The sequence below is a fragment of the Nicotiana tabacum genome, chromosome 6 (genome assembly GCF_000715075.1).
Source record: "Nicotiana tabacum cultivar K326 chromosome 6, ASM71507v2, whole genome shotgun sequence".
Lineage (NCBI taxonomy): Eukaryota > Viridiplantae > Streptophyta > Magnoliopsida > Solanales > Solanaceae > Nicotiana > Nicotiana tabacum.
Genome location: NC_134085.1, coordinates 203,684,665 through 203,756,753, shown reverse-complemented (window position 1 = coordinate 203,756,753; position 72,089 = coordinate 203,684,665). Strand labels below are relative to the sequence as shown.

Sequence of the window (72,089 nt, the reverse complement as noted above, 5' to 3'; positions counted from 1 at the left end):
AAAATGCGACATATTTTTATATTTTTTTATTAATTTAACAAATAAGCAAGCACATACAAATACAAGTAATTATCCAAAAATATCACAAAAATACTCAAAATTGCACACCAAGGAAAATCATTTTATTTTGCATTTTTTGGGAGTATTTCTCATATAGGGCAAAAATCACGTGCTTACAAACGATGTCATGGGATGTGTTGGTACAATTGGTTTGAAGTTCCGGGTAGGTTCCGGGATGTTTTAGGTCGAAAATCATAGCTATAGCAGGTCCAGAAGCATCCACCAATTCCATACCCACCAACCACCACTTACCACACTCCCCAAAATACACCACCACTCATTCCAGATCCACAAAATTCACCAATGACTATCACTATACCCAAGTTCCTAGCACCCATCGGAGCAATCCCATCTACACCAGTCAAACCATCCCAAGCATCGGATAAAGAAGGAGGCTAGGAGGGGAAACTTATCATCATATTGAATGGGTCAATGCCATCGAGAAAGATAAGTGGTGGAGTAACAAAATAGAAAGCATACTAGCATGGTTCGGATATGAACCCGGCAAAAGGTTGGGAAAGAATATCCAGGGTATCACCAAGCCGATACGACTGAAAAATTATGGTACCACCTTTGGGCTCGGATACCAGTATACATGGCGGGAGTACAGGGAATGGTCGCCTCCATGGCGTGGACCATATTACCCTTTTGAACAACTGATACCCCATTTGGAACAGGCTTTCCATCAGGCAGACACAATATGGGGAACTACTTAAGAAGAAGCACTAGCTGGGCTGAAAGATCTGTTCTTGGAAGATGAGGATATGCACTGCAGTGCCATAATTGAGGAGGAGGGGGAGGAAGAAGGCCTCCTCATTCAGACCGTGGCAAAGGGACCTTATCTCAGAAACTGGACCGTCACACCATCCCGAGCCCGCCGAGTCCCTGGGTAGCTTGGCAGAATTTATAGTCGTTCTAGGTATTTTAATTTTTTAGCAATTTTATTTTAAGATTTCTTTGTGTTAAAATAAATGCTCGATCCACCGAGCCAAGCTTTGTTTAAACAATTTCCTCAGTTTTAATCAAATGCATTTATACTTTATCATTATTCATTACTATTTTTATATTTTTCCCTTTTATAGTGTTATTATTACTTTTCCTGATGAACCAATGACTGTGACATGTAATGAGGCAACGCAACATGAGAATAGTGATTCAGAGGAAGAAGATGATATACCCGAGGAAATTGTCAGGGAGGTTGAGAATTTTGAGAACAAGCCTAAATCCAACTTGGACGAAATAGAAGCAGTAAATTTGGGAGACGCCGAGACTGTCAAAGAGACCCGCATCAGCATTCATTTGTCACCAACAGAGAAGGAAGAGTACATCCATTTTCTAAAGTAATATGAGGATATCTTTGCATGGTCGTATGACGATATGACCACTTTGAGCACATCTATAGTAGCTCACAAGTTGCCTACCAATCCCATGTGCCTGCCAGTCAAGCAGAAACTCAAAAAAATTCAAACCAGACATGAGTTTGAAGATCAAGGAGGAGATTACCAAGCAGATCAAAGTCAAGGTTCTCAGGGTGGTTGAGTAGCCAACATGGTTAGCTAATATTGTGCTAGTTCTAAAGAAGGACGGGAAGGTCACGGTATGTGTCTATTATCGGGATTTAAACAGAGCAAGTCCCAAAGACGATTTCCCACTGCCAAATATACACATCCTGATCGATAACTGCGCCAAGCATGAACTCCAATTCTTTGTAGATTGCTTCGCAGGTTATCATCAGATCTTGATGGAAGAAGAAGATGCCGAGAAGACATCTTTTATTACGCCTTGGGGTGTATACTGTTACAAAGTGATGTCGTTCGGTATAAAGAATGCTGGGTCCACCTACATGAGGGCCATGACAACCATCTTCCATGATATGATACACAAAGAAATAGAGGTATATGTGGACGACGTCATCATCAAATCTAAGAGGGCTGCAGATCACATAACAAACCTGAGGAAATTCTTCGACAGGCTTAGGAGGTACAATTTGAAGTTCAACCCTGCAAAGTGTGCATTCGGGGTTCCTGCAGGAAAGTTATTGGGATTCATTGTCAGTCGCCGAGGGATCGAACAGGATTCGACTAAAGTCAAAGCTATTCAGGAGCTGCCACCACCCAAAAGCAAGAAGGACGTAATGAGCTTCCTAGGGCGGCTCAACTACATCAATCGATTCATAGCACAGTCTACAGTAATATGTGAACCCATCTTCAAGATGCTAAGGAAAGATTCCGAGACAATTTGGACTGAGTATTGTCAGAAAGCTTTTGACAAGATCAAGGAATACCTGTCTACACCGCCAGTTCTTGTCCCGCTAGAACCAGGACAACCTTTGCTACTTTATCTATCTATGTTAGATGGAGACTTCGGATGTGTTTTGGGACAACATGATGAGACAGGAAGAAAGGAGCAAGACATATATTACCTGAGTAAGAAATTCGCACCTTATGAAGCATGGTATTCTCTGCTTGAACGCACCTGTTGTGCTTTGACCTGGACAGTCCAGAAATTGAGGCATTATTTTTGTGCATACACTACATACCTCATATCCAGGATGGATCCTTTGAAGTACATATTTCAGAAGCCCATGCCTACGGGGAAGTTGGCTAAATGGAAGCTACTGCTGAGTGAGTTTGACATCGTCTACGTAACTCAAAAGGCGGTCAAGGGACAAGCATTGGCAGATCACCTCACCGAAAATCTGGTGGGAGGAGAATACGAACCCTTGAAAACGTATTTTCTTGATAAAGAAGTATCATTCATAGGAGAAGACATTACTGAAGTATATGACGTTGGATGATGTTCTTTGACGGAGCCGCAAATTTCAAAGGAGTGGGCATTGGAGCAGTTTTGGAGTCAAAAACGGGTCAGCATTATCCCGTATCTGCTAAACTCAGATTTCGCTGCACCAACAACATGGCAAAATATAAAGCCTGCATACTAGGGCTCAACATGGCAGTCGACACGAACATTCAGGAGTTGTTTGATTGGTGATTCGGATTTGCTTGTGCACCAGGTGCAAGGAGAATGGGCTACCAAGAATTCCAAGATATTGTTGTATCTGTACCATGTACAGGAATTAAAAAGGAGGTTACAAAGATAGAATTCCGACATGTGCCCAGAATTCAGAATGAGTTTGCCAACGCATTAGCCATTTTGTCGTCAATGATACAACATCCAGATAAGAACTATATTGATCCCATTCCGGTGAGGATCCATAATCAGATGGCATATTGTGCACATTTCGAGGAAGAAGCAGATGGGATTGGTTCCATGACATTAAGGAGTACCTATCAAAAGGAGAATATTTGGAGCACGCAAATCACATTCAGAAATGCACACTCCGGAGGTTGTCAAATCATTTCTTCCACAGCGGAGGGAACTTGTACAAAAGAACTCCGGATTTGGGTTTACTAAGGTGTGTTGAAGCAAAGGAAGCTTCTAAGCTACTTGAGGATGTGCATGCTGGGACATGTGGCCCGCACATGAATGGTTTCATTCTAGCCAAGAAGATACTCAGGGCAAGTTACTTTTGGATGACCATGGAGACGAATTGTATTCAGTATGTCCGCAAATGCTTTCAATGTCAAGTACATGCCGACATGATAAAAGTTCTACCAAACGAGCTCAATATAACAAGCTCACTTTGGCCATTCGCCGCCTGGGGAATGGATATTATTGGTCCAATCGAGCCTACGTCTTCAAACGGATACCGGTTTATTCTGGTAGCCATTGACTACTTCACAAAATGGGTAGAAGCTGCATCTTACAAAGCTGTAACCAAGAAGGTCGTCGCAGATTTTGTCAATGATAGTATTGATAATAGGTGAATTTAACTATATTCAGTCCCTAAATAACCGTCTTCTTGCATAGTTTTGATAATAAAAGTGATAACAAAATGCTCGCATTAGTGCTTTTCATGACTTGCAGGTTATATATGACTAAGGAAGGCTAGGGAGTACTTTTGGAGTCAAAAATTAAAGAAAGAGAGGCCATCCGTGAAATATCCCAAGTGAACCACACAAAAACAGGCTAAAGAATCAGAGAAATGATTCTGCCGCGGTTCTACCGCGACCGCAGCAGAATCGCGGTGAAGACCGCTCGCGGACAGAAGGAGATTGAGAGGAGCTGTTTAGCCGCGGTTCCACCGCGACCGCGGCAGAACCACGACAGGCGTGAGAAAGTTCAGGGATTAAAGTGCAAAACACGGGATTTTTAGCCGAAACCCCTATTTTAAACACTAGACTCCGCCCAAGAGAGGCATGTATTGTTTTGGAGAGTATTTTTGGAAGAAGGACAAGTGTGAGAGATCACCCAAAACATCTTGGTTTCTTCTTCTCTTTATTTTTCTTGCAAGCTTTATGATGAATATTGTTTTAGTTTATTTACCCATAGTTATGAGTAGCTAAATCTTTTGTCTAAGGTTTTGATGGAACCTATTTGGGGATGAACTTCTTGTTTATGTGAATACAAATTGCTAGTCTCAATCTTTATTTGTTCAACTTTGTGTATGTTGTAGTTAATTGACAGGATCCTCAATTAGCTGTGTCTATTTAGTGTGCATAACTCGGGAGAGAGTGCATATTTAGGTTATTGTTGAACAACACCACTCCCAAAGTATAAGAGGGATCTATAACTGCGGGTTTAAAGGCGAGATTAGGGATAACGAAGCCTTTAGTGCAATCTTAAGTGAAATGTGTTAATTAAAGCTAGCTAGTGTTTCTCGGGAGAGTGCAATAGTATATTACTGCGATTACTCGGGAGAGATTTACGGTAATAAAAGTGTTCATGATTGATAGAGGTGTGTTGGGAAATTTGTATGAAGCATAAACAGAAGGAATTCCATCAATAGGAGAAGTCATTACCTTAGCGTCTTCTCATTATTGTTTACAACCTTAGCATCCTTAGTTTACATCTGTTTATTTACGTGCAATTTTAGTTATTGAAGACACCATCAACTGTGATTCAAACGTTTGGGGAAATTGGTTCTCAAGAGTTTAGTAGTTCTAAAGATAGTGATTGATAGGTTAATTCTCTGTGGATTCGACTCTGGGCAGAATACTCAGGTTATATTTGCAACGTCCGCATTGTCCTTTTTATAAGGCATAGTTGGGCGTGATCAAATTTTGGCGCCGTTGCTAGGGAATTAACGGAATTATCAATTACCATTGATAGAAATACAAAAAAAATTCTTAGTATAGTCAGTCTTCTCTACACTAAGATTTGATTGAAAATTTTGACGGTTGTTGACGTGGTTGCACAGGTGTATGCCTAGAAACTCTACGGGGACTGGAGAAGTACTTGAAGGATTCTCAGACCCCGAGAAAACATTCCGAATATTGAATCGTGCCAACAAAAGACTTCAACAACCTCATCAAACACACAACCTCGAAATTGACATGGGTGACGTAGACAACGTCAATGGAAACATTAGAGATAGGGCACCTCCTGTGCCTGAGGCTGCACTATATGACTGGGCACAACCCACACCTGACAATCTGGCCACTCCCATTGTTTTGTCCGCGATACAAGCTGAATCATTCCAGATCACGAACAACATGATGCACTTGCTGCAAAACAAGGGATTATTTTCTAGGACACTAGCCGAAGATCCTCAGCAACACTTGAAGAACTTCCTGTTGATTTGCAAAACTCAAAGGCAACCCAACGTAACTCCGGAAGCAATCAGACTGTTATTATTTCCATTCTCGGTGACAGGAGCTGCTCAGGTCTGGTTAAACTCACTCCCCATAAACTCTATAGAAACTTGGGATGAGTTAGTCAAGCAATTTCACATCAAGTTCCACCCGCCCAACAAAACAGCTCAACAAATTGATGAGATCGTGAGCTTTAAACAGAAACCAATGGAGACACTACATGAGACATGGAGCCGGTTTAAAGGAATGTTGGTTATATGTCCACACCATGGTATTCCAGATCAGATGTTGGGACAACGGTTTTACATGGGACTGTCAGATAGCATGAAGAACATTGTAGATGCCTCAGATGGTGGGGCGTTTTTGAGCAAAACTTGGAGGGAAGGTCAGAGTCTGCTTGACAAAATGGCTCAAAATTTGGGGTGGACGACGAGGAATGCACCTGTCACTCCAGTGGTACACTCAGTGCCTTTTGACCCATCAAATTCCATGGCTGAAAATGTGGCGACCCTTTTGACACAGATGAGCATACTCATCAAAAAGGTGGAGGAATCGGGGCAGAAATAGCAAGTGCAAATTGTAGATACCACCAATGGGGGCTTGTGCACATCTTGCATTAGTCAGCCAATTGGTAATCCATGGAATGCTGAACATGATCATCATCAGCAGCACCCTGAGGACTTGAACTATGTGTCAAACTATGGAGGCCAGAGATAGGGCAATCAGAACTGGGGTCAGCAAACTCAGCAGCCATACAGACCACCTCAGCCACAGTACAACACTGGAAACATGGGAGGTATGAGACCCCCAACAATATGGCACCTTATCCAAGGTCACAAGGGTACAACAATCAACAGCAAGGGTATCTCCCACCTCAGCAACAACATGGTGGAAGGCAAGAAGATGGGTTCACAAGACTTGAAGCAATGATGCAGTAGGTGATTGGGTCCAATGCAAAAATAAATGAAAGAGTAGATGCACATGACACAGCAATCAAAAATATTGAAGTGCAATTGGGCCAAATTTCAATGTCCCTGAACAATCGTCCTTAGGGGACATTACGTGCAGATACCTAAATTAATCCTAAAGATCAAGGCCCGAAGCAGCTGATGGCGGTGAGTCTCCATAATGGCAGGGATCTTGATGTAGAGCAGGAGAGAGCTCGTGACAATATACAAGCTGAGACACTCATTCAGGTACCCATTGAGCTAGATGATTCCACAAGGCTGACAGATGTGACAATCCAGCCTGCTCAGGAAGAAAAGAATACTCAACAGGAGACCGAGAAAGTTGCTGAAGCAGTTGAAGAGCCGGTAGTAGATATAGTAGCTGAGAAAGAAAAGTCCCAAGAGATTGGGAAGAAAAGTCCTCCTGCTCCGTTTCCATAGAGGTTGGCCAAGCATCAAAAGGAGGAGCAGTACAAAAAGTTCTTTGAGATGCTCAAGCAAATTCAGGTTAATATTCCATTGATTGAAGCTTTAAAGGAGATGCCTGGATACGCAAAAATGATGAAAGATTTAATGTCCCAGAAATTTGACTTCCAAGACTTGGCCACGGTGACACTTACTCAGACGTGCAGTGCAGTGGTAACTAGACCTGTTGCTGAAAAGCTCTCTGATCTAGGGAGTTTTACTATTCCATGCACTATTGGAAACTTTGCTTTTGCGAAAGCACTCTGTGACTTAGGGGCCAGCATTAATCTTATGCCCCTGGTCATTTACAAAAGGTTGGGCATTGGTAGAGCTAGACCCACCTCTATGTTGTTGCAGCTGGCTGACAGGACTATGAAGCGTCCATTTGGGATCCTTGATGATGTACTTATTCAGGTGGGGAAATTCGTGTTCCATGCAGATTTTGTGATATTGGATTGCAAAGTGGATGAAGAAATTCCTATCATCTTAGGAAGACCATTCTTGGCCACAAGGAGAGCTCTTATTGATTGTGAGACCGGGGAACTTAAGATGAGGCTCAATGACGAAGAGATTATATTCAATGTACAGAAATCTATGAGGCGACCAAGTGAGTTCGCCAATTGCTCTCTTATTGATGCCGTGGATGTAATCGTACAGTCTGATGATGAAGTGTTGACGGTTGAGGATCCCTTCACTACATGTTTGACAAATTTGGAGGAAGTGAATGGTGAGGACTTGGCGGAATGGGTGTTGGCACTGGAAGGTAGAGGGTCTTGGGAAAGAAATCTAGAGTTTGAGCCCCTACACTTAGAAAAGAGGGAGACTCCTCTAGCTAAGCCATCCATTGAAGAACCACCGAAGCTGGAAATAAAGCCATTGCCAGCCCACCTCAGGTATGAATTTTTGGGACCTGACTCCACTCTACCTGTTATTATCTCATCTGGTTTGTTAGATGTGCAGGTCCAACAGCTTCTACAGGTATTGAAGGAGTGCAAAACTGCCATTGGGTGGACCATGGCACACATCAAAGGGATCAGCCCCGCTTACAGCATGCATAAGATTCTGCTGGAAGAGGGGCACAAACATTCCAGGGAACATCAGAGGAGGCTGAACCCAAATATGAAGGAAGTGGTGAAGAAGGAGGTGATAAAGTGGTTAGATGCGGGAATTATTTTCCCAATCTCTGATAGCAGCTGGGTTAGCCCAGTTCAATGTGTTCCTAAGAAAGGTGGCATGACGGTTGTGAAGAATGACAACAATGAACTAATCTCAACGAGAACCGTCACAGGCTGGAGAATTTGCATGGATTATCGAAAGTTGAATCTAGCCACCCGGAAAGACCACTTCCCATTTCCCTTCATCGATCAGATGCTGGATAGATTGGTATGGAGGTCACACTTTTGTTTTCTGGATGGGTACTCAGGGTACAATCAGATTTCCATTGCACCTGAGGACCGAGAGAAGACCTCCTTCACATGCCTTTATGGCATTTATGCCTTTAGGAGGATGCCCTTTGGCCTATGCAATACACCCGCCACATTCCAACGGTGCATAATGGCCATATTCACTGACATGGTTGAGGATATAATGGAGGTGTTCATGGATGACTTTTCAGTGGTGGGAAGTTCATTTGATGAGTGTCTGGTGAATCTGACGCGTGTGCTGAAACGGTGCATCGAGACTAATCTGGTGTTGAACTGGGAGAAGTGTCATTTCATGGTACAAGAAGGCATAGTCTTGGGGCACCGGGTGTCAAGCAAGGGAATAGAAGTAGATCGAGTAAAGGTTGATGTAATAGCAAAGCTGCCTCCACCAACTTCGGTCAAAGCAATCAGAAGTTTTCTTGGATATGTCGGTTTCTACCGGCGGTTCATAAAAGACTTCTCCAAAATCACCAAACCTCTCTGTAAGTTATTAGAGAAAGATCACCCGTTTGTATTTTTTGATGATTGCGGGGTAGCGTTTGAGGAGTTGAAGCAGAGGCTGGTCACAGCACCCATCATTGTTGCCCCCAACTGGGAGCAACCATTCGAACTAATGTGTGACGCTAGTGACTATGCAGTGGGGGCAGTGCTAGGCCAGCGGAAGGACAAATTGATGCACCCAATCTACTATGCCAGCAGAACGCTGAGTGGAGCCTAGCTGAACTATACGGTGACTGAAAAGGAGATGCTAGTTGTGGTGTTCGCATTCGACAAGTTCCGATCCTACCTGATAGGATCAAAGGTAATCGTCTACACTGATCATGCTGCCCTCAGGTATTTAATAGAAAAGAAAGACTCTAAGCCACGCCTGATTCGTTGGGTGTTGCTGCTGCAAGAGTTCGATCTTGAAATACGTGACCGCAAGGGCACTGAGAATCAAGTCGCTGATCATCTATCACGACTTGAGGGAGCTGAAAATGCAATTGAAGTTGAGGAAATTCTGGAAACTTTTCCGGACTAGCAACTGCTCGCCACCACTTATCAGGAAGCGCCATGGTATGCAACTTGGCCAATTACCTGGCCAGTGGTATAGTTCCTCACGACCTTTCATCCGTCCAGAGGAAACGATTTTTTCGTGAAAGTCGCTTGTACTATTGGGATGAGCCCTATCTCTTTCGAATATGCCTGGATAACATGATCTAGAGATGCGTCTCCGAGATAGAACAATCTTCTATTTTGCAGGCTTGTCATGCATCGACTTATGGTGGACACTTTGGAGGGATCAGGACAGCAGCAAAGGTGCTAGAAGCCGGATTTTTCTGGCCGAACTGTGCTTAAAGATGCTCACTCATGGGTGAAGGGTTGTAATGAATGTCAACGCACTGGGAACATTTCCCGGCACCACAAGATGCCCATGAACCCAATTCAGGAGATAGAAGTGTTCAACATCTGGGGGATTGATTTCATGGGTCCCTTCGTCAGCTCCTATGGCAATAAGTACATCCTTGTTGCTGTAGACTATGTGTCTAAGTGGTTGGAAGCTGTAGCATTGCCCACCAATGATGCGAAAGTGGTGGTGGGGTTTCTAAAGAAGAACATATTCACCCGCTTTGGGACACCACGTGCGATTATCAGCGACGGAGGCACTCACTTCTGCAATAGAGCCTTCGAGAAGTTGCTTATAAAATACGATGTGCGCCACAAGGTGGCTACTCCATACCACCCGCAGACTAGTGGACAGGTTGAGGTATCCAACAGGGAAATCAAGAGTGTGTTAACGAAAACTGTGAACGCCACAAGAACTGATTGGACAAGGAAGCTAGATGATGCACTTTGGGCCTACAGAACAACTTTCAAGACACCAATTGGTATGTCACCATACAAGTTAGTGTTTGGGAAGGCCTGTCACCTACCTGTAGAACTCGAGCATAAAGCATGGTGGGCACTGAAACAACTAAACTTAGACATGGAAGTTGCGGGCACGTCAAGAGTCACAGAATTGCATGAGCTCGAGAAGTTCAGGTATCTTGCTTTTGAGAGCACAAGGCTGTACAAAGAGAGAATGAAGCGGCTACACGATCAGAACATTGTTGAGCAAAATTTCAAACCTGGGGACATGGTATTGCTATACAACTCAAGACTGAGGTTGTTCCCGGGTAAGCTGAAGTCACGATGGTCTGGACCATTTCGAGTAGTTGAAGTTTTCCAATCAGAAGCGGTTGACGTTGCCACTGAGAATGACTCTCGTACATTTATAGTCAATGGTCAGAGATTGAAGTTGTATGTGGGTATGAGCGATCCCAAGGAAGGGTCTGACCTATAGTTGACTGAACCACGGAGGTCGAGCGAGCCTTAACTGCACTCATCTGGGTCGAGCCGCGACCTTAAATCAGGCGCTGCATGGCAGGCAACCCATGAAATTGTTGTAAGTGTAACTCTTCTTTAAAAAAAGCATCAGAATCAGAGATGGGCTCAGACCGCCGTTCCACCCGACCGCGGTCAAACCGCGGTCCTGACCCTTCTCTGAACTTGGCCTACCGCGGTCCTACCGCGACCGCGGCAGAACCGTGGCAGACGCAGACGAGGTCCAGGTAAGTTTGTTTTAATTTTTTTTTCTTTCTTTTTCTCTCTTTCTTTTCCCCTTTACCCAAAATACCCCCCACCTACCACTAAACCCTCCCCCACCCGCCTAAAACCACCAAAACCCCCCCACTCCTTTCTCTCTAATTTCTCTCTAACCTCTCTCTATCTTTTCTCTTCTCCTCTCATCTTCATAAAACTTCATTATCATCCCCCCCTCCTTTCCACCTTCACCACCCACTTTCCCTCAACCAAACAAGTAAGTTTCTCTTTCTCTCTCTCTCTCTATTTCATCTTCTAACTTAGTGTAAATTTGGTCTAAACTTATTTAGTTAAACCCTAGGTAGGAATAGTGTAGATTTCCTTTCAATTTTTGCTTTTTTTTTATTGTTGTATTTGCTTCTTGTGGATTTATTTGGTGCTAAAATGTTTGGGTCTTTCTTCTACTTCGATTGTGTGGGCTGTTTAGATGCTTTGGAGGCCTAGAAATAATTTTTGCGGTGTAACTTGGTGGTGGGACCTTTTTGGACAGAATTTGGGGCTTGTGGTGCTATTTTGAGGCATTTTGTGCCTACCCTAGGTTGTGGTGGTATTGTATTGGGTGAATGGTGGTGTTATTTTTAACGTGACTCACTTGAGAGAGTAAGTGTGGGGTGTTGTATGCTTGTGGGGCCATTGTGGATATTGTAGCTTTGAACACATCACGAGTTGAGGGTTTGGCATAGTGTCTAAATGGAATAAATGGGAGATATTATTTGGTGCCATCGGGTGGTGAAGTCTGAGTAACGATCCGGCGGGCACATGTAGGATATATTTGATGGTTCTTCTGTATTCTTTGCAGGTCATATGGCTCGTAAGAAGCAAAAGAGATCGGCAGGCACGTCCCAACAGCCTACTTATGATGCTTCTAGGTTCGAATCCGAAGTGGCAAAGGACGACTTTCATGCCAAGGCCTCAAAGAGCTTCATCCCTGAAATACCGATTGACAGAGCAGTGCTCCGTGCAGAAAAGGAGGAGATGTATGCAGAAATGCGGCGGAGGGAAATGGAGTTCTTATTTGATGAACCTGAAATGGTGAACATGATGTTTGTCCGGGAGTTCTACGCGAACTGCCCAGCTCATATGCTGCGGGAGGTGACTGTGCGAGGCATATGGGTAGATTCCTCAGTTGAAACTATTCGATAGGTATTGCGGCTGCCCCGGTTTACTGGTGACGTCGACTATTACCAGGACGCCCCAGGTGTCACTTGGGATACTATGACTGATGTACTCTGCGCAAGGGGGCAACCAATCTGGATACGTGACCACATCACCCTGAACTCCAATTCGTTCACCCATTTGGCTAAGTGTTGGCTCACTGTCATTTGCAGTCAGTTCTTCCCTCAAGCAACACAACTGATGTGAACTTCGAAAGAGCCCTTTTGACGTGGTGCTTTGTCACAAAGAAAGATTTTGATGCGGCAAGGCTTATTGGTGACGAAATGATCATACGGTCCCTGCTGAGGTCAAAAGGATTCTACTTTCCCTCCCTGGTGACTGCATTGTGCATGCGGAAGAATGTCCCCACAAATCCTGCTGATGGAGAGTTGCCCCCTAAAGCAGCCTTCAAAGCTTCGAGCATCAGAGTGGGCAGGGGTGCACGCACCACTATTGAGATCGATGATGAGGATCATGACCCGGTTCCTATGGCATCATCCAGGAGATCCTATGACAGTGCCGGACCCTCTCGGTGCCCACATGCTGGGGCTAGCTTATCCAGATCACAGTCCACCCATCCTATGTTGCGTTCTGATAATAGGCTAAATTGTTTAATATAACCTATGTTTTAGCTCAACTTAAGGATGGTTTACTATTTTAAATGTTCAAATAATGCAAAAATTGGCTCTAATCATGACTTTAATGTCTCACAGGAGTTCAATAAACAAATAAGGATTTATGATGGTAATCAAGTGAAAAATGGAGTCAAATGACGAAAAGTTGAGCAGCAACATCTTAACAAGAGAAAACCCCACTAGCGCGGGCCATGCGCTCCCGCGCTAGTTCAATTGTTTTGGACAGAAAGAAACCCCACTAGCGCGGGTCATGCGCTCCCGCGCTAGTCCAGTCCGGGAAATAAATTATTTGGGGGCAAAATAGGAAATTTGGGGGGATCCACTCAACTTACATAAAGTAAAGCTCCATTATTGAAAAGGAGATCAGATTTTGAGGGAGAAAAAGCCATAGAAGAAGGAGGAGCTCATCTTGGAGCTAAGAAAGGAGAAGAAGAACATCATGTTGGAGCAAGGATTCAAAGAGTTCTTCTAAACTTTTTTCTATTTGCTTGTTAATATTATGTTTAAAACTTTTATTGTTGATTTTTGTATGATTATGAGTAGCTAAAAACTCTAGTATTCTTGGGTCATGGATGTTAGATAATTATGTTATTTGAAGCTTAGATTGAAGATCTTGAATTTATTGTTATGGGTTGTTTATTTGATTCTGCTTCTAATTATTTTACTGCGTAGCTAACAGTGAAATATTATTTACGAATCTTGAATTAAACTTGACAAAGGAAATTCTTGGTTGCATATAGAATCAAATAGAACAAGTTTTGAATCTCGGGCATCGGGTGAAGAATTCGTAATTAAGATAGACATATACTTAATTGCCTTGTTTGGTTGAAAAATAGGAATTGTAAATGCATTCTTGCTAATATTAATACCATAGACATATAGGTATTAGTTTAACTTGAATAGATGCATAAGAACTCGAAAGATTCTTATGAATATTATTAACCCTATAATCAATAACCCGGATAATTCAATAAATCCATTTTAAGCTAAAATAGTAGCATAATTTCTAGCAAGTCCATGACCCGGGAATATATTTATCCAAATTGTTATAAACATATTGTGAAATTGGTGTAGTAATTTTGTGTTGAATTATTGTGCAATTATTAAGTAAGTTGTAAATTGGTTCTTTATATATTTTGTGATAATTTAGCTTGAATTGATAATTGTTTGAGTCTACGTCAGTCGATAAGTTGATCACAATTCCTCGTGGGAACGATACTTTACTTCCTACTATATTACTTGTTGATCGCATACACTTGCATGAGTGTTTTGGTCGCAACAAGTTTTTGGCGTCGTTGCCGGGGAATTAGACATTAACTATTCTTCTGGGTTAGACTTTTATTATTATCTTTACAAGTTTATTTTCTTTTCTTTTTGTAAATATGTTATTTTTATAACTATTTTTCTCTTAGTATGTTTCTAGTTCTCTCAGGATGACATCTGAGGATGAAATATACAGAGGTAAGGTTAATGATGAAGACGCTTGGTTAAGCAAAAATTTTTATGGCCCGTATTTTTGGGCTAGTCATGACCTCACCTCTTGGATATCTGAATTTGAATATGGGAGTAAGGGTTGGTATTGGGACGGATATTCTCGATTAGTGGATTCTGCGAAACGACGTTGTTTACTAACAACGGTGATGAATGATTGGTCTTAGGAAAGAGATGAACTTACACAAAAAAGTGATAATTTTGGCTTGGCTATGCATAACTTGGATTCAGATTTGAGTGCAAAGGTTGATACGTGTAACGCCCAACAATTTAATAATGAGTTATGTGAAGCTGAAAAAAATCTTCTAGACCAAATTGAGGAGCTAAAACGAGAATACCAATCACTAGACCCTCTTTTTCTTGAGGATGCCAATATTGAGAAGAGTGCTCTAGAGTCATGTGAAGGAGTAGATAACATTACTTTGGGAGAATTGAGTGTTTGTATAACTGGGGATGTAAATAGTAGTAAAATTCATGAGTTATGGCGCATTAGACCTCATTCCAATCATTTTTCCACGTTGTGCTTAGATAGTAAGATAGTAATTGAGCCATATGAGTATATGGGGGAGTCAAAGAGTGAGGATGAAAGTGCCTATATTCTTGAATTTGTTGTGTCAAAAAGCAAAAATTACATTCTCCATTTAAAGGCCAAGAAGTGCAGAATGAAAAAATTATTACTTGGCCTGGTTATCATTGTAGCCCCACCACTTGAGCATAGCAGCAGACTTGATGCCTTGTTAGGGGTACAATTCATAAGTTCAAGGTGGAAGCAAAAAGTGGTTCACGTCGTGCCGCGACGTTAAATTAGGCGCTTGTTGGGAGGCAACCCAGCTTTACTGCTTTCTTTTATTTTTGACTTTTTTTTTCTTATTGTAATATTCTTGCAGTGTTGTTTTATTTTGTAGGATTTTGAGCATATGGAGTCAAAGCCAATGGGCATGTGCAAAAGCGAGCAGGTGGTTGAAACTAAGTGTGAGGTACCCGCACAAGGGATCATACCTGGGAGAAGTCTGAGTATACCGTGAACTGCTAATTCTTCGGCCTTTGGCCTACTAGGGAGTCTCTTTTACCTTCTTGTTATTCTCAGTGTGCATTGAGGACATTGTACAATTTTAAGTGTGGGGTGAGGAGATTGTTTGGGTGCTTTTCTATGCTATCTTAGCTCAGTTGTAGTACTTAATTTTAGTGTAGTAGTTTTTGACACAAAGGGAAAATATGTAGACTCTTCCTGATGACGGATCCTTTAGACAAATTTCTTGAGGGAAGTTAGTCTAAGAAAATACCAAAAAAAATAATAAATAAATAAAAATAGCCTATTTGTGTCTTAGGAAGTGTAGCAATCCCCCCCTTGGTTTTTCTTTAAGCCGCGGTTCTTTTCCAAGGGTTTATCTTGAACTGGGCATATGTAGTTTTTAATTTCTGTTTTCATTTTATTTATTTGTATATTAAATAAAGGGATGCAAGCTATAGAAGAGAACTCATAGCGTTGACACACATGAACATAGTAGACCCTAGAGTGTAAAACGCTTAGTCTTAATTGTTGAATCTCATGGAAAGTGCCTTAAATTGTATGTTTGTTACTGAATTGACTGCTCGTAATGGAGTGTCTTGATGAGCTGATCTGGAATGAGTCATATGCCATGTGTGGTGAGTATTTGTGTAGTCCATGTATTGTACTTGTGTCTAGAACTTGCCCGGTATATGAGTCGAAGCGAAATTTGAGGTGATGCTCGGTTTGAAAAATGATGTTAGGCTTTCTTTGACCTTTTTGAGCTTAATTGCTTATTAAAAATAAAATTTGTCCCTAGTTAACCCTTTTGAGCCTTCAGACTTTTGTTTGGCACCCACATTACAAGCCTATACCCATTTGTTCTTAATTGACATTGTTTTGATCCTTTTACCTCTTAAAGCACTTTAATTGTGAGAAGAGCGCTAAAAGAAGTAAGAAGGAAGTGGCTTTTGAGTGGAACCAATAAAAGGATGAAAGGTGCACTTATGTTGTAAACGAATACACCACTAGCAGAAATTGAGTGACAAGAAAAAAAATTACATTGTGTTTTGCTCTAGCTAGTGGGAATGAATTAATAGAGTGCTTAAAGAAAAAGGGCGTATTTGTGGGATGATATTGTATATAAATGAGAAGTGGGTTGAAGAATTTATGCTGAAAATTGCTCATGTGATGTGTTAAAGTGCTTAGGGGTTGAGTCACTATTCCTAAATACATCCTACCCGTCCCTTAGCCCACATTACAACCATGAAAAAGTCCTAATTGATTTTGGATTGAGCTAGCCTACATTAGTAGAGATTTACATTATGGGCAAGCTTATGGTACCAATTGCATGCATGTGACCTCTTTTGTGAGAGTGAGTGATTTCCTTGATATATGTGAATATATGAATTGAATGTGGTGGATTGAACTCAGTTTTTGTTGATGTAATTGTGAGGGCATATGAATCGTGACGGAGAAGCAAGTCTTGATTTCTGTGTAGAGTACTTTGAGGAAGTGTAAATATTGCATGGCACTTGAGAGTTGACTTTGAGGCTAGGATTGTTCACTGCTAGGCGTAATATATGTACAATGTTCTAGGTGTAATGCGTGAGGGGAAATGGTTGAGTGAAGAATTCTCTAAAAAGAATATAGTGGATTGCTCGAGGACTAGCAATAAGCTAAGTGTGGGGTGTTGATAATAGGCTAAATTGTTTAATATAGCCTATGTTTTAGCTCAACTTAAGGATGGTTTACTATTGTAAATGTTCAAATAATGCAAAAATTGGCTCTAATCATGACTTTAATGTCTCACAGGAGTTCAATAAACAAATGAGGATTTATGATGGTAATCAAGTGAAAAATGGAGTCAAATGACGAAAAGTTGAGCAGCAACATCTTAACAAGAGAAAACCCCACTAGCGCGGGTCATGCGCTGGTCATGCGCTCCCGCGCTAGTTCAATTGTTTTGGACAGAAAGAAACCCCACTAGCACGGGTCATGCGCTCCCGCGCTAGTCCAGTCCGGGAAATCAATTATTTGGGGGCAAAATGGGAAATTTGGGGGGATCCACTCAACTTACATAAAGTGAAGCTCCATTATTGAGAAAGAAGATCAGATTTTGAGGGAGAAAAAGCCATAGAAGAAGGAGGAGCTTCATCTTGGAGCTAAGAAAGGAGAAGAAGAACATCATTTTGGAGCAAGGATTCAAAGAGTTCTTCTAAACTTTCTTCTATTTGCTTGTTAATATTATGTTTAAAACTTTTATTATTGATTTTTGTATGATTATGAGTAGCTAAAAACTCTAGTATTCTTGGGTCATGGATGTTAGATAATTATGTTATTTGAAGCTTAGATTGAAGATCTTGAATTTATTGTTATGGGTTGTTTATTTGATTCTGCTTCTAATTATTTTACTGCGTAGCTAACAGTGAAATATTATTTACGAATCTTGAATTAAACTTGACAAAGGAAATTCTTGGTTGCATATAGAATCAAATAGAACAAGTTTTGAATCTCGGGCATCGGGTGAAGAATTCGCAATTAAGATAGACATATACTTAATTGCCTTGTTTGGTTGAAAAATAGGAATTGTAAATGCATTCTTACTAATATTAATACCATAGACATATAGGTATTAATTTAACTTGAATAGATGCATAAGAACTCGAAAGATTCTTATGGATATTATTAACCCTATAATCAATAACCCGGATAATTCAATAAATCCATTTTAAGCTAAAATAGTAGCATAATTTCTAGCAAGTCCATGACCCGGGAATATATTTATCCAAATTGTTATAAACATATTGTGAAATTGGTGTAGTAATTTTGTGTTGAATTATTGTGCAATTATTAAGTAAGTTGTAAATTGGTTCTTTATATATTTTGTGATAATTTAGCTTGAATTGATAATTGTTTGAGTCTACATCAGTCGATAAGTTGATCACAATTCCTCGTGGGAACGATACTTTACTTACTACTATATTACTTGTCGATCGCGTACACTTGCGTGAGTGTTTTGGTCGCAACAAGTTTTTGGCGCCGTTGCCGGGGAATTAGACACCTCGGTGGAGGGCCTACACACGTGTATGGATACCATGTCTCAGCGGCAGGCTAGGTCTGAGAGCCGGTTCATGTCCTGGTTCCGTGCTTTAGGGAGAGCTTGCCATGTGGACCCCAGCACAGTCTCCGACTCTGATTGAGTCTCAGGGAAGTCTTCTTACCCTTCTTCTCTTTACCTTCTTGATATGACATGGGGACATGCCATGACTTTAAGTGTGGGGTGGGAGACTTGCTTTAGTGATATGTGTACTGTACATAGACATTGTGTGTGTTGTAGCATGAAATTGATGTTGTTATATACAATTTACTGTACTTATATGAGGAGTCTGACTTGTCCCAACGACGGACACTTGTTGACGGATCTCTTGAGGGTCCAAATTGGATATATAAAAATAAATAAAAAAGGGTAGAGGACTCTTCCTGAGGACGGACCACTTGGACAAGTACTCTTGAGGGAAGTAGTCCATGAAGATTTTTTTTCTTTTTATTTTTTATTTTTTTCCTTTTTAGGTAGTGTAGTAAGTCCCCCTTGGTTTTTCTTTTGGCCACGGTTCTTTTCCAAGGTTTTTTTTTTTCTTGAACTGGGTTAGGTAGATTTTCCTTTTGTAGTTAGTACTAAGATGGGTAAAGGCTAGAATGATACCCTGGATGTACACACCTGCAAACAACTAAAATGAACTTGAGAGTGTGACGTCTAGGCTCCGTTGTGGACTTGTAAATCTATGCCTTAATTTTGCACATCTTGCTTTGCTTGAACGCTCGTATGAGTGTGTTGATAAACTGATTCAGAACGAGTTACATGCTAAGTGTGTGTGAGATTTTACTTGCATTATGTGCTTGCATACGATACCTAGAACTTGCCCTGTGTGTTTGCAAAGCGAAATAGAAGTTGTTTGGTTTTAGAGATGATTGAGGCATTTCTTTGTGTAAGCCTATATATAATGGTGAATCCACCTGTCTATATTGCCATAGTTAACCCTTTTGAGCCTGAAGCCTATTCTTTGATAACCCTATAATGACCTATATCCCTATGTTTGAATAGTTGATTGTTTGAACCTATACCTCGAGAAGCACTTGAATCACTAAGGAACATACAAAAGTCAAAGTGTGGGGTGGGAGGGAGTTAGCGAAAAAAGGGGAATCGGGAATGAATCAATTGAATAGTGCACTGGAAAATAAAAACAAGAAGCCAGTTGCACCTTAAGAAAAGTAGGGTCACCTGTGAAACAAAAATGTGGAGGAATGATTAGGCTAAGCAGGGAAATTGAGATAAAAGGAAGTGTGCATTAAAAGTGCTTAAGGAGGTTAGTCACTACATCCAAATGTATCCTACCCGGCCCTTAGCCTACATTACAACCAAATAAAGACCTCTTGATCTTTGACTAAAACAGCTCGATTAGTAGAGTACTACACTATGGGCAAGCTTATGGTGTGTCTGTGTGGCATGTGAATGTTCTTTGCTGAGAGTGAGTGAATTCTTTCTATCTTCGATTCCTTGTGTTTGAATTTTATGCGTGTGGAATTTCTCTCAGACTTTTGATGTGAGGGAATGTGACTCGGGAAGGAAAAGTAAGTCTTCACCTCTGTTAGAGTAACTAGAGTGAGCGCAAGTGTGTCATGGCAGTAGAGTCTGCATCTGGGGTATGACCGACACATTGCTTAGGTTGTTCCGTCGAAATGGCGGGTGTGACATACTTGGGGTAATGCATCAAACGGTTAGGCTTAGAAGTGTGGTTTGGCTTGCTCGAGGACGAGCAAAGGTTTAAGTGTGGGGTGCTGATAATAGGTGAATTTAACTATATTCAGGCCCTAAATAACCGCCTTCTTGCATAGTTTTGATAATAAAAGTGATAACAAAATGCTCTCATTAGTGCTTTTCATGACTTGCAGGTTATATATGACTAAGGAAGGCTAGGGAGTACTTTTAGAGTAAAAAAGTGAAGAAAGAGAGGCCATCCATGAAATATCCCAAGTGAACCATGCAAAAACAGGCTGAAGAATCAGAGAAATGATTCTGTCGCGGTGGCAGAACCGCGGTGAAGACTGCTCACGGATAAAAGGAGATTCAGAGGAGCTGTTTGGCCGCGGTTCCACCGCGACCGCGGCAGAACCGCGGCAGGCGCGAGAAAGTTCAGGGACTAAAGTGCAAAACACGGGATTTTTAGCCCAAAACCCTATTTTAAACACTAGACTCTGCCCAAGAGAGGCATGTATTGTTTTGGAGAGTATTTTTGGAAGAAGGACAAGTGTGAGAGATCACCCAAAACATCTTGGTTTCTTCTTCTCTTTATTTTTCTTGCAAGTTTTATGATGAATATTGTTTTAGTTTATTTACCCATAGTTATGAGTAGCTAAATCTTTTGTCTAAGGTTTTGATGGAACCTATTTGGGGATGAACTTCTTGTTTATGTGAATACAAATTGCTAGTCTCAATCTTTATTTGTTCAACTTTGTGTATGTTGTAGTTAATTGACAGGATCCTCAATTAGCTGTGCCTATTTAGTGTGCATAACTCGGGAGAGAGTGCATATTTAGGTTATTGTTGAACAACACCACTCCCAAAGTATAAGAGGGATCTATAACTGCGGGTTTAAAGGCGGGATTAGGGATAACGAAGCCTTGGGTGCAATCTTAAGTGAACTGTGTTAATTAAAGCTAGCTAGTGTATCTCGGGAGAGTGCAATAGTATATTACTGTGATTACTCGGGAGAGATTTACGGTAAGAAAAGTGTTCATGATTGATAGAGGTGTGTTGGTAAATTTGTATGACGCATAAACAGAAGGGATTCCATCAATAGGGGAAGTCATTACCTTAGCGTCTTCTCATTATTGTTTACAACCTTAGCATCCTTAGTTTACAGCTGTTTATTTACGTGTAATTTTAGTTATTGAAGACACCATCAACTGTGATTCAAACATTTGGGAAAATTGGTTCTCAAGAGTTTAGTAGTTCTAAAGATAGTGATTGATAGGTTAATTCTCTGTGGATTTGACTCTGGGCAGAATACTCAGGTTATATTTGCAACGTCTGCATTGTCCTTTTTATAAGGCATAGTTGGGCGTGATCAAGTATCATCTGCCGATTCAGGGTTCCTGAGTCCATTATCACTGACACCGCCAACTTCAACAGTGATCTGATGAAAGCTATATGTGAAACCTTCAAAATCAAGCACAAGAATTCCACTACCTACAGACCTCAGATGAATGGAGCCGTAGAAGCCACCAACAAAAACATTAAGAAGATACTAAGGAAAATGGTAGAGAATCACAAGTAGTGGCATAAAAAGTTACCCTTTGCTCTGTTAGGGTACCGCACCATAGTTCGCACGTCAACCGAGGCAACCCCTACATGCTAGTTTATGGTACCGAGGCGATCATCCCAGTCGAGGTAGAGATTCCTTCTTTAAGAGTCATACAGGAAGCTGAACCCAACGATGCAGAATGGGTAAGAAGTCGCTAGGAACAATTGGCCATTATCAATGGAAAGAGGATGAACGCAGTATGTCACGACCAACTCTATCAGAACAAAATGTCCAGAGCTTTCAACAAAAGGGTCAAACCAAGGCAGTTCGCACCAGGACAGATGTATTGAAGAAGATTTTTCCATGCAAAGATGAAGCCGGAGGTAAATTCTCTCCCAACTGGCAAAGTCCATATATGGTTCACAAAGTACTAACAGGAGGAGCACTCATACTTGCAGAGATGGATGGAGAGATTTGGCCAAAACCAATCAATTCAGACGTAATCAAGAGATATTATGCTTAGATTATTTTCCTTTCTGATGTAATTAAACTACGCTTGACCTGATTCTCGTTTAAGAGGGGATACATAGGCAACCATATGGGTTCGGTCATATCATAATAAAATTTTCATTTTCCCCAAAATCAGAATTGGGGCAGAATTTTGAGGAGGGTCCTCAAAATTCCGGAGCAAGTCCACCCAGCGCCATCACATACTAGGAAGTCAGTCATCAATCAAGAACTGGGGCAGAATTTTGAGAAGGATTCTCAAAATTCCAAAGAAGATTCAGCAAGGTCCGCCATCCGCAAACAGTTAAAAATCATCTACCAAACTGGGGCAGTATTTTAAGGAGGACCCTCAAAATTCCAATATAAGAGAGCCGCAATGCATTTTAAATATGTCACAATCTCTAGTTCATCAAAAGTTACTTGATATATCAAAACGCTTCCAAAATAATTCCATTTTTTTCAATGAATGCATATTTTCGAAAATTCTATTTTTTCATAACGGTCAGGTGCTACCTAAGGGAACTCGAAGGGGGCTTCCAAAGCGGAGCAAAGCAAGGCCGGCAGACGAAGCAAGAACCAACCTCCCCTCATGAAACTTATGATTTTTCTTTAAACACTGGCACATTTGACAATAGCATTCGTACACAAAGCAAATTCACCATCCATCCGGCCGTTAGACGTTGAACCTATCCTAGCTAAGATATACTCTACCCTTATCTGCTATGTTCTCTTTGCATGATTCTAATCTCTGACTCCATATTTGCATGAGTCTAATCCTTGACTCCATATTTACATGAGTCTAAGCCCTGACTCTATATTTGCATGAGTCTAAGCCTTGACTCCACATTTGCATGAGTCTAATCCTTGACTCTATATTTGCATGAGTTTAAGCCCTGACTCCATATTTGCATGAGTCTAAGCCTTGACTCCACATTTGCATGAGTCTAATCCTTGACTCCATATTTGTATGAGTCTAAGCCCTGACTCCATATTTGCATGAGTCTAAGCCTTGACTCCACATTTGCATGAGTCTAATCCTTGACTCCATATTTGCATAGGACCAAGCCTTGTCCCGAATCTTGCATGAGGCTAAGCCCTGCCTCCATTTTGCATAAGGCTAAGCATTGCCTTCCATTTTGCATAGGACTAAGCCTTGTCCCGAATCTTGCATGAGGCTAAGCCCTGCCTCCATATCTGCATAAGGCTAAGCATTGCCTTCCATTTTGCATAGGACTAAGCCTTGTCCCGAATCTTGCATGAGGCTAAGCCCTGCCTCCATATCTGCATAAGGCTAAGCATTGCCTTCAATTTGCATGGGACTAAGCCTCGTCCCGAATCTTTCATGAGGTTAAGCTCTACCTCCATATTTGCATAAGGCTAAACGCTGCCATCTCTTTGCATGAGACTAAGATCTGCCTCCAATCTTGCATGATTCTAATCCCTGACTCCATATTTGCATGAGGTTGATCCTTGCCTCCATACCTGCATGAGTCTAAGCCCTGACTCCGTATTTGTATGAGGCTAATCCTTGCTAACCCGGGAGAAGGTGTTAGGCATTCCCGTATTCTGTGGTTCTAGCACGGTCGCTCAACTGTTATATTCAGCTTGATTATCTGATTTTATATAAATATGAACTTATGTACAAATTTTATCTTTTTACCGCTTTCATAATTATTATTATTATTATTTTTTACAAGGAATTGCAACGTTGTGAAAATGTATCTCGAACCGCGTTACAATCAATGTACCCGTGGTCGTCGACACACTTTGACTCCGTTGAGATTTGGATTTGGGTCACATCAATGTGCACCCGAGTTTAAGAAAATTAAATTATTAAAGGCGCGCCTAAAGCGACTAGCGTATCATCTACTTTGGGTAGGGCCGTGGAATTTAACTAAACGGTCCATCCCGAAGTCTAAGCAATTTTAAAACAAATATTTACTGAGGGCCCCGCAATTTTGTATTTTTATTTGGCGAGGCTCATCTCATTCTTATTTTTTAAGGATAAACCTACAGTGACTACATTTCTTCTATTAAGTTTGTCTCTAAAAATAAAAGAAAATTTCTCAATTAATTACATGCTGAAAAACATAACTTATTAGTTATTAGTTTACGGCTAATGTGAATGGAAAATTGCGATCGAGTTTGTACAAAGAAAAACTGCTTTCATTCTATATTCTATTATTCAATAATACTAAATCATGAGATTGACACACCATAATATCAAAACAAATTAACTAGTATTTGATTAATTTAAACTAACATTATTAGATGAAGAAGTTATACATATACAACTCCATTACTCATTAATTAATCGACTACATTTTTATACAAAGAAAGGAAAATTATATTCAAACACAAATCTAAACAGGAGGGATTCAACAGGAACAAAGCCTGATTAATATTTTATTTCGCTTCAAGCCGAGAGTTTACAAATGTGTACCTGGAATTCGAATTACAAATAGAGAAAAGTGGTCAGGAGCAACAATGTACAGCAGTAGCACAACAACAGAATCCCACAGCAAATAACAGCAATAAAAACCAACAATAACCAGTGTAACAATGGTCAGAACCAAACTGAAAAACCCCGGAAAGCCTGACTGAAAATTCAGTAGCACTAAACGCAATCCACAGAAGCAGTAACAAAGTTCTGATTTCAGTAGTAAAGAAAAGGACCTCACTTTCAATTTTTAGCTCTCAAAGACTGACTTTTAATTCTGAAAAAATTAGCCTATTTCTCACTTTGAAGTTCTGAAAAAAAATTCTTCTCTAAATTTTCCAGTCCCTTTCTCTATATCAACTCCTCCTATTTATAGGCTAGAACTAAACATTATTTATTCAAAGTTTTCACTTTCAGCCTGTATATTCTCTCTCATCTGCATCTATACACTTTTATCATTAATCTCATGCTTATTTTCTGATTTTCCAACCTTAAAGATACCAGACAGGGTGTATTCTGCACTACTAATTTCCTTTTCATTAAATAATTCATTAATTTAATTATACACTTGAATATTCAACTGGCAGACTACTAACACTAAACATTTTAAATCTTTTAACACCCAAAAATACCCCTGAAAGTCCCCTATTATTATTGTCTTGCCCTCACTCTTAGCAATCTGTATTTAAACCTCTCTGATTTACAACTACACCAAATCACTACACAGCTACAACCAATCCTTAAGTCAAATTCACACAAATGATTCAAGCATCAAAACAGACCAACGAAGTGATTCATGTTGTATTCGTCCAAACAAAGCAGTCATAAACTAACTATTCGACGAAGTTGTTTAAATCGAATGTAGCTTATAACGCACACTCAAACAAACAGAAGAAAAACCTTGACCAAATAAAAGGTCTTGAAGAAGAAGAAGAACTAATGAACAAAACAAGATTACGAACAACATTTAAAACCAAAGCCATAACAGAAAATAAATAAAATGAACCAAAACTTGAACGAACCCAAGTCGAGCACGGAGTTGAACTATTGGAGGTCGAATGGACTATTTTGCGGACGTTGAAAAAGGACGAAGCAGCAGCTGGACGTTTTGGACAAGCGACGCAAATGGAGGGACGAGGGTGGTGATCGTGAGGGGGACAGCAGCGGCAGCAGCTGGACTCGCTGCTGCCATGGTCGACGGGACAGCAGCAGCGACAGGTCGCGAGGAGCAGCAGCGACGACAGGTCATGAGGAGCAGCGGCAACGGCAGTGGTCGTGAGGAGCAGCAGCAGCAGCAGCACTGCTCGCTGCATGGTGGCGACACGACAGGGAACAGCAGGGTGGTGTCGAGGTCGACGGGGGCAGCGGGGTTTGGTCGAACAGCTGGAGGTAGGGTCGTTGGTTATGGAGATGGCGAACGACACAGCAGCAGTTGATGCTGCTCGACGGGGGGGTGAGCCTTTTTTGGTTTCGTTTCTTCTTCTTCAAAATGAAGAAGAAGATGAACAGTTGCAAAACTCCTTTTCTTTTCCTTTGGTCCGTGCATGTGCATCCCTCTTTTCCTTTTTTACAAACGTGTAAGTCCCTTTCCCTTTTCTTAAAAAATTGTTTGCTTTTAAAATTCTTTCAATCCTTTCTTTTCTCACGTTCTGTCCCCCCTTGTCAAAAAAATTCAGCCTTTTAAATTTCCCATCCCCCATGTGTTTTGTCTTTGTTCAAAGGACATGGACCCCACGTGTGTATGGGTCCAAGACATGTGTCCCCCATGCGCGGTGGGGTTCCCCGTGTATGGTGTTCCGTCCGTGTTCCCCACGCGTGTCCCCCGTGTGTGGTGGGCTCGGATTATTATAGGCTAAGTCCGAAAATTAGGCCTAAAAACGGGTAGTTTGAACCCAAATATTATTCTTTTGCCCGGACCCGAAAATAAAACACGATGTTATTCAATTAACCCTATGCAAGCAAAATAATTACAAAAATAAGACTAACTTTTAAAACAAAACTATTTCTTTCTTCTTTTTTTTTAGTATTTTTTCAAGATTAAAATAGCTACAAAGCATAAATAAAACTATTTTTGTCATTTTCGTTTTTATATAAAGATAAAATATAAAGTACTATTTTTTGTATTTTTCAAGATTGAAATGGCTACAAAACGTTAATAACTCTTCTTTTTTTTTTTGTAATTTTCGAAATCATACAACGATAAAAATATGAAGTACTATTTCTATATTTTTTAAGTTTAAAATGACTACAAAACATTAATAAAACTACATTTTTTATAATTTTTGAAATTATATAAAGTATAAAAATAAGGTACTTTTTTTTGTATTTTTTTTCATGTTTATGAGAAATACACAAGCTAAAATTTACATATATATTTTTTGTAATTTTTCTTTTGCGACGAATAAGGTAAAATAGTCAAAATAACTATATTAGACTCAATTCAAATATTAACGTTTTGTAGCCCTCTTTTTTTTTCTTTCTTTCTTTTTATTTTTGATAAAACTAAAATTCTAAATTGAGCTACAAACTAAATTAACTCAAAAAATACTAATTAAACTCCTAACAAAAATTATCATACACAATTAAACACCAGTTAAAACAAAATTGCATAATTTGACATTAAATGCTAACAATGCAAAATATTCCTATTTTTTTTACTTTCATTTTTTTTTTTTTTTGTAAAACAAACTTAATTAAATACTAAATGAAAATGTGATATATTTTATATTTTTATTAATTAAAACAAATAAGCATGCACTCATAAAAATACAAATAACTATACAAAAATACCACAAAAATAACAAAAATTGCACACAAAGAAAAATTATTTTATTTTGAATTTTTGGGAGTAATTCTTTCATAGGGCAAAAATCACGTGCTTACAGCTGCCCCTCTTTGCCCGAAGACACGAAGGGTTTTCGTGCAAAGATAAAGTGAGCGATTTTTGCACATCCGAGTATTCCGTGTGAAGCATTTTTTTTTTTTTTTGAAAAAGATTTAACCGAACCTTTGCTTCAAAGGTTTCCTACATATCCCTGGCTAAAGGGGAATCAGGTTAATGTAGTTTGGGAAGTTTTGGTAGCTGGGACTACCGTGGGACTGCAATGTTACTTGTTGTTGCATGCTATTACCACTGCTTACCGACCTCCTTGTTACATCGTGCTTAAAAGAAAACAAGAAACTAGGCTAGACTGCAATTTGTTCTTGTTGCCTTGCTTTCTTGTCGGCTTGTGTTTCCTCCGGTGCCTTTCTTCCGTGAATTTCTGGCCCTTTGCTTTTCTGAATACCAGTTTTCATCATTTTACTCGGTCCGCTGGGGATATGGCTTCCTTCATTAAGCTTTTCGGCGGTTTGGCTAGACTGCAATTTGTTCTTGTTGCCTTGCTTTCTTGTCGGCTTGTGTTTCCTCCGGTGCCTTTCTTCCGTGAATTTCTGGCCCTTTGCTTTTCTGAATACCAGTTTTCATCATTTTGCTCGGTCCGCTGGGGATATGGCTTCCTTCATTAAGCTTTTCGGCAGTTCCTCTGGGGATACGACTCTCTTCATCAGATCTGTTATGCTGGGTATAATTTAATGTTCGCAGGCCGCTTCTTTCAAGACGCGTCTTTTCTTCCTTTTGACTCATGCGCTTGAACTTGTGCTGGGACCTCTTGTTGCAACCTTCTGCTTTCCGGTGCTGGGGATTTTTATTGTTTCCTGCTGGGGATTCCTGTTGTAACCTTCTACCTTCTGGTGGGTTACTGATTTCAAGATCTGCAGTATAAGACTCAAAAGTATTCCTCTCGTTATACAGGTGGGTGCCTGAATGTAAAAATATGAAATGTATGCCCGCATTATACTGGTGGGCGACCTAGAACAGAAATGTAAAGACAGAAATGTATTCCTCTTATTATACTGGTGGGCGCCTATTTAAACTAAGACATAAAATATTCCTCTCGTTATACAGGTGGGCGCCTATTTAACTAAGACATAAAAATATTCCTCTTATTATACAGGTGGGCGCCTATTTAAACTAAGACATAAAAATATTCCTCTCGTTATACAGGTGGGCGCCTATTTAACTAAGACATAAAAATATTCCTCTTATTATACAGGTGGGCGCCTATTTAAACTAAGACATAAAAATATTCCTCTCGTTATACAGGTGGGCGCCTATTTAAACTAAGACATAAAAATATTCCTCTTATTATACAGGTGGGCGCCTATTTAAACTAAGACATAAAAATATTCCTCTTATTATACAGGTGGGCGCCTATTTAAACTAAGACATAAAAATATTCCTCTTATTATACAGGTGGGCGCCTATTTAAACTAAGACATAAAAATATTCCTCTTATTATACAGGTGGGCGCCTATTTAAACTAAGACATAAAAATATTCCTCTTATTATACAGGTGGGCGCCTATTTAAACTAAGACATAAAAATATTCCTCTTATTATACAGGTGGGCGCCTATTTAAACTAAGACATAAAAATATTCCTCTTATTATACAGGTGGGCGCCTATTTAAACTAAGACATAAAAATATTCCTCTTATTATACAGGTGGGCGCCTATTTAAACTAAGACATAAAAATATTCCTCTTATTATACAGGTGGGCGCCTATTTAAACTAAGACATAAAAATATTCCTCTTATTATACAGGTGGGCGCCTATTTAAGGGTAAAAACAAACTTAGGAAGTGCGTCTCCTAGGGGTAAAAACAAACTTAGGAGGAAATGCATCTCCTACGGGTAAAATAAACTTAGGAGGAAATGCATCTCCTATGGGTAAAAACAAACTTAGGAGGAAATGCATCTCCTATGGGTAAACAGCAAACTTAGGAAGTGCGTCTCCTATGCGTGAACCATTTCCTTGTTCCTGAATTATTTACTTACCTGTGTTGTCTTCCCTCGATTTTGCTGGGGATGAATTTTCCTTTTCTTCCTTACCCACTCTGGGTTGTACGACCCTCTTGAAACTTGGTCGAAACTCTGTCGAGGATGCATCTACATCTCGATAATCCGCTGGGGATAACACTGCTGAGGATAACTTTGCTGAGTAAATATGTTATCTTACTCCTTCCAAAATTAATTCCTTTTAGTAGGATGTTTCATTCCTCTGCAAACTACTTCCCCCTTTCTTTTTCTTTTCTTTTTTTTTTTTTAGCTTCTTCCTTCGAAGACTAACTCCCTTAAGACTCGTTTTGCCTTTCCCCGAAAGGAACTGCTGAGGACACCGATTTTCACCAAACTTGTGTTGGACTCCTCGAAACTGCTGGGGATAACACTGTTGGGGAATTATTTACTTACCTGTTGGGGGATAGAATGTTATCAGCGGGGGATAACGCTGTCGAGGATAACACTGCTGGGGAATTCTGATTCCTTCAGAACTAGTGCTTCACTCTTCATAAGGCTGTTGGGAATGATGTTGGCCTCTTGCTTTTTCTGAGCTCAAGTTTCATCCCTTTGCTGGGGAACAACTTCCTCCATTGAAACTTATTATGTTGGGGCAACACTGGTTCTAATACCACTTCCCTTGAGACTGGTGTTATCTTTATTCTTCCTCGAATGGGTACCTGACTTCCAGAAAATTTTCCAAATGAAAGGAAAGTTTTCTGCCCCAGTTTGACAGTCTCCCTTATGGCATGTATTTCTGTCGTCAATGTTATTTCCTTTACCTGTTTCAAATCAAACAAAATTTGTTAGTTTAAAACATGGTGGTTGGTTATGATACTCCTACTGGGATGGCTTTTCCCTTTCTCTTTCCTTGCTCTGCGTTCCACAACTTGTTGGGGATGATATTATTTGCTTGGGATAATCCCTTCCTGCTGGGGATATTCCTCTTCTTTTGTGGCATAGCTCGGAAACTGGCATTTCCCCGACCTTTTAGTCTAGTATGAATTTTCCAAATCATGCTCACTGATTTCCTTGCTTTGTTCACGGGCCTTGGCCTTGTGGTTTATAACCTTTGATTTCGGCAAGGGTATCCCTCTTGACAATCGTCAATCCTTTTGTCAATTCCCTTTTGCTGGGGATATCTTTCTTGATACTGGCCTCGTGCTTGTTCCTTGCTGACTATACCACTTGGATGTACTAGCCAGATCTCATCTTACATAATTGTAAAGCTGATGGCATATTTTGAAGTCAATTCTCACTTGTTCTGACCGAACAAACTCTACTGGGGTATTTTTCTATGAAAGGAAAAGATAAAAGGGAACAGAATAAAAAGACAAAGGAAAAAGATGACTCTTTAACAAAAGAAACTATAAATAAAAACCTATCAAACGCAGATACCGACTCTAATGGTCATGACATGCACCTGCGGCCTATCCTCCGCCGTCAATCGTCTTTCAAGGCCTTCAATTGGCGATTCCCCATCTGATTCTCAATCTTATTCGACTTGTAGTGCCCGAAGGGTTTTCACTATCAAGCCTCTCTCATTTTTTTTTCTCGGCTTTAATCGCCTTACGGTGTCCGTAAAGATTTTCACTGATAAGACTCTCCCATTTGTATCACTTTCCAGCTGGGGATTTGGAGTGTTGCCGGTATGACTCTCTTTGCTGGAGATTAGAGCCCTTTCTGCTGTGGAACAGAGTGTTATGTTCACCGATAAGACTCTCATTTGTCTGACTTGGCATCTTTTGAAGACTGATCAGAAGGTCTTTCTTTGGACCGTAATGTGGGTTTTGGATAGGGCTAGAAATAAAGGGTATTAAAGGCTCAAAAATACAAAATAAATTTGGGGTTCAAAATTACAACCTTCGGAATCATATTTGTTTACAACAAGCGCAACCCTTGCCCCAGTTTCTTGCTTGGGGATTATTTATTTATAATTAAATTTTTTTTTTTTAATTTTTATTACACCATGCACACTGTGACCATTGTGGCCATTATGCACCCTATGACCGAGCTGTGAAGCGCCTACGTATCCTTTTTGAGGAATCAGGTCAAACGTAGTTCCCAATTCCTCCGTTTTCTTCTGACTTTCTTTTGTTTTTTTTTGTTATCATTTTTCTCTTCTTTTCTCTTTTTCCCTCTTTTTTTTCTCTTTTTTTTTGGTTTTGTTGTTTTTTTTTCTTTTGTTTCCCTGCCATGCTTGCGTTTTCTAGTCGTTGCTACTGATTCCGAACGAGGGGTATGAAAGAAAATAAATAAGGCTCAAAAGGGGTAACGAAGGATAAAGTGTTTAGGTAGCAGAACAAAATGCCTTCGTCATTCCAGTCTTCAAAACATGCCAAGTGCAAACAACACAATTAAACAAAGCTTTGTAGCCTCTTCTGATGGTGCTGGACTTGACAATTATATTCAGACATTTGCTTTTTCATTTGTCATTTCTAAAGCACCATTGGGCGACATTCTCACTTCTCATTATCATGAAGACCCTTATGTCAATTTGGCGAATCTTGCTTTTAACGATTTTCTTTATGTTTTACTTGCCCCAGTTCCATATGACTCGAGCTCCGAATAATCTCAACTGTCCTTATTTCCTTTAAATGGTCAGCCCTTTCCGGAGTTTTATGATTATCCTTTAAGATTAGGCCCAAACTGTGTGCGTATGTCAATGTCACTCGAATCGGCGCTGAACAAAAATGATAAAAGGGCTAAACAAAAAGATGACTGGAAATAATAAAAGACCGGATTTTGCATTAGACTACCGGTGAAATGGTTTGAATAACAAAACAAAACAAACCAGAACAAAACCCAAAAAACAAACTGGACAAAACTTAAACAAACCGCTATGACAAATGGAAAGATGAGAAAGTTTGACACAACCCTAAGAATAATCCGGTCAACAGAAATGACAACAAAATAAACCATCAAAAACTTCTCTTTTGATAACCAAGGAACGAAACGCCCTCCCAATTATCAAACCTGGCATCTTAGCCATTGAGCTTTGCGTCAATACTGCCAAAACCATTACCAGCTTCAACATCATCAACCTTGGTCAGCGAGTTCTCAAGAGGATTCGCGTGCTTCATGTCACTGTCATTGATCACAATTTCCCCTCCCTGAATCATTCTTTCTATTTCCTTTCTCAAGGAATGACAGTCTTCAATGCTATGTCCTCTGACATTGGAGTGGTATGCGCATCGTGCTGCAGGATCAAAGTTCCTTGCACGTGGATTTGGAGTACATGCGGGGAGTGGCTCAATCAAGCCAGCATGCCTTAGCCTTTCAAACAGACTGGCATAAGATACTATGATAGGGGTGAGAGCCTTTCCTCGTTTCAGCAACCTCTCGTTCCTAAATGCTTGATTGGGTCGGAAACCTGATCCAGGGGGCTTCCGGTAGGCTTGTGAGGGTGGATAGGCCTTCTGTGGAGCTGGGTATTTGGACGGTGAAGTCCGTCCTTGGGAATCTCGTGGAGAATAGTAGCGTTGGGGAGGGGAGTAGTGTTGATGAGTGATGAAGCTACTCGGGTAGCTGGGAAAGCTGCCATAAGTGGGTTGGGATGGAGAGTATGGGGGATCTTCCGTTATGGTGTTGGGTGCTTGGGAAATGAGAGAGTTCAAGAGGCTTGGCGGTGGAGGGGGCGGTGTTTTCCCAGTTATCCATGCCTGATACATGTCTGCCACATGTTGTCTCAGCATTTTCACTTCTTCTACCAACCCGTTGTTCCGTTCGACCAATTATTGTCGGTCATCAGTACCGACCCACTCTGTTCTGAGGTTCTGGGTCATTTGCTTTGCAAGGGAGGAGTTATCACAACCAACCACTTTTCTATATATGAACACAGCAAAGGGAAGTCATCACGTTAGTGTTAGCGCATTTGATAGACAATCATATATCAGAGATGCATTGCACCTAAGCAGTTAAACCGTTCTATCAGAGATGCGATGCACTCGCGCTTTCCTTTATTTTTCTTTCTCTTTTTTTTTCTTTTTCAGGGGTGGTCGAATCTTATGGAGATTGCCTACGTATCATGACCCCGCATGAATCAGACCTTGCGTAGTTCGGACAAAATGAAAGGTAACAACAATGAGACATTTTTTCTTTATCAATTTTCATAATAAAACAAACTGGGTTTCAAAGGTTGAAAGATGACCAACAAACTCAAAAATCAAACAACTCACATATTTTAGTCAAAAGATGTATAACCTCAAAACAAAAAGGCCAGCTTCCTTTCCCCGTTTGACAAATACAACCAAACGGCTATTTTTGCAAATGTGGCCCCTTCCAAATCTCACATGAATTTTGAGGCCGGGGAGGATTATTTTATGACACTTTACAAACTTGTCCGTTCTTTCGAAAATAGACTTTCGACAACTGAAAGATACTCTAAGGCTATTTCGGCAAGAACGGCTTAAGACGCGGCCGAAGCTGGCTCGGCTTATTTTTGACTATAACCCAAACGGTATTCACCTGACCGCTGACTCTTTGTTTTTTTTCTTTTCAAATTACAAAAAAAAACCTGGTGTTGCAAACACGGCCCTTCAGCGCCTCGGGGACGAAGATTTTTAAGGCTGTGTGGGTCAACTGGACCAAAATCCTAAACATGACCCAAAAGGTGGCTGTTTATGCAAAGTCAGCCTTCCGGCATCCCTTTCGGGAACATTCGGCTATTTTTGACAAAAACAACATCACCCGACTTATTTATGACTCTTTTTATCGTTTTTTTTTTCAAAATAGAAAACTCAATATTGCAAACACGGCCTTTCAACGTCTCGGGGACGAAGATTTTTAAGGCTGTGTGGGTCAACTGGACCAAATCTTAAAAAAATGACCCAAATGTGGTTGTTTATGCAAAGTCATCCTTCCGGCGTCCCTTTCGGGAACATTCGGCTATTCTTGACAAAACAGCATCACCCGACTTATTTATGACAAAATTAAGATTTTGACATGTTTTTTTTTATTATTATTTATTTGTTTTTGGCTATTTTAGCAAAAGGTGGGGTTGAACCCGATGAGGGTTGCCTACGTATCTCACATCCGGTGAGAATTAAACCCGCGTAGTTCGGGCTATCATGAATAAAGTAAATAAACTAACCCTTTTATTTTTATTATTATTGCTGTTTTTATTTATTTTTGAAGGAAAGACATATAAAGAAGAGTTTTTTTTTTTTGAATTTTGAAAGAGAAACTTCTAAAGAAGAAAGAAAATATTTTTGGAATTTACTTTCAATGAAAGAAATGATTCTAAAAAATATTTTTGAATTTTGACTTTTCCTTTTCAATTTTGAAAGAAGAATGAAAATATTTTCGGATTTTTGGAAGAAATTTAAAGAAAATATATATATTTTTTTTATTCAAAACAATTAAAAAGACTTTCTAAAGACATCAATAATGGAAATATTTTTGGATTTTTTTTCTTGAAAATTGGGGGTCTAAAAAACTTTTTTAGAAGGGAAATAAAGAAAAATACTTTTTGGGTTTATATATATATTGCAACAAATAATAAAATCACGTTCAACGCAAGACTCTTTTTATTTTCATTTTTGGCGTTTTCATAAACAACTAAATAAATAAATAAATAAAACCATTTTAAAAACAAGACTCTTTTTTCATTTTCATTTTTCATGGCAAGACAAACTATTTTCTTTTTCTTCTTTTTCATTTTTTCATTTTGAAGACAAGACAAAGTGAAGATTTTTTAGTTTCAACAAAATGACCAACATATTCTTCAACCTAAAAATAAAGGACTTTTTCTGTTTTTTCTTTTTCTTTTTGAGCGAAACAAACTATATATAAAAAATATTTTTTTTTCTTTTCTTTTCATTTTTCCCAAAATTTCGGCAAAATTTCGCCAATATTTGGACATTGTTATTTTTTCAAAACAGAAGAATAACCCTATACGCTGCTATTTTCCTTTCTTTCTCTTTTTTTTTCCCTATAGTCAAAACCGGTCATCATGCAAGTTCAAAGCAAATAAATGCACAAGCAGTGAGTAGGATGCGTCAGGATGGTCTTTTCTGTTTCAGGTTGCTATTCCTAGACGGACCCAACCCCTGTGTTGAGTCCCCTAAGTCAAAAATGCACATGATGCAGATAAGCGTTCCTACTAGGGATCCGGCATGAAGTTGAGTTATTCTAGGTTCAGAACCTGGGTATTTGTTCTAGACCTGGCTTACCCGAGCGGACAGCTCAAGCCGGGGAGGAGGCGGCAGTCCGGGAATACAGAAGCTTCACCGGCTTTGCGACTTATCCAAACCTCGTTCTAAATTGGGACTTGACACTATACAGAAAAGAAGTCGTACGAAGTACACCCTTCTTCATGATTCAGAAGACTCAGAGAGAAGATGGGTTTCGGCACAGTTTATATACAGTTCACAAAATATCAAAGCGGTAAAAGCAATTAGTTAGCACATTAAGCACAGATCATGTAACGAAATCAGATAAAGCTGAACATAACAATTTATTCTAAGATAAATTTCTAACCTTGAACTAGTGGTTCTGGGTTGTGTCCCCAGCAGAGTCGCCAGAGCTGTCACACCTCCTTTTTCCGCCCCCGCGAGGGTACAAGGAGTTTTTTTCAATTAAAGGACAATCGAAACGGGATTTATTTATTTATTTCAGAGTCGCCACTTGGGAGATTTAGGGTGTCCCAAGTCACAAATTTTAATCCCGAATCAAGGAAAAGAATGACTCCATATTACAGTCTGCGTACCAGAAATCCGGATAAGGAATTCTGTTAACCCGGGAGAAGGTGTTAGGCATTCCCGAATTCCGTGGTTCTAGCACGGTTGCTCAACTGTTATATTCAGCTTGATTATCTGATTTTATACAAATATGAACTTATGTGCAAATTTTATCTTTTTACCGCTTTCATAATTATTATTATTATTTTTTACAAGGAATTGCAACGTTGTGAAAATGTATCTCGAACCGCGTTACAATCAATGTACCCGTGGTCGTCGACACACTTTGACTCCGTTGAGATTTGGATTTGGGTCACATCAATGTGCACCCGAGTTTAAGAAAATTAAATTATTAAAGGCGCGCCTAAAGCGACTAGCGTATCATCTACTTTGGGTAGGGCCGTGAAATTTTACTAAACGGTCCATCCCGAAGTCTAAGCAATTTTAAAGCAAATATTTACTGAGGGCCCCGCAATTTTGTATTTTTATTTGGCGAGGCTCATCTCATTCTTATTTTTTAAGGATAAACCTACAGTGACTACATTTCTTCTATTAAGTTTGTCTATAAAAATAAAAGAAAATTTCTCAATTAATTACATGCTGAAAAACATAACTTATTAGTTATTAGTTTACGGCTAATGTGAATGGAAAATTGCGATCGAGTTTGTACAAAGAAAAACTGCTTTTATTCTATATTCTATTATTCAATAATACTAAATCATGAGATTGACACACCATAATATCAAAACAAATTAACTAGTATTTGATTAATTTAAACTAACATTATTAGATGAAGAAGTTATACATATGCAACCCCATTACTCATTAATTAATCGACTACATTTTTATACAAAGAAAGGAAAATTATATTCAAACACAAATCTAAACAGGAGGGATTCAACAGGAACAAAGCCTGATTAATATTTCATTTCGCTTCAAACCGAGAGTGTACAAATGTGTACCTGGAATTCGAATTACAAATAGAGAAAAGAGGTCAGGAGCAACAATGTACAGCAGTAGCACAGCAACAGAATCCCACAGCAAATAACAGCAACAAAAACCAGCAATAACCAGTGTAACAATGGTCAGAACCAAACTGAAAAACCCCGGAAAGCCTGACTGAAAATTCAGTAGCACTAAACGCAATCCACAGAAGCAGTAACAAAGTTCTGATTTCAGTAGTAAAGAAAAGGACCTCACTTTCAATTTTTAGCTCTCAAAGACTGACTTTTAATTCTGAAAAAATTAGTCTATTTCTCACTTTGAAGTTCTAAAAAAAATTTCTTCTCTAAATTTTCCAATCCCTTTCTCTATATCAACTCCTCCTATTTATAGGCTAGAACTAAACATTATTTATTCAAAGTTTTCACTTTCAGCCTGTATATTCCCTCTCATCTGCATCTATACACTTTTATCATTAATCTCATGCTTATTTTCTGATTTTCCAACCTTAAAGGTACCAGACAGGGTGTATTCTGCACTACTAATTCCCTTTTCATTAAATAATTCATTAATTTAATTATACACTTGAATATTCAACTGGCAGACTACTAACACTAAACATTTTAAATCTTTTAATACCCAAAAATACCCCTGAAAATCCCCTATTATTATTGTCTTGCCCTCACTCTTAGCAATCTGTATTTAAACCTCTCTGATTTACAACTACACCAAATCACTACACAGCTACAACCAATCCTTAAGTCAAATTCACACAAATGATTCAAGCATCAAAACAGACCAACGAAGTGATTCATGTTGTATTCGTCCAAACAAAGTAGTCATAAACTAACTATTCGACGAAGTTGTTTAAATCGAATGTAGCTTATAACGCACACTCAAACAAACAGAAGAAAAACCTTGACCAAATAAAAGGTCTTGAAGAAGAAGGAGAACTAATGAACAAAACAAGATTACGAACAACATTTAAAACCAAATCCATAACAGAAAATAAATAAAATGAACTAAATAATCTTGAAAGAAAAACCCAAAACTTGAACGAACCCAAGTCGAGCTCGGAGTTGAACTATTGGAGGTCGAACGGACTATTTTGCGGACGTTGAAAAAGGACGAAGCAGCAGCTGGACGTTTTGGACTGGCGACGCAAATGGAGGGACGAGGGTGGTGATCGTGAGGGGGACAGCGGCGGCAGCAACTGGACTCGCTGCTGCCATGGTCGACGGGGCAGCAGCAGCGACAGGTCGCGAGGAGCAGCAGCGACGACAGGTCATGAGGAGCAGCGGCAACGGCAGTGGTCGTGAGGAGCAGCAGCAGCAGCACTGCTCGCTGCATGGTGGCGACGCGACGGGGAACAGCAGGGTGGTGTCGAGGTCGACGGGGGCAGCGGGGTTTGGTCGAACAGCTGGAGGTAGGGTCGTTGGTTATGGAGATGGCGAACGACGCAGCAGCAGTTGCTGCTACTCGACGGAGATGAACAGTTGCAAAACTCCTTTTCTTTTCCTTTGGTCCGTGCATGTGCATCCCTCTTTTCCTTTTTTACAAACGTGTAAGTCCCTTTCCCTTTTCTTAAAAAATTGTTTGCTTTTAAATTCTTTCAATCCTTTCTTTTCTCACGTTTTGTCCCCCCTTGTCAAAAAATTTCAGCCTTTTAAATTTCCCATCCCCCATGTGTTTTGTCTTTGTTCAAAGGACATGGACCCCACGTGTGTAGGGGTCCAAGACATATGTCCCCCATGCGCGGTGGGGTTCCCTGTGTATGGTGTTCCGTCCGTGTTCCCCACGCGTGTCCCCCGTGTGTGGTGGGCTCGGATTATTATAGGCTAAGTCCGAAAATTATGCCTAAAATGGGTAGTTTGAACCCAAATATTATTTTTTTGCCCGGACCCGAAAATAAAACACGATGTTATTCAATTAATCCTATGCAAGCAAAATAATTACAAAAATAAGACTAACTTTTAAAACAAAACTATTTCTTTCTTTTTTTTTAGTATTTTTTCAAGATTAAAATAGCTACAAAGCATAAATAAAACTATTTTTGTCATTTTCGTTTTTATATAAAGATAAAATATAAAGTACTATTTTTTGTATTTTTCAAGATTGAAATGGCTACAAAACGTTAATAACTCTTTTTTTTCTTTTCTTTTTTTTTGTAATTTTCGAAATTATACAACGATAAAAATATGAAGTACTATTTCTATATTTTTTAAGTTTAAAATGACTACAAAACATTAATAAAACTACATTTTTTATAATTTTCGAAATTATATAAAGTATAAAAATAAGGTACTTTTTTTTTGTATTTTTTTCAAGTTTATGAGAAATACATAAGCTAAAATTTACATATATATTTTTTGTAATTTTTCTTTTGCGACGAAATAAGGTAAAATAGTCAAAATAACTATATTAGACTCAATTCAAATATTAACGTTTTGTAGCCCTCTTTTTTTCTTTCTTTTTTTTATATTTTTGATAAAACTAAAATTCTAAATTGAGCTACAAACTAAATTAACTCCAAAAATACTATTTAAACTCCTAACAAAAATTATCATACACAATTAAACACCAATTAAAACAAAATTGCATAATTTGACATTAAATGCTAACAATGCAAAATATTCCTATTTTTGTGACTTTCATTTTTTTTTTTTTTGTAAAATAAACTTAATTAAATACTAAATGAAAATGTGATATATTTTATATTTTTATTAATTAAAACAAATAAACATGCACTCATAAAAATACAAATAACTATACAAAAATACCACAAAAATAACAAAAATTGCACACAAAGAAAAATTATTTTATTTTGAATTTTTGGGAGTAATTCTTTCATAAGGCAATTGGGAGATTGCCCACTTGGGAGATTTAGGGTGTCCCAAGTCACCAATTTTAATCCCGAATCGAGGAAAAGAATGACTCCATATTACAATGACCTTTTGGGTCATCACACAACGCGTATTAACTCCACCTGCTGAGAGAATCAATTCACATCTTTAAGCATTTGCATTCCAATCTTGTGCACCATCTTCAAAAGATCTTTGGTAGAGATTTGATAAAAAAAAATCAACCATTTTAACTTTGAACGAATTTGTTTTACCTTGAAATCATCATCCCTAATAGATGTATTGTCTTCATATGATCTTGTTGGAATCATCAGTTCAATATCTTCACATAGAGGTGAAAACTCTTGCTATCATATTATCATGTCTATAGTTATAGCAAGATACATTTGTGCACAAATTGTACTGAGGAAGTGGTACTTCAAGATCAAGAATTGTATATGCTTCAAGCAACTTAAATCTTTCATGGATTGTCATATAAGTGAAGTCATATAAGCCATATAATAGACTTTAGATGCATATCAAGTTTTCATGTCATGTTAGACATATAATATATCAAAAATTGATTGCACATACCACTGACCTTATACTTTCAAGTGTTTGAACTACATGTCTTTCATATGAAACCAATTTTAATTGTTTCTTCAGAGTTAAGATCCTCATATATATATTTAGCGGTATCATAGATGTCGTCGACGAACATTTTATATCGGCTTCAACATTTTTAATAAAGACATAACATAGAGATCTCTTCATTCATTTCAGGTACCTAAACCTCTCCTGAGATTTTATGAAGTATTATGTCATGTGATCTTCTAGATCACTTGCCTCCTTTATTATGATCATTTTGATCATTTGCTCATCTTCTTTAACAAGAAGGTTATTTGAAACTAATTTGTCTATATGCTTTAAGTGTACCATAGACTTTGTCCTTCTAGGACTTAATAGGAGCATTTGCGACGAGAATATAGTTACTTTCTTTGGTCAGCAAATGCGTCTAGCATGCTTTGCAATATATTGCAAATGAATTATCTTTTTTTATGAACCTCAAGTTCATATTATCTTATTCTAGGATCTAGATGTACAAATGATAATTCATTCCACGTAACTTTTTCTCAATTGTTTATCATATCTCCCGCTCATGTTAGAAAACTAACTTGTTTTCCTCAACTTTGAGAACCCATCTTTGTGCGTTATGGTATTAATCAAAATATACCTCGCACACCAATAATAATAAGATAAAATTATTTGGTTACTGACCCTGAACCACTTGTGAGGGGAGAAAATAATATACTTTGGTATATAACGTATATCAAATTGATATAGATAACTTTGTTCTCATAAGCAATTGTTTAGCTATTAAGTGGAGGCACTCAATAAATTATTTTGCTAAATCAATCATGATGTAAACTAACTTATCAAGATAAACTATCTTGAATAAAAAATCTAAAAATTATGCTCTAAATCAAACTATTGAGCAAGTTACATCGCAAACATCATGTTACGGATTAATAATAATCATACATATAATCATCTTATAGATGCATCTTATGTGGTATATATGGCAGGTGAATGGGCCAATATTCACCTTTGATATTTCCAGCATTCATGGGATTCAATCCCAATTTTAGTTGGTCAATTAATTAATGAGAACAAGCAATATAAGAGAATTCGTAAAGAACTTTCTAGTTCTTTAATATTTACCCATGTGAATTCTCTATTATTTTTGCAGATCATACTTAAATTGATATGGCTATACCAATTATGCCAACTGAATAAATTATCAATATTGATAAACTTCATGTTTACACCATGATTATGAATAAACTTCAAGTTTATTATGATATGGGTTTTTATATCAATAAACTTCGACTTTATTGTAGCATTCTTTTGTTTGTGTAGTACAAACTGGAGAATAAAGCGTGTAGCTTTTCACATACATATTATCCCGCTACAAGTTGCAGTAATAGAAGATATTAAATCTTTTCTTTATTTATAGTCTCAATATAATCAATCGCTTTCGTGTATACTTTGGAAACTGAATAAATTTCTTTGAGACTTACTACAACATAATAGCTTATTGGTAATCAATTGTGTTTCTCTAAAATGGTATAATTGGTTCTTGCGGAGTTCTCAATTAATTTTGTAGTACCACATATTCATCAACATCCATATGGAGAATATCTCTTTTAAAGAGAGAGTTATACCGCTATGGCCATGGTTAACATTATGCAAGATATGTTTCTTGCATTACTATTATCCTTTAATAATCACATTGCCGAAATATTTTGGCGTACAATAGGTACATGACCAATGACCATTCATGTCATAATAAAGATATTATTTTTTTATATCATCTCAAACCTCCTTCTAGAGGTGAGTGTGGTATATTCACTACCACTAGCACGTTCATACTCTTCCAAAAATGAATATATATATTAATAAATCACATGTTGTCATATTCACATCTTGAATGGACCATAATCATTTACATGTGCTTTACAAAATCTCATGTCAAATCGATAACAACATTACTTCCACAGAGCGAAGGATTATTTTGAGAATCTTTATTGTTCTCATTACCACAATGATGACGATTATAATTTTGTTTATTGTCACGTCCACATCCATTGATACATTCATAGTAATAATTTTGTCTTCTTTCAGACTTATCACATACTGCTATCACATTCTCTTTAGGGAATGAGAATGAAGCAAATTCAATGGAACGGGTTTCCACTTCTTTGCCCATCATACATGAATTTAATCATGGCAAGACATAGAAATTTTACCACTTTGGGTGGTTATAATTTCTTTCAAACTCTATTAGAATTACAATCAAAATTTATCGTCTTTGTTTGTATTTAAAATCAAATTATAGAATTTCAAGAATTTAAAAGAGAAAAATAAAGTAAAATACTTACCTTAAATCCATAATTTAATCATGAAGGAAGTTCATGGAACAATTGACAATCATTATGCTCAATCACAAAGCTTATACTCAATTGGTTAGAGTCTCGTGCTGATAACGTGTTATAAAACAATAAAAGAAGAAGACCAGTATTGCAAAGAAAAGTAGGTAGAGAGAATTCTTATTGATTTTGGGATGAATTACAATGAAATATGACCCCTTTATTTATAGGGAAAGAGTGACTTAGCCACCAAGTAAAAATCCATAAAATCTCTATAAAATATAGACATTCACCTTAAATAGAATTCTATTTATAACACTTATCATGTTATTTAGGTCACGGATCCATACTCGCTGTAGAAAGTAGGGATTTTTACATGGTAGGTTAAACCCATTTAAGATTATTTATATATTGACTCCTAAATGATCTGACAGTGTAATAGTAACAAAGAAATTCTTTACGCTATCAAATAAATAAATAAACTAACTCATTTCAGAATATCTTCAACTGGACACCTATAAGGAAATAATTAATTGAATGTTAAGTCTATTGCTGACTTGTGAAGAATCTGTTAAAGTCATTATGTAAGTTTCTTTCCACTTATGAAATTAAACTGGCGATTGTCAATTTGAATTTAAAATTTCAAGGGTATCTTACCAAGCGTCATGTAAATTCAATTTAACGTGAACGAACCAGGCCAGCTATGTTCTGGAATCTTCATTTGTAAATTTACCTTGTTTGTCATAAATTGTGGGTTAACGTTATGAGGCAATCCATTATAAACAATGGGTCCAAAAATAATTTTAAAAATAATATAGCATCACTATTTAGTTGGAAGGGAACAATGGCAATTATTTTGCTGCATACCAAAAGAAAAGTTGAAATACTTCCATTTGGTGACATAAACTCGTAATGATGTATGGTTAGCTTAATTAACAAAGTCGATGTGTTTAATAATACTATTTAATTGATACCAAAATTCATGGCCGTTTATTTCTCGATGCATCCACATAGCTCATACTTGGAGTGATCTTTCTCTTCCGAGAGACAACACGCTTGCTTCTATGTGACAAATAGTTCCTAGTATTCAAATATTTTTATTGCTCCATTTCCACTTTGAAGAGTTCGCTAATCCTTCCTCCTTCAATCTCAGGATTATCATGTTCCAACTTCTACCATTACTGTTCCTGGGTTTATCATCCTTCAATAAAAGGATTTGGGTCCGTTTACTACAGAATGGGGATCAAAGCAAGGTGATGCTTCATCCTTGATAGATAACCTTCCCTTAACACATATCTGGTCCGATAGTGAACTCACTTAGCTTTCAGCAATAGAACTCTCAAAGCATCTGATTTTGCAGTAATTGCGTACTTTGGATATATTGCAGGTACAAGTATTGGTAACCTTGCTGGAGATAGATGCTATATGACAGAGTAAACTGGTAAGTTATGCAGTAATTTGGAGATATTGAAGAGCCTGATAAGTTATGCAGTAATTTGGAGATATTGAAGAGCCTGATAAAATTTTGAAATTAGTGATCCCTGGTTATGCCACCTTTTTTCTTTCAAAAGAAAAAGCAAGTGTATCGAAAGACTTCTGTGTAAGTTTTTAAAGTTGTGTTCTATACCGCAGTTATGCACAAAGCCTTTATGGAGCTAACAAATGTTCAAGAAGTCACTGAACAGGTATACCGAGAACTGGGAGATACAGAGGCTGGTAGTGACCTTTTTCACATTGGAGACATTCCTCAGTAACATTAATAAGTAATGGCTAACAGGGAATATTGCAACTAAAAACATGGTCAAAGCTTGTCATACCGACCTAAAGCAAGGACTTTAAATCTTTGTCCAACTTCTCCATCTAAATCCAGTATACGCAAATCTTCATGATTGCTCGACCTACACCTGCATATTCCCTTAACAATATCAGTTCTGACGTTTCTCTCTCACCCCTTTGAAATCGACAAGAGAAAGCAGAAAAACAGTGCCTCCTGCCTTTATGATTCAACATAACAAACCCCAGCCAAACCCGATGTAATAAAATTGTCTTCCTCCACAAGGTTTTTATAAGGCCCAGTATGCAACCCGAATTTTGCCAAGGAAACATAATTCCACGAACTATGCTTTACATGTTCGGAAATGGAAGAAAAATGAAGGAAAAGAATGGAAAAATTAGTCATTTTTTGAGAAATTGTAGAAGGTCAGACAACTGCAGAAAATTGAAGTTCATACACTTTTTTTTTCACAAGTGAAAATTGGAGATCATAGTACACACTCTTCTCACCTTTTCATTCACTTCAGCCAACTAGTATTTTAAAGCTTAGGCCTTTCATCTCACACAGTTGGTTCTTAAAGCTTACAGAGCTGTACTTTTTATTTATATTCTGCACTGTTCCTGTATAGTCTTTTCCACTCATTTCAACCCTCTAATCCATTTTCCAATTCCTTCAACCTAGCTCACTCTTGTACCTCCCAAACTTTTGTCTTTTTATGTTGTTATCTCATTTTTCTCCTATACATGTTAATACCATTGACAACTAATGAACTAATCAAATCAATGGATAGAGAAAAAGGATACAACAACAATAAACCCAGTGTAATCCCACAAGTGGGATCTAGGGAGGGTAGTGCGTACGCAGACCTTATCCCTACCTTGTATAGATAGAGAGGAGAGGCTATTTCTGATAGATCCTCGGCTCAAGACAAGCATAATCACAGCAGTAATGAGGACAGAAACTAACCATAATAGTAACAATTCAATACCTCATCATTCTGCATACAGCATTTTGCTATTCTCAACATTAGCCTCCAAATTCCAGTCCCTGCCATAAAAGAGGTAAACATCTTATAAACTAGCATATCAAAACCAGAAAAGTCATAGAAGGTATGCAATACAAAACAGACCTCTCTTGAGCCTCCTTCTTCAGTTGTTCTATGTGGTCTTCCAGTTCCCCACAAGCAGATTGGATTTCCATATTTTTCAGACAGAGCTCTTTCCATTGCATGGACAACGCACTGAGCTCATATGCAGTAGTTTGCTGATATGCAGTGAAGAACAGATCAATTAGAACAATGCAAGACACTATAGAAATAGATCAGCAGTAACAGAAGATACTTATACCTGATGATATTTCCTTTCCCTGTTTACGGTTTCAATCATTTCATTCAGTTCAACAGCTTGTGATTGCATTCTGCAGCAAATTAGTTTGATATTCAGCCCCAGAAGGAATGCAGCAATACCAGAGAAAAAAAAAATGACGAGCTAGAATCATGCTCTTTTTACAATCGATATATTAATACTGTATAGAACTGGTTCAAGATGTGTAAATATAGTGATAAATACTCCTCCTGACTGATATAGAGTATTAAAAGTCACACAGCTTCTCCCTTTTCAGAGGGCGATTGAGACAAGATAATGCCTCTTTTTACTAATACAGTCCTGAGTTGGTATATAGAGTTAGAAGCCTTACAACTTCCATCATCGTCAAAAACTAAAATTGAACATATTAAACAAGTGCAGGGTATGCTAGGACCCACACCTCCAATCATAAGGTTGAGTTCGAATCACAATTGGACTAGAAATGGAGAAGGGCCATTCTTGGACCATATCACATCTTTTTATTAAAAAACGAACATGTTAGTGCTTATTACGATGCAAGACAATTTACTCTAGAAACCAAGTTCAAAATAGTTACTATAGTCGTCAAGTTTTGTCCAAAACCTGAAAGTTTCTTTTACGACGTTCAGTCTAATATCTATTACTCCTTTTGTTCCATTTTTATATAGCATTCTTTTCTTTTTAGTCTGTTCCAAAATGAATGACGTCTATTTATAGTTGAAAATTCTTTTAACTTTAAATTTCCCATCTTATCTTGAATGACATGTTCTTATAGCCATAGAATGTCATGACATGTTTAAGATAACAAGTTCTAAGGGCATTTTTAGTATGTGCCAAAAGTTCTCTTTCTTTCTTTAACCTCGTGTCCAATCAAACATCGCCAAGCAAAATGGAATAAAGGGACATGTAAAAATTCACCAAGACAGAAGTTGCAGCGAATCGTAAAGTAAGGACGAGATGGCAGAGAAGAACATAAAATTAGCAAAAGAAAAGGAACCTGGCTAAAAATGCTTCCAGTCGTTGATTGTGCAGCTTCCACACATCAGGACCATGCTTTGACATCAGGTCCAGATTTTCTAGCCTATAGAATACCAAGGTTAACTTTGGGTTGCACGAGAACAAGCATTATGTACACAAAAAAAGGGAAAAAATAGACCAAAATAAATGAAAGGTATGATTATTTCTATCAAAGTACTTGATGCCTAGGCTATACTGATGCAAAGGGAATTTTTCCTGATAAATAACAGCAGAAAAGATTAAAAATTTTGGTAATAAAGTGACACAAAAGTCATATTTCTTCTGTTAGGATATGACCGACTGACTCTGACTGTATACAAACTTTCCGGCATCTTAGTTTGTTGAAACTTGAAAGAGATACAAACACATTCCCTGACACCGGACAAATACAATGTTTCCACACAGTGCGCAGGCCATCAGAATTGATATAGAAGAAAAAACAAACAGAAATCATTTTATTCAGGAGTTAACTTGGAAAATGCACTATCACCACAGCATCTCAGCTATTCCTTCGGCAGAAGCACTTTTCTCATTCTTCACTGCAACATCTATTCTACTAAACTTTGTATCTTAAAGACTTTATTTCTTTCGATGTAAGGATAGATTGATGAAGTGGGGTGCTATAAGTGACAAAGAGCGCCTATTGTGTTTAACTCAGAATGAGAGCATAAATCAACAGCTCTTCCAATGTGATATGTCAACTCAAGTGTGGCGTAAACTACTACAATGGCAGGGGATTCACAGAGCAGCCATGCCTTGGTTAGAGGAGCTGAAATGGGCAGAAGACTATGCTAACTGCAGAAATTTATCGAATGACACTGGCAGCATGTGTGCGTCACTTGTGGATAGAGAGGAATCAAAGAGTATTTCACGCTAAGCAAACAGATCCGAAAACTATTGTCAGGAGGATTATTCAGGGGATTCTTTATAGAGGATCCACAAGGAGTAGACTAAAAGTAACACTTACAAAAGCTCAATTTTTATCCTGTTAGAAGGAGCTTGGTAGTTTCAGGTGGTTAGTAGTAGATGTCATAGTTGGTTAGTTGCTTTGCTGCGGTTTGGAGATGTCAAACTGCAGTAGTTTAGTTCTGCTTGTACAGATTGCAAATGGAAATAAAAAAAATTCTTTCACCCAAAAAAAAACGATTGAGGAACTGAAAGTCGCCCAAGTTCACCTAAACACCACCAGTTAGTTCTGCCTGTACAGATTGCAAATGGAAATAAAAAAAAATTCTTTTACCAAGAAAAAAAACGATTATTGAGGAACTGAAAGTCGCCCAAGTTCACCTAAACACCACGGTGACTAGATTTTGCAGGCATATAAGCTAATAATTGGCAAAACAATTTCTTTTTTAAATAATCCATACAATCACCGGTTACAAGTAGGTTACCTGATTACTTGATGCTGCAGTAAACGCTGAGCTTTTTGAAGCGCTTGTTTCCATGCAGTTTCATCATTGCGTTTGTTCAGTGGCGGCACTTCAAGTCCATATCGTGAAGTATCTATCTGTACCGGCGGCTTTCCAGCTCTCACCCTCTCATATTCCCTCGCAAGCATCGGGTGATTCTAAACACCAATTCATTCATTAGACAAGAAATAAAAACATAGGCTCAAAGGAATCATAACAATTAACAATCGTTTTAAATGGAACCCTAGAAATACGCATGAATAAGAGTTGAAGAGCAGAAGAAATGGGCAAAGTATAGAGTGAACCTCGAAGTTGAATTTAGGAAGAGGAGGGAGGTCCTTGAGGAAATCGGAAGGTTTTTTGGAGCTGCGGCGCATCTCCTCTTCGACCAAACGGTCCACCTCTTCTTTAACTTTGGGGTCACCGTAGTCGTCATCAATGTACGGCAAAGCATCGATCACTTCAGCACTACTACACACCGCCGGCCGGGACTCCGGCGGTGCCTCTAGCATTAAAACGTCACCATTTGTTGTCGCCATTGATTGCTCGGACCTCTAATCGAAGTGTAATAAACCAGTAATTACGAGCCCGACGGAGAACTGAGGTGATGTTCATTGTTTTTTCAGTTTAAAGGTCTTTTTTCTTTTCCCATTTTACCCTTGTAATATCCTCAATAAGTAGATGGACTGTATTATTTTCTGCAAATGATAATTTCTTTATACTCCAGTTTTCTACTACTAGTATAATTTGTTTGTAGTTTTGTAGCAATGTGAGAAATTAAAAATGTGTCGTCATCCTTAAAAAGTAAAATAAATCGTGTATTGACAATTTAGAGCCTGTTTGGCCAATCTGTCAAAATCTGCTTATTTTTAAAAAGGAATTTTTTCATTTCTATACACTATTTGAAACTTTATTACTCTTAATATTCATGTTTAGTTAATTACCCGGCATAAACAAGTTTTGTTTACAAAATATATACAATCCACCTTAAAAGGCTCTCAATCCATTATTTATCCTTCAATCAATGGTGTAAAAAATTGCAGTTCAACTTCTCAATACACAAGAATAGGTTTTTAGGAGTGAAGTAACAGAATACGAGCAATAGCATTTAAGTTAATCATCCACAAGTATAGACAAGAAAACAGTTATAGTTAAATCCAGAGCAAACCAAAACAATTAGTGATCAGATATTGGTACTTACAGTCAGAGAGTGACCAAGTCAGTTTCAAGTTTTCTCTGTCAACCACCATCCGATATCCCGTCATGAAGTTCTTTGTACAGGAAAATGAGTCATGTCCATTGTGTTGTATGATAGTAGTCCAGCATAGACGTGTTGAAGGATCATGTTTCTTAAACCACCCTTAAATTTGGCTCAGATTATTAATATTCTCCCCGAATTATGTCTGGTCTTAATTACCCCTCTCAACTTGGCCTTTTGAGGGTCATTACCCCCTAGACGCTGATGTGGCAAAAAGTGTGGGTGCACTCGCCTGCCACATGGACTTTTCTATCTATATGGCATTTTTTTGAAAAAATAAAATATTTATTTTACCTTTTTAAGAATATTACTTTTTAGATAAAAAAAATTCGAATAAAATTTATAATAAAACTTGGATACAATTGAAATAAATAATCAAGGCATTTATTTCAACTATGTATTTTTTATAATTTTTTAGATGTCTTGACTATTTATTTCAATTGTATAAATCTTTATTTTCAGGTCAAATTAAAAAAAATATATATTAACTAAAACTTCATTTTTATTCAAACTATGTATTTTTTATAACTTTTTAGATGCCTTGATTATTTATTAATTATACAAATCATTATTTGCAGGTCAATTTCAAAAAAAGATTAACTAATACTTTATTATTTTTTGCCAAATAAAAATATTTAGCCTAAATAATGTAGTTCTATCCAAGTTTTATTATAAATTGTATTCGAAAAAAAATTATCTAAAAAGTAATATTCTTAAAAAGGTAAAAAAAAATTATTTTTCAAAAAAATGCCACATAGACAGGAAAAATCCACGTGGCAGGCGAGTGTACTCACACTTTTGTCACATCAACGTCTAGGGGGGTAATGACCCTCAAAAGGCCAAGTTGAGGGGGGTAATTAAGATCGGGTATAGTTGAGGGATGATATTAATAATATGAGCCAAGTTTAGGGGTGATTTAAGGTATTTTGCCTACATAAAATTGACCACTAACCTAAATATCTCAACTTCTATGCAAATTACCTAACATATATAAACCATTTGACAATGTAATAATCATTAAAACATGGGGCATAAGTCTCATGAATCTTTAAATTTTACTAATTTCAATAATTTTTAAATAGTATAAAATAAAAAATAATTATAAAAGTTACATTAAAATAACAAAATTATAACAAATAATCTATTTAAAATTTTTATAAAGTATAATTCAACTATGAATAATACGAAAAGTATGACATATATCATAATATGCAAATTAGCTGCAATGTCATTACAACTCAAACATCAAAAGTAATGTATTTGATACGAAATCTTATATGTATCTCCTTAAGAAGTAATGGATCTTGAAATAATTTCGATATTATAATTTGATATTTTTCATAAAATACTCTTTTTATTTAATATGCTTTCTATTTGAAAGAGAATTTATATAAAAACATAATTCACAATTTCAATATGATTCTCTAGCATCATTTATTTTAAGTTTCAACAAGTTAATAAAGTGACATATAATACACCATACAATACCATGATAACTAATTATTTGTAAATATTTACTAGCTAATACCGAGCTCTTAAATTAATAAGTATTGTATCTCGTAAACGTGGGAAAAAATATTTAGAAAAATTTATAAAAAAATATGGATTATTATATAGTAAAGACATAACAAAAGTTAATAAATCAGTAAATATTTTTAAATGAAAAATTTATTTAAAATTAACTATCATAGCAGTCTTAGTGGATAATGTGCAATAATTTTTATTTTAATTATGACATAAAATACTCTCAACTTAATGATTTATGATTAAGAAAAAATAATTTTGAATAATAAACGATTTATTAAGAAAATTTGAGGATTTACAAGGTTAGTTATATACAATTGCATAAAGTTTTATTAGGCGAGCCCAATATACTGGGCGTTGGGCGTGTCCGGGGTGTAAGCCCCGATGGCCGAGGCGTAAGTCCCACGTAACTAAGCCCCACATAAGTCCAGGGGCATTTTACGAGTGCTCCGCTCCGGGGCGAGCCCCGGCGAATCTCAATTCTACATTTTAAAACATAGTTGTGCTCTACTAATGGTGTAAAAACTCCTTAGGGGCACGAAAAGAGTGAAAACCTCCGAAAATCTCAGTATAATTCTCGTAACGAGGAGCTAGTGTTGGTACCCTGAACTTCGGCGGGCCACCAAAAACGTCATCGTATAATGACTTGCTTGCCGTTGTAAAGAACCTGCTTCCATGGTGGTAACTCTTTTTAGAAAATGAATGTGAGAGATTTTCCATGAGAAATGTGGAGAGCTCTGAAGAGAAAATAGTACTTAGTTCAGTGTGAAGTCGAGAAAGAAGAATGAAGAAAAAAGAAGAAGCTGCTTCTTTTTTTTTTGAAACTTATGTTGAGGACATTTTAAGAATGATTTATATTAAGTAAAAAGAAAGTGCATCTCTCTTTCTCTTATATTCCATTACCTGGATTTGTAGCAATATTGCCAGGGATATCCTTCAATCCTGGCTTTTGTTGCATTCACTTCCCTATCAAATTGTAAGCGGAAAAGGACCGAAAAAGGATTTGTAAAAATATAGCACTTTAAAGTGCAATAAGCATCAAATAGTTGTAAGCCTACCTCTTTAACGACTCTATCGTAAATTTGATCCAGGAGAAATGTAAAGGATGTCCCACTATCCATAATGGCTTTGAAGTTTGTCTGCTCAATACAAATCATCTACAACTTATCTATAACTTTCACACATTATTTTTATCCAGTTAAATACAACTACAATAACAACAACGGCCCAGTATAATCCCACAAGTGGAGTCTGGCGAGAGTAATATGTACGCAGACCTTATCCCTACCTCGAGGGGCGGAGAGGTTGTTTCCAGGATACCCTCGGCTCAAGAAAGCAACAAGAGACGATATATTAGTACCATAAATAGACTCATAATAAAATAACAGCAATATAAGAGATACGAAATACGAAATAGATGGATGATATAGTAAAAACCAGCAGATAAAGCCCTGCATCAGTAGACGACCAGTAGCATTCTCAGACTAACTCCTAACTGGCTAGTCTCACTCTATTGTTCACAATTTTCCCCTAACCTACAACCTTAATGCTCGACCTCCACAATTCCCTGTCAAGGGCCATGTCCTCAGTAATCCTAAGTCGCGTCATGTCCTATCTGATCACCTCTCCCCAATACTTCTTAGGTCACCCTCTACCTCTTCTTGTGCCCACCACAGTCAGTCGCTCACACCTCCTCACCGATGCATTAGTGCTCCTTCTCTGAATGTGCCCGAACCATCTAAGTCTTGCTTCCCGCATTAACATACAACTTAAATACAAAATTTATACAAAATTTATACAATATGTCTTTTGTATATTTTGTATCTGATTTATACATAGTAAAAATAAATTTCATACAACTAATTATATATTATACAACTTATCTACAATTTTCATATATTATTTCTACTCAGTTATATACAACTACAATATCATACAACTTAAATATAATCTCAATATAATGTTGTTCAACTTTTATACAATAGTTAAATAAATAAAAGAAAAATATATAAACAACAGAATACAATTTTTCTACAATTTTACTACAATTTCGTAAATATAATGTATATCGTGTCTTCTTCTTCTTCTTCGAGTTTCAATCTGAAATTCAGCCAAAACCAAGTCTAATCTTCACCAAAACCCCTTAAAATTGAGATATAAACTCCAAACCATATTCTCAATTGTTTGCAACAACACCTAATCCAAACAAATAATGATTTTTGAAAACTCAAATTCGAATTCAAAGCTTCAAAGTTTTTTAATGGCTGTCAAGGGTGGACTTGATGCTCTCTTTTCCTTTGCTTTACATTACTAAAATTAGGGATTGAGAGATAGAGAGAAACGTAGAGAGAATTCACAATTCTTTGCAACAACATCAAATTCAAACAAGTAATATTTTTTGAAAACCCAAATTCGAATTCAAAGTTTTTTAATGGTTGTCAATGATGTAATTGTGGGTGGGTGCAAGATACGTGGGGGAGGGGAATGGGATGTGGAGAGAGAAACGTGGGCGATTGGAAGATATGTTAGAGTAATTTTAGGACACTAATTATTATCATTAATTCCCTTAAAATGTACATAAATGGTAATTGAGTATATAAAATGTAATTATAGTAAAATTTGAACAGAGAGGGTAATATAGTTTCATATAGTGTATAAGAATGTAAAAATCTCTTTAAGGAATACTTTTTTCGGAAGTACTTTTAAAAAAACAATTTGTGTTTGGCCAATTCATTTAAGAAGTAATTTTTGCAATATTTAATAAATAAATTATGTTTGGCTAATCTTTCTAAAAAGTGCTTTTGAATGTCAAATTACAAAAAAGGACAGTACCAAGGTCTTATAATAATTTTAAAGAGAAAAATAAACTTAAGTATTTATCGTAAGAAACTTTTATTATTTTTATTTTATTTAATTAAAATATGAAACATAAAGTAAACATACATACTAAAGATTTAAATCAATTTTACATATATAGTTATACCAAAACATATAATATTATCTACTGTAATTACTTATTGTTATACAATAATTTGAATAATCAAAATACTTCATTTAGTATGAATTAGAAGTTTATTCCACAAATTACTATATACTGATAATCCACCATAAAATAATAAGTAAAGTCACTCACACATGATAATAATTTTCAATAATTCATCTCTGTTTCTACCACACAACGCCTCCATATTAGTAGAACACTTGCATTGCATTTGTAAAGCAATATCAGAAGACACATCTCCTTCCTCAATCTTTGTAGTAATGTCTTCATTAGCATAATAGTTGAATTCTTTATGGGTAGAAGAATATTGTCGGATGAAATTATGTATAGCCATGGTAGTTGTAACTAGATGATTCTGAGTGTCACTCTTGAAATACGGCATTGGGCGTGAAATAAAAATAAATTTAAAGAGTAATGTAACTAATTATTAACAACACATAATGTATAATTTAATTTTTTAAAATTTAAATTAAAAAAGAAACTAATTATTATCTAACCTAACCAACTTTGTCGTAAATTGCCAAGCAACCTATTGTGAGACTGTCACTTGGTTTAATGTGTGTTTTTTCTTCATCTTTTAATAATATATAGATAGATTATGCTATGAAATTATAAATTTATTACCTATTTGTAGGCAATTTTCACAAATTAGATTTGATAACTGTTTTAAAGATTCAAGAACTAATAGCCTATAACAGAAAAAATTATAAATAATTATTTGCAGGAAGAGAACTGATAATCCAAAGAAGGATGTCGATAATTTGCTTTAGTGTGAAAAAAGAAGAAGATAATTTGAAAAGTTACAAGATATTACACCCAAAAAAAATCAAAAATAAGAAAAGTCAATAAAAATTTTGGAAAGTTACAATATGATTCATGTATATGATATCTTTAAATTTAAGAGAATGATAAAACCATAAACAAATATGAAAAAAAAATAACTTAAATTAGTGAGGGATGATTTGAAAAGTATAAATTTTAAGGTGAGGATAGTTTTGTCTTGAATAAATTAATTATATGGTTCTGCTTCTGCTTCTTGGAAGAAGTTAGAATTTTCCGCTTCTTCCCAAAAGCAGAAAAACTGCTTCTGTTGCTGGCTAAAAGCACTTCTTTATCTTGGCCAAACAACTTAAATTTTAAAAAAAGTACTTTTGGGGGGTGGGGGGGGAAGTACTTTTGGCCTCCCAAAAGCATGGCCAAACATGCTCTTAATATCATAAATTTTGGTGATGAAAAAACTACTTATAAAGAAAATTAACGGTGTATAACTAAGTTGTGAAGATACCTATTCTAGAGATATTAGGTGAAAAATATTACTTTATTACACCTCTTATGGTCTTTTTAGTTATATCTATGAGATTCCTCTTCACTCCCTTCAATTAAAAGGTACTTATATTCTTAAGAAGTACTAAGAGTAGTTATACATAGCTTGTTTAATTAATTAGATTTGTTCTTTAGTATGTCCTTCTGTGTACCTTTCTCAAAAATATCTGGCCATCAGTTTGTCCAAGGGATAGTTTGGTAGGGTGTATAAGAAAATTGCTGAATAAGGTATATTAGTAGTGGAGGGATTAGTAATACATGAATTAGTAACACAAGCATTTTTTGATACATGCAACAAGGCCAGTGGATGGATTGTCCACAAGGGAAACGTGGTGAGCTTCATCAATGATGCTTGGATCCCAAACCAACCAGCAATTAGGGACATGATTGAGGGTCCATTAACCCCAAATGACATGACTACCAAAGTTGACACCATCTACAATTCAGGGAACTGGGATACCTCATCCATCTTCATAGACATCCCTGTGAACATTACTAACTTGATCAAATCAACCTTTATCCCTACTAACTCTGCCAAGAAAGATAGGCTAATATGGGGGCTGACTCCAAACGGGTCTTTCACCACCAAATAAGCCTATACCTTCCTTAGCAACAATAATGAGAATATGTTGAAAGAGGGGGAAGGTAACTTCAATTGGATTTGGAAGTTAAAAGTTCCTAACAAAATAAAAACTTCTTCTGGTTGCTTTCTCAAGACAGGCTACCCACTGGAGCTTTCCTGCACAAAATTGGGGTTAATTGCAACCCACAATGTTGTATTTGTTCAACAATGCTTGAAACTAGTGACCACATCTTTTTTGAATGCCTCAATGCAACCTTATTCTGGCATGAAATACTAACCAAGGAAACTACTAAAAGCCAGCAATTGAATCCTATCTTCTCAGCACAACTTTGGCCAATAACCTAGAAAAACCTAAAGAAGCTATCCTTTAACAATATTATCCCTTGGGAAAACATCCTTTCCTTTTGGTTCTAGTACACCTGGCTAGCAAGAAACCATAACCTTTTTAATAATAAGAAAGATAACATCGCGACAAAAAAACACCATCTTCAAATCAACAGAGTATTATATGTTGGCACAAAAAGGTGTTATCAGGAAGCTATTCCATAGCAGAGTTAAATGGGAGCCCCCATGAGGAGCTACTATAAACTTAACACGGATGGGGCTGCCAAGGGCAATCCAGGCATTAGGGGAATTGGTAGGGTGTCACACCTCCTTTTTGCGCCCCCGCGAGGGGCGTAGGAGTTTTTTCTAGTTAAAGGACAATCGAAACGAGATTTGTTTGTTTATTTCAGAGTCACCACTTGGGAGATTTTAGGGTGTCCCAAGTCACCAATTTAATCCCGAATCGAGGAAAAGAATGACTCCATATTACAGTCTGCGTACCAGAAATCCGGATAAGGAATTCTGTTAACCCGGGAGAAGGTGTTAGGCATTCCCGAGTTCCGTGGTTCTAGCACGGTCGCTCAACTGTCATATTCGGCTTGATTATCTGATTTTATACAAATATGAACTTATGTGCAAATTTTAACTTTTTACCGCTTTCATAATTATTATTATTATTATTATCAAGAATTGCAACATCGTGGAAACACATCTCGAACCACGTCACAATCAATGTACCCGTGGTTAGAGCTACATTTCAACTCTGTTGAGATTGGGATTTGGGTCACATAAATGTGCACCCGAATTTAGGAAGATAACATTATTAAATACGCGCCTAAAGTGACTAGCGTATCATTTACTTTGGGTAGGGCCGTGGAATTTTACTAAATGGTCCATCCCGAAGTCTAAGCAATTTTAAAGCAAATATTTACTGAGGGCCCCACAACTTTGTATTTTTATTCGGCGAGGCTCATCTCATTCTTATTTTTTAAAAGGAATTTGCAACGTCATGGACACGCATCTCGAACCACGTCACAATCAATGTACCCGTGATTAGAGACACATTTCGACTCCGTTGAGATTTGGATTTGGGTCACATAAATGCACACCCGTATTTAAGAAGGTACGATTAATTAAGACGCGTCCTAAAGAAACTGCGTATTGTTGTTTTTAGAAAAAGGCCGTGAAAAATTCACTAAACGGCCAAATCCAAAGTCTAGTAATGGTTATGTATTTATTGAGGGCCCCAGCGATGTGCGATTTATTTGGCGAGGCTCGTCTCATTTTTATTTTAAAGGATGAACCTATAGTGACTACATTTGTTCTATTAAGTTTGTCTCTAAAATAAAAGAAAATCCTTCAATTAATTACATGTTGAAAAGACGTAACTTATTAGTTATTAGTTTACGGCTAATGCAAATGGAAAATTGCAATAGAGTTTGTACAAAGAGAGATTGCTTATGTTCTATATTCTATTATTTAATAACACTGGAACATGAGATTGACGCATAATAATATCAAAACAGATTAACTATTCTTCGATTAATTTAAACTAACATTATTAAATGAAGAAGTTATACATATGCAACCTCATTACTCATTAATCAATCAACTACATTTTTATACAAAGATAGGAAAATTATATTCAAACACAAATCTAAACAGGAGGAATTCAACAGGAACAAAGCCTGATTAATATTTCATTTCGCTTCAATCCGAGAGTGTACAAATGTGTACCTGGAAATGGCAGTACAAGAACAAAAGAAGGAGAAGTCAGCAGCAATAATAACACAGCAACAGCAGGTTCAGCAACACAGCAAAACCAGTAGCGACCAGTAGAATAACCCAGTAACAGATTGAAAAATCAGCAATACCAAAATGCAATCGCAGTCAAAGCAGAAGAGAGACGGATACAAGATGCAGTAGTTTACTGATTTTCAGAATGTATTACTCTCAAAAATATTCTCCCCAAAAATCTCTCTAGAAAATAATCCTCCTAATAATAATCTTCTGCAATTAAGTTTTAGTCTAAAACTCTCTTTCTTTTTAAACTGCCCTTTTTTTTCATTTCAGCCCTCAAGTGTCAAAATCTCTCAGCTCTCAAGTGTAAAAGTCTCTCTCAAAGCCTCCTCTAAAATGTGTCAAATGACTCTATATATAACAAGACTCTTGTCTTGAATCCCCAACCCGAAATATTCCCCTCAAAGCATGCTTTGTTTCCCACTTTCTTAAACAAATGAATTATTCCTCACTATTTTGTATCTTGTCCCCCATTATATTAAATAATTGTATCAACCCCACCCCATTATATCTTGTCCTTCATGCCTAACAAAAATAATTACAATATTCCCCTCCACTACATTATGTCTTGTCCCCTATTATATTAAACAATTATATCACCCACACCCCATTACATTTTGTCCCTCATGCTTAACATAAAGAATTATTCAAAATGTTCAATTACCAAACTACCCCTCCGACCATATTGCAATTACCATTTTACCCATGAACGTACTGCAATTTACCAAACTACCCCATCAGCTATAACCAATTCAACTAATCGATCTTAACCAAAATATAGCCAATATGACCAATTTCTTAAACAAACTCAACAACAAACCATATGAACATAGATGAATCATTCAACTTCAAATTAATGGAAATAAGTTAACCAGGTGGTTAACTTAGACCAAAAATGAATGAGCAAAGAGACAACAACACAAACAACAAAATACATGATTCAAATTAAATCAACAAATCAAAAACCACAACAAACTCAAATTAAATTACTGGATGAACTTCAAACAAAGAATAAACATGCATTAAAATCTATTTTAAACAACAAAACATGACGGATTCAAACGATTTAACCAACGTTAACAATTTCTGAAAAAATACATAACAACACATGAAACAAACTGAAGAAATAATTAGTTAAACTTCAATTTGAATCTAACAACATTAAACTAACAATTTCACATGAACAAACTGAAAAATTAACAAAACAATGAACATGAACAAAACAAAAATCAAACATTTATCGATTTTAGATTTGAGAATATCAAAACGAAATACGGACAAAATGAAACTCAAAATCTACTAACCGGATCGAAACGACGAACAACAACTGACCAACGACGAACTCGAACTATAACAAATCTGCTCGGAAACAAATATCGCACCAAAACCATTTGACGCAGAAGACGATCACGAACGGACAAACGAAGAACTTGAAGAAAGAAGTAGCGGACAACAGCAACAATGGAGGAAAAGAAGCAGCAGCAGCACGAAGAGAAAAGGACGCAACAGCAGTATGGACTGAAGAAGACGCAACAGCGGCGGCGAGAAGGCGGTGAAGCAGTAGCAACAGTGGAAGCGATGCTGGACGGGGCAACAACAGCGTAGTTGTCCATGGCGACGTCAAACATGGAGCTCGACGAAGAAGGCAGCCATGGGAGCTCGAGCTCGACGACGAGTTCGAATGTACAGCAACCTCGGGCAGTAACTCGAATCGGCTTAGTCGAACTCTATTTGTTATTCCATTTCTTTTCCGATTTCTGACCAAAGACCTCTCCAGATCTTCGTTCTCCTCCCCACCGTTTCTGTCCGTGTGTGCGTATGGGTGTTATTGGTGGTTGAATTTCGAGCAGCTAGGTTGGAATCTGGCGGCAGATTTCTGGTGTTAGGGAGATGGTGTCCGGCGACCTGCGGCTTGAGGTCGTTTGTGGGGTGCTGTTGCCACTGGTTTTCTAGGGGTAGGGTTCTTTTGTTTTTTTTTTTATTTTGTGAAGATGGATAAGAAAGGTTAGGGGCGTGGATGGGTTTTTGGTTTTAATGGCGGACGGGGGGGTCGACTTGGGTGTGAAGGAGAAGACGATGGAGGCTCGGGCAGCCATTGGAGGGGGCTTGGGGAAGCTTGAAGGTGGTGAAGGAGAAGAGAGAAAAGGAAGGGGGGGAGGGCGGATGGATTAGGTTTTTAGGGTTTTGTTTTTTTTTTGTTTGTTTTTGTTTTGTTTTGGGAAAAATGAAAAATGAAGAGGGGTTGGGTATTGGGGTTATGGGGCGGACCGGGTCGACCCGTGTGGAGATGGACCGGGTCATGGGGAAGGTTGGGCAATTATTTGGGCTTGTGGTTTGAAATTGAAGAAGAGGCCCAATTCCGATTTTCTTTATACTTTTGCTCTCTTTTCTTCTTTTATTTTTCTAAAACTAAATTCTAAAAATACTTAAATTATTATTAAGAACTAAATTAAGTTATAAAAACGCAAATTAACTTCCAATAACAATTAACGCACAATTAAGTACTAATTAAGCATAAAATTGTACAATTGGACATTAAATGCTAAAAATGCAAAAGATGCCTATTTTTGTAATTTTCAATTTTTGTAAAACAAACTTAATCACTAACAATTGTAGAATTAAATCCTACATGCAAAATGCGACATATTTTTTGTATTTTTTATTAATTTAACAAATAAACATGCACAGACAAATACAAATAATTATCCAAAAATGTCACAAAAATTCTCAAAATTGCACACCAAGGAAAATCATTTTATTTTGAATTTTTTGGGAGTAATTCTCATATAGGGCAAAAATCACGTGCTTACAAAGGGTATTACGGAATCATATTGAATTATGGGGTATATAGAAAATATACCACACACCACTAACACCATGGCAGATCTAAAATCACTGCTAAAGGAACTCCAAATAGTAGAACAAAATGGATGGGTTCCTCTGTACATAGCTACAAATTCGGCTAAAGTAATAAAAATGCCACTCACATGCAATATAACTTATGATCCTATGATTTGTGAATGCATGTTATTGACGCAAAGGATGAACAAGGTGGTAGTGAGACACAATTACAGGGAGCAGAATAGAGTGCCTGACACACTGGCGAAGGAGGCAGCAAATTCAAATTTTTGAGTAGAACTACCATGCTAGCAGTTCCTCCGATGTTTACAAATGATGTATTTTGGGCAGATATCCTAGGAATTGAAGTAGTTAGGAATTTTGGCATGTAATATTGATACAATTGAACAAAACATAGTTGTTTTAGGGGAACTGCAGTAATCTGCACTGTAGTTTCTAGTTTATATATATATAAACTGAAGAAGAGGTCCAATTTCGATTTTCTTTATACTTTTGCTCTCTTTTCTTCTTTTATTTTTCTAAAACTAAATTCTAAAAATACTTAAATTATTATTAAGAACTAAATTAAGTTATAAAAACGCAAATTATTTGAAATTGAAGAAGAGGTCCAATTCCGATTTTCTTTATACTTTTGCTCTCTTTTCTTCTTTTATTTTTCTAAAACTAAATTCTAAAAATACTTAAATTATTATTAAGAACTAAATTAAGTTATAAAAACGCAAATTAACTTCCAATAACAATTAACGCACAATTAAGTACTAATTAAGCATAAAATTGTACAATTGGACATTAAATGCTAAAAATGCAAAAGATGCCTATTTTTGTAATTTTCAATTTTTGTAAAACAAACTTAATCACTAACAATTGTAGAATTAAATCCTACATGCAAAATGCGACATATTTTTTGTATTTTTTATTAATTTAACAAATAAACATGCACAGACAAATACAAATAATTATCCAAAAATGTCACAAAAATTCTCAAAATTGCACACCAAGGAAAATCATTTTATTTTGAATTTTTTGGGAGTAATTCTCATATAGGGCAAAAATCACGTGCTTACATAGGGTATTACGGAATCATATTGAATTATGGGGTATATAGAAAATATACCACACACCACTAACACCATGGCAGATCTAAAATCACTGCTAAAGGAACTCCAAATAGTAGAACAAAATGGATGGGTTCCTCTGTACATAGCTACAAATTCGGCTAAAGTAATAAAAATGTCACTCACATGCAATATAACTTATGATCCTATGATTTGTGAATGCATGTTATTGACGCAAAGGATGAACAAGGTGGCGGTGAGACACAATTACAGGGAGCAGAATAGAGTGCCTGACACACTGGCGAAGGAGGCAGCAAATTCAAATTTTTGAGTAGAACTACCATGCTAGCAGTTCCTCCGATGTTTACAAATGATGTATTTTGGGCAGATATCCTAGGAATTGAAGTAGTTAGGAATTTTGGCATGTAATATTGATACAATTGAACAAAACATAGTTGTTTTAGGGGAACTGCAGTAATATGCACTGTAGTTTCTAGTTTATATATATATAAAATTTCCCGTTGACCAAAAAAAAAAAGGTAATGCAAGCATTAGTTATGCAGAAATTGTTTCTTATACACTGTTTGGTGTGGTGTATTAAAAATTAAAATGCGTTGCATAATTTTTAAGAAAATTAGTTGTTGACAAAAATACCGTCCATAATTTTTAGCTTTAAGAGACTTTGAGAACAATTTTGTCTTAACCATGCTAATGCATGCATTAATAGCTTTGGTATTCCTAATACCACGGTTTGATATGTATTAGTTATACATAGGATAATACCAAATATGTTGTATAACTAATACTTGTACGTAGGTTGAAAAAGTGTACCAAACAAGAAATTAGTAATACCAAAAGCTAATACATGTATTATTTTCTCTAATACATCCTACCAAACGACCCCAAACAATTTTCAATTTAAGAATTAAACTAAACTTATTTTTTCCCAGTACGATAAATGCAAAAAAGAGAATCAATTGGGGTTTCCTATCAATCATTAAAGGGTCGCTTTGAAATAAGGCAGCTAGGTGTCTATGTTGTAGGCAAAGCATAAAGATGCGAGATATCATTAATTTCGCCGTCATTGGTCTTGAAAAGATAAGGTGACGTAATTTCGCCGTAAGTAGAGACTTTATGAAGTGAAGGTTTTCCTCAAAATCATGCAAGATTTATGAAACAAGTGAAAGCATTGCTTTGTTGGTCTTCTTTTAGTATAATATAAGGCTCCTCTTCCTACTTCACAATGTGTAGAGCGCCAAACAGAGGACAGAAGGAAACTGTTCTTTCCAACACAAGGTGGTTTTTGGGACTGATCTTTGCTGCTGAATCATTGTTGCATGAGCATGTCAAAGCAGATGGATAAGATCATCGGACATGTTCTTGCTCCAATGATGCAGGAGCTGAGCTCGGTTTTCGCCTCCTTTTCTTGGACTGAAGGGTTTCCTTATTATTCCTCTGCCACCCTTTAAACTATCACTATCAATCTATATTGCTCGGACTCCAAAGAATAGCGTCTTATTTGTTTTAGGATCCTCCAAAATGTGATGCTTTTGGAGGATCCGACACGTACGAATTGATGGTCATGCAATATGTAAACATGTTCAATCAGTCATCCGATGAATGGTTGATCAAATCCCAAAGGGCTTCTACGATGCAGCAAACAATGTTAATTAATATTCGAAATTCAAAAGGTGGTATTTTCACTTGCAAATTTTGTTCCAATGAACCTGTGACTGTGCTACGCTTTTTATACTTTTCTTCTGTATTATTACTAAGGTATTTTTCACAGAATATGTTACCGGTATACAAACCATCCAGCATTCAAGCTGGGTCCGAGAAAGGACTTCACTCCCAGCCTATCCTAATGTTTTACTAAAATCCCACAATGTTTTTCTTTTCAAGTTTGTAGAGACCGATCTCTATTAACATCACAGTAGCGGGGTTCTTTTTAGTTTGTTGGCGGATTTTTCCTTGGACAAAAGTCAAGTAAAAAATATTTAAGACGTATCAGATTACCAGTACATAAATATACAAGTAAATGATATTAAAACTTTCAGCTAATCATTAAATAACCCTTTAATGGCACATAAGCATGATAAGAAAAGCTCAAGTCTATACATACATGAGAAAAGGGGACAACTAAGCTAGAGGGGGAAGCTGGTCTAAACCATTAATTCACCTGATGTAATAATCAGGTTGCATAAGAAATTACATACTAAGCAGTAAGCAGCATACCATAGGTACTTGGAAAGAGTGAAATTTCACTAGAAAATCTTCAGCTTCCTTATTTTTTCTTTTCAGATTTTAACCCTTACAGAAACTAACAAAGAGCTAATGCAATCTATTACAACCATGCCTCAGGCTGAAGCTAAAATAAAAGTACAACAATGCTCCTACACTATGAAGTTGGTGTGCTTGCATATAACAAGGTGAAGAACATTTCTACTACTGGCATGTCTTGGACAACTTGGATATACCTGTTCCGATTGGATTCTTCAAGCAGGATACGACTCATATGAGCGAGTCGTGGTAGAAGTTTAGCTAATGGAATGCCTAATTTTAAATTGGTTTCCCCGCACAGGACAGTCACGTCTTCCATCATCACATCCACTGCCGTTTTAAGTGACAAATCCAGAATATTCTCAAATTCAGAGCTGCCCAACAAAAGGACAAGTAATCAACTAACAAATTTGCCAAAGTGAATTAATATGAGAAACAAATACTTGAATTTGTCAATATTTTAAACTGGCAGGCATCAGTTAAGAGCTAAGGAATGAAGACATTTTGCTTGATCAGATGCATTAAATTCTAAACTTATCCTTAGAAGGAACACAGCAGACAGCTCCATTTTTCCTATTTATTTTTTTCTTTTTGGGTTGTGGGTGGGGAATTCAGTACCTTTCCTTGTGCTCAAAGCAGCATAAAAAGGTGCAAATGTTACAAGCAGACCTATCCATTTGTGTGACATTGCCCAAATTTTGACTAATGTGGAAGTATTTCCGCTATGTGCTCAACAAAAGATGTCAAAAATTTGCTTTTCCGCATAATATCGAGAAAATCTCAATGTTCATATGATTGTTTTCTTCACATTCTGGATAAATATTCCTCTAGTGCCTTAACCATTCTAAGATCTTGTATAACAATTCAGTGATGAACTTGGTATACCAAGCTGAATCTTGTCTTGCAACACAATGGGAAAAATAAACAAAAGTACCTTGACAAAACGGTCCGTGCCTCCAGCATAAGTTGTTCGAATTTGGATGAAGGAGAAGGTTCTGTATTACCACTACTAAAGGTTGCTGCAGAGTTATATAGTTTAAAGTGCTCTGGCATCAAAAAGCCCAGCCAGTGATGAGGGCTTCCCAAGCTCATGAAGGTGTCCAATATCCGCAGAACAGTATCATGCAGTAAAGTTGTGTTGAAGAAATCCTTCAACTGTTTTCTGCAAACCAGAAGTTCAGAAATTTTAAAAGACCAATTTTGGCAAGGCATAGCTATTTCAAATACAAAGTAAGTATATTACACACAACTACACAATCCCATTGTTTGTGAAGGGTCATCGTCTACCTTTCATCCACCAAAATGTTTAACTCCAGGAGGACAATGTTCCAACACATCATGCCTTCTAAATAGCATGTATGTTTGTACCACGAGCATCGAGAAACATTTTCTTAGTGAACCCCCATTGGTCCTATATTATCCTTCATTATATCCATTCTATCACCTACAATCGCATGGGTACGGCTTCTTTATCCCTGGGTCTTTATATACATGATAAAGGTTTGTTTAACCCCGTCGACCGACAGGATGATGTGGCCCTCTTCGTTGGCCACTGGATGAGGAGGTCGGAAGAGGATAATCACAATTTGATAACTCAAATGACTCCAATACTCAATGGCTAGTGCTCTTATATTTATTGGCTTCCAACTAAACATCCTTTATGGGCAACTACTTTAAAAAGAAAAATAAGTGGGGCATCTAACTTCTAAAAGAATATGGTAAAAAATCAAATAACAAACATAAAACAGAAGAATAACACACAAGTAATCTCATCTACTGCTTGCACATAGATATACAGGAGAGAGTGAAACGTGGCACTTATCAGATGCTGACTGTTGATATTTTATTCAGTATGTGGTTCCCACATCATAAACTCTCTCTCTCTCTCTCTGTGTGTGTGTGAGAGAGAGAGAGAGGGAGAGGGAGAGAGCGTGTGTGTATGTCTCTGCACGTTCATTTAAATTCCAAAAGAACTGGGTTGTGGCTTGTTGGAAAGTCTATGCATTTAAACACATGGGTTTGATTCTTCAAGCTTCTCATATGCCTTGTTCTGGAGTTGAACTTTTTCATTCCCACTCTTTCGCTTCCCTTTTTTCCACAAGCCCCAATACCATTCCTCTCTCCCTTGCCATGTCTGTTTTTCATTTTCTCCCTTATCTTATCATCATTGTCAGACTACAATAGTTACATCTTACATGTGCTGCAGAAGTCCAATCTATATCTCCACCTTGATGCCCTCCATGTTATCTCCCTCCAGGAGCTATTCACAGATGTGTATCACTGCAAAATATTGAGCTTCTATTTTTTCCAACCTCTTGCATCATGCCCATCTTGATTTATTCTCATTAGAAACCAATTATCATAATAATATCTAGTGTCAAGTGAATTATCCGCAACAGATGAACCTTAAAGTATGGTTACACAGTGACGGGAAAAGAAAAAAAGGTAAGCTTGAAATACAAGGACAGTGGCGTAGGCCTTTAACACCTTGAAACTTTGCGTAAACTTCATAATATAGGTTAACACTGATTGCAACTGAAGACAGAAAATTCTGTCTTTTGACATAAGAGGGAAAAACAGAAAAAAAGAATTATGGAATCTAACCATCAATTCATAAGTCCATCAGTCAGTTCGAAGGACCGAATGCCAAAAGTTAGTTAGTTACTAACTGAAAATAAAATGGAAGAACTGAGCAACCCGCTAACTCTAGATGCATAATTGAACTTCCAAGTGGTGAAGAACAAAGTAAGGAGCCTACCCTTTTAGAACTTCAGATGCTGCAGTTTCAAAACTTGAAATCAAGGCAGGAAGGCCAACATTAGTAAGATAGTCTGCACTGGCAAGAAACTGCTGCTCGTCATCTCTGTCAATTAGATCAGCTTCATCCTAGAATAACAAAAAGAAAATGCTCTTCCAATAAGTAAAAGAACTACCGGGAATACTATCAGTTGCACCTCAACAAGCGAAAAAACTGAGAGCTAAAAGATTACCGTCAGTTGGATCAGCATTAACATAGAGTAAATAAAGAAAATGCACTTGAAACAAGCAACTACAAAGTAGGGTATAGCATAAAACAAGCCACTCTTAATATCCCTTTTCAATTACAATAAAGGGTTGAACTTTCATTTTGATTTTCTACTTCTTATAGAATCCGATACTTATATTTTCGTTTGAATACCCTACACCAAAACAGAGGGACAATGGTTGTGGGAATTAGCCAAAAAAAAATTTATCGGTAAACTAGACAATTTTAGATGTTGAATTTTTTTTCATATACTTCCTTTATCTGAATCTCTCTACCTTCATTAGGTAGGGGTAAGGTCTGCATACATATTACCCTCCCCAGACCCCACCTGTTGGGAATATACTGGGTATGATGTTGTTGTTGTTCCTTTATCTGAATAAATGATAAGCAAAGTAATGAAGTTATCTAGAGAAACATGATTTGTCAAGAGCACCCAGAAAATACAACCCAGACTACACACGTTGGGTACCAGAAACAAAAAACTCAATTCGATACTAGAAGACTCGATAAATTCTAACCATACCAACTACACAACAAAGACTAAAATTCCATCTCATTACAGACGCTCCGCAAGTTACTTCCCATGTATAGACTCACAATATTCCTGCTCTGTCATTTGTTGTGAAAATCAACTCCAAATTTTAGTCTCCTTAGTTCTTGTTCCTGTTTCATATTTGCTTCAGGTTGTTCCAATATCATTGTTTTCTTGCCAGATGTTCCAGTTCTCCTCAATTTGTTCATACACAGGTGCATGATACAAAGGCCTAGTGAGTAGCTCAGGCTCTAATTTTTCTCAAGTTCAAACCAGCTGCAAAGAATACTTTAGCTGGGCTCAATCTTTTAGATGCTGAGCAAGGCAGGCTTACGAGCATAGCCAAGCTTACAAATATTTTTTCAATTAACGTTCAGTCATTACTTAACTTACTGGGTCCAAAAAATAAAAGAGACCTTTGCGTCTTCTTTTTGAGAGAAAGAGACTCAAGTTTTCATTAATAGGTAGAAGGGGCTTTTTTTGCATACTGTTTATGACACATATTTTAAAAGACCCAAACTTTTCTTATTTACACAAAGCCCCCTACTCCTACTCCTACTCCTCCAAACAACTAATGGATCTCTAAACATCTATGTCTCAAACATCCTGGAAATCGGGATGTTCTTAACAATCTCAGTTCGTGTTCCTGTTTAAACATCTTTCCAAGAGTCTGATGCAGTCATTATCGACCTGCTGACCTATACATTGCCCCACAGACGCAGTATGCAATCATCAACCACATAGCTGTGGAAAATCATAACCATCCGAAGGCAAGACTTTTTAAGACATTGTAGATACAACAATCAATATAAACATAATTGCAAGATAGAATCATAGTCATGGACAAGGAAAAAGAAGCAGTTCTTACAAGTTGACAAGAGGTTCCAAGGCCACGTGCAGTATCGATATAAAGATGTCTCCCTAATATGTTGACTTGAACTCTAATATACAAGCTTAGCACTGTGGTTGCCCAAAGAGACAACACAATTCTGGTAAACGCTGGAAGAGTACAAAATACAACATTATAAGCCAACTATTGTACATAAAATTCAACACAAACTATATGTGTGCACATGTCCATACTTAAAATTTTGAGTCTCTCCCACAGCTCGAGCTTCTCTGCAGCTGTTAGACTATTTGGCTGGTCTTTTCCTTTCATCAACCTCTCCGTCAAGAGAGCAAGGTCCAATTCTTCTTCTATTCGACTTCTTAAATTCCGCATTACATGAGGCAATGTTGTTGAATCAGCTATTCCTTGAATGTTCTCAAAATGTGCCTTAACCCTATGGAGGAGACAAATTAACTCTGAGCATAATATAGCTCTAAGACTGCATAGTACACCAACCAAAATGAAAAGGAGACAGTGTACCTTCCTTTTCAGGAAAAAAACTAAAAGATTAAAAAGAGAAAATCTTAACTGGGATCTAATGAGTTCCTCATTTCTTCTTTCATCCGCGAGTTCCCTCTCAAGATCAGAGAGACGTCGCCTGTGTCCGTCATACAGCTTGAACAAAAGGTACCCACTTCCAATAACTCCAAGTGTAACATATACCTTCCTCTTATGCCTTCTCCAAAACTCCCTATTCCAATAAAATCAGTGTCAAAAATAAAATACTGATACACCAATACAATAGTTTTTTCTCTTCTAATCAACTGCCTAACCCTTCAGATTCTGAGCTACTTCTACACCTCTCTATGAAAACCCAATTTGCAATTACAACATATATATATTTCTTAAAAAGCATCAGTTAAATGGGGCAAAAAGAAAGAAAAAAAGGAATCTTGAACTGCCACAAAGCAAAAGATAAAATATAAACTTGAGTATCACTGCACGGATAATAACATACCCAACTTTTTTTAAATTATCATAAATTATATTCATATGAAATTACAGAAAGGAAAGGATAGAATTAACGAACCACATCCAATCGAAGTACTAGTAGCCCAGGTTAATCCTGTTTTTTGTTTCACCGGCCTTGATTGTGGGCCGGAATTTTAATCTACTGTTCCTGCTGCTACTTTGTGGGAGGTTAAGAGTCCAAGAATGGCGTTGGAGAAGCCTACTTCCCACTTCGATACCTCGTTTGGCTCAATATTGCCAAAAGTAGATGTGTTTGTTTATTTTAACCCATCTTTTTAAAATCGGAAACATATACCCCTCTAGTATCGAAAATTATCTAAATTTACCAAACATTCTGCTATTTGATCATTTTAGACCCTACTGTTATCCTATGGAATATGTATCAAATTTATTTTTATTTTTAATAGAGTCATGTGGCAACTCCTTATTAAAAGACTCAATCAAAATTTGATCTATCCGGTTCAAAATTCACCTACCCATAATTGTAAAAATTGCACACGCGTCTTATTTGGTCGTCTCCCTTTAATCTATACCTATTTTAAAAAAAAAATTAACTTGTACCCACTTTTTAAACAATTTCAGCCCAATTTCTCCTCCTCCTTCTTCTTCTTCTTCTTCTTCTTCTTCTTCTTCTTCTTCTTCTTCTTTCTTCTGTTGTTGTTGATGCAGCTATGAAACTTCAGTTCATACGGAGGATTGCCATAAGTATGTTTATTCTTAAAGTGTTTTGGACCAACACCACCAAAAACAAGTTCACCTCCCTCTTTTGCATTTATATCGTGATTAAGCCAGAAAGAGAACATATGCTCCTTTACGAGATCTTGCTTCACCATATTGTACCTGCACATATATCATGAATCAAACAGACAAGATTCCAAAAACTATGAAGAAAGGAAAACAAGATAGAATTGGTTAAAAACTGAACTGAACAAATGAATTGCAGGCCTTATTACCAGACAGGTGTAGTGTTTCCAACATCAATTTCCTTGAAACCAAGCCCAAGTATTCCATCAAACTTTGCAACTATAAATGTAATATTTGGTTCCCGTGTCGCCTCAATAAAGTCCTAAAGAAATTGATGTAAAAAATTCTCATCCATTGTGTGTTCAGAAGAGCAGAAAGAACCATAATATGAGGCAATGATGACTTATTGCCAAGCAAGATTTCACTGGATCCGTGACTACAAATATAAAACAAACTTCGTCAAGTTCATCACAAACATAACAAAGCTTCACTTAAAACATGCTGAAGTTTAGCAAATAGAGAACAAAACTTCAGCTAAAACATGCTGGAGTTCAGCAAATAGAGAATAAAATTTCAGCTACTAGAATGTTTAAGTTCAGCAATTACACACAAAAACTTCAACAAACAGAGAACAACAATTACAAACAAAATATTTCAGCAAATAGAGAACAAAACTTCAGCTACTAGAATGCTTAAGTTCAGCAATTACAAACAAAAACTTCAACAAATAGAGAACAACAATTACAAACAAAAAATTTCAGCTAATAGAGAATAAAACTTCAGCTACTAGAATGCTTAAGTTCAATAATTACAAACAAAAATTTCAGCATACTTGGTTCAGCAATTTTTGCTACTTCAGACCCGTCTACTAGAATGCTGAAGTTTGCGCAATTGCCTTTGCTACTTCAGGCCCGTATGCCTGAAGTTACACGAAAAGTGGGTACGCTTGCAAGTTTTTTTGCAAAGCGAGTATAAGTTAAAACATGACCCAAAAAACGGGTATAGATGCAAATGTCCTCCATAATCCAACCCATTACCCGAAGGTAAAAAGAGAGAGAGAATGCAAAAATCCGAAAAACAACCAGCATTGTTTTTATCTTTATTAATTTTTGCTCAAAATTTACAACCCAACTTCTTTGAATCTTAACCAAATTTGTTATAATTTCAGATTTAAGCTCCTAAAAGATTCCCAACAAAACTCAATAACACCCACGAGAAATAGTTCACATTTTTGAAAACCCAATTTACGTACTAAGCTTCAAAGCTTTCTTCAATAGAGTTTTATCTCTTGCTTCAAGTACCAGCTTTCCAACAATCTATACTATATTAAAAGCACGAAGGCCCTTAGCGAAATGTCGTTCGCCTTTTTTACCCTTTAAAAAAAGATTTTACATTGGATAAATTTGTAATTTTAA

At 37.2% G+C, this 72,089-nt stretch overlaps 2 protein-coding genes across 3 annotated transcripts; both read right to left on the bottom strand.

The window, feature by feature from the left end:
• Positions 1–44,636: 44,636 nt before the first annotated feature.
• On the bottom strand, positions 44,637–49,162 carry LOC107827641 (pre-mRNA-splicing factor SPF27 homolog). 2 transcript variants are annotated; one of them, XM_075256495.1, is made up of 7 exons: positions 48,811–49,162; positions 48,488–48,663; positions 47,077–47,160; positions 46,083–46,152; positions 45,866–45,999; positions 45,703–45,783; positions 44,637–44,866 (listed from the first exon to the last, which is right to left on the bottom strand). In XM_075256495.1, exons 1-6 carry the CDS (start codon positions 49,042–49,044, stop codon positions 45,729–45,731), a joined length of 753 nt encoding a protein of 250 aa, XP_075112596.1. In that variant the 5' UTR covers positions 49,045–49,162; the 3' UTR covers positions 44,637–44,866; positions 45,703–45,728. The 2 variants fall into 2 exon arrangements, with proteins under 2 accessions (XP_075112596.1, XP_016510304.1); XM_016654818.2 differs by having other exon boundaries at positions 45,725–45,783; positions 48,811–49,158.
• A 15,236-nt stretch (positions 49,163–64,398) lies between these two features.
• LOC107795917 (peroxisome biogenesis protein 3-2-like) lies at positions 64,399–70,170 on the bottom strand. The gene is made up of 7 exons (XM_016618624.2): positions 69,989–70,170; positions 69,488–69,649; positions 69,153–69,352; positions 68,938–69,068; positions 67,271–67,398; positions 65,447–65,674; positions 64,399–64,886 (listed from the first exon to the last, which is right to left on the bottom strand). Exons 1-7 carry the CDS (start codon positions 69,991–69,993, stop codon positions 64,631–64,633), a joined length of 1,110 nt encoding a protein of 369 aa, XP_016474110.1. The 5' UTR covers positions 69,994–70,170; the 3' UTR covers positions 64,399–64,630.
• Between the last annotated feature and the right edge of the window lie 1,919 nt (positions 70,171–72,089).

Excerpts from the sequence above, each read along its gene's own strand:
- LOC107827641 (XM_075256495.1), bottom strand. The coding sequence starts at position 49,044 with ATGGCGACAACAAATGGTGACGTTTTAATGCTAGAGGCACCGCCGGAG. Across the intron at positions 46,153-47,076 it reads CTGGAAGCATTTTTAGCCAG|AATGCAATCACAAGCTGTTG; the intron begins GTTCCTTTTCTT and ends AATTTGCTGCAG. Across the intron at positions 45,784-45,865 it reads AAGAAGGAGGCTCAAGAGAG|GGACTGGAATTTGGAGGCTA; the intron begins GTCTGTTTTGTA and ends CTTTTATGGCAG.
- LOC107795917 (XM_016618624.2), bottom strand. Across the intron at positions 69,353-69,487 it reads GAGGAACTCATTAGATCCCA|GGTTAAGGCACATTTTGAGA; the intron begins GTTAAGATTTTC and ends TCTCCTCCATAG. Across the intron at positions 64,887-65,446 it reads GCACGGACCGTTTTGTCAAG|CTCTGAATTTGAGAATATTC; the intron begins GTACTTTTGTTT and ends TTTGTTGGGCAG.